Raw genomic sequence first — 72,089 nt, 5'->3', positions numbered from 1 at the left:
ACAGAGTGCATTGCTTATTCACTGTGGATCGCTTTTCATTCTTAAATCAGTTTTGTGCAGTGTAATTCCTATGACTTCTATGACTTCTTCCAAATTATTTCTCAGTCACAGTACTGCAAGCCATCAAATAATAAGACCCATTTTCCAGTATCAAATATCTCTATGTCTATTTTTTTCTCTATCACTTTCTCCAGTGAGCACTGGGTGGGACATACTCCTGTGATGGGGTTTGTGCTTTAAACCTTTGCCCCCACATCTCTTTAGATCAGTTGAAGGCATTGCTAAGGATCTAAGGAATCATCAGTTACACCACTCCTTAAATCCTTAAATCTTTGCCACTATTAAAGCCATTTTCTCTCTGTCTGTGCAAAATCAGTTCACTTGCAGACTTACTGATTTCCTCTTCATTACCGATTATTTGGAAGGAAGGAAGCACAGCTTGTACAATTGTTACCCTACCTGGTTTAATCACTTTTGCCTAATATTCTTTTCTGAATAAATTATATTATTTGTTTCTAACAAGAGGAGGAGGAAAGAGGAAACACACCATGCCATTAATCTCTGGACTGCTCTAAAATAATTTTCTGGTCATTTTATTAACAAAACAATGCCTCAAACACACTGAAGTTAGATAAAGGTAATAAAACTGCTAGACAACATTTAAATGTAAAGAGGGCATAGATAATTTAAAGACCATGTAGCTTAAAAATACCGTGAATATGAAAGAAGTTAACTGAAATGGAATGAGTTTTGTCTAGTTATTAATAGAAAGCTCCCTCATAAGAGAAATAAATCATCCAGCACTGAACCAGAATATGAATTAGGCTCCCAATACTCTTGGAGATTTTTAATAACTGAACTTCCACTGACTGCAACTGGTCTGATGAGGATTTGCCTACGATACATGGTTAAATGTCTCCCTAATTTACAACGGTTCAAATCTAGAGCAATTTAAAAGAAGTTCCTCTGAATTTACTGTAGCATATCTAAGTAGAGAATTCATCCTGTAAAGAGAACTTTTCATTGCAGATATGATCCTCTTTCTCCTGGACAAGAATCAGTGTGTTCAATACCCTGTTTATTAGTGACAGACTCTGAATCACACAGAACCACTGAATGGTTAAGGATGGAAGGGACTTCCCGGGGTTGTGTAGTCCAACCCATCCACTCCAGCAGGGTCAGCTGGGGCACATAGCTCAGTGCTGGGGCCAGTCAGGATTTGACTGCCTCTACAGACGGAGACTCCAGAAATTCCCTGTGCAACCCCTGCCAATGTTTGACCACCCGCATAGTTAAAAAGCAATCTCTTGTGTTCAGATGGGATTTCATGTCTTTTAATTTGTGTCCGTTGTCTCTTGTCCTGTCAGTGGGAACTACTGAGAATAGTCTGGCTCCCTGATCTTCATTCTCTTCAATTAGGTATTTACACACATTAATGAGATTCCACTCTGAGCCATCTCTTCTCAAGGCTGAACACTCCCAGATCTCTCAGCCTCTCTTCTCACAAAAGATGTTTTTGAGAAAGACTCCCCCATAGGGAAAATAATCCCCCATAAAGGAAATAAGACGCCCCCATAAAGGAATAATCAAAAGATGAATTAACCTCATAGTGCTCCTAGAATTTTTGGATACCAGAACTTCCAGTGGGTATTTTCCCAATAGTTGGGATTTGTTCTGATAAGATGGCACTAGCATTAACAAGATCCTTTAGGTCAAATAAACCTTTGTATGGGATAGTATATTTGAGGAAGCTACCGTTGACCTCTTTGAAGGGAGAAATTCAAGTATAACTACTATAACGCAGAGCAAGAAGTAGTTTAAACTTTATTCACTGTAGGTTTTAATCCTTCAACTTCATGTTGCCCACAAAGCTGCAGCTATCTCATGAATCTGTACACTTTGGCAAATCACATTCTCCAGATTCTTGTGGACTAGTCTCCAAATATACCAACCTCCTGTTTTAGTTATTTGTCATCTCTCAGCACTAGTACTGTTATGTCTTTCTGACCTCTTATGAGTATGTTCACAAGCTGAGTGGTGCTGTGCCATCCACATGCATGGTTAGAATGGAGGTTAAGTCACACAGTCACTCCTGCATCTGTCACTGTTCCACCTGGAGCTCACATCCAGACCCCTGTCCTTCACCTTTGATGCATCAGTGACTCAACTAAAATTCCTCTGTAAAAGCTTCTTTCTCTCTTTGTGTCATGATATCTCTGTTTAAAGCCCTCTTGTGAAAGTGCAGGAAAGATGATATAAAGCAAATAAATGTATTATACAAGACTATATTAACATATACTTCCTCTTGTTATTTTATGCAGAGCTAGAAGAAGTGCTAGCACAGCACTATCTGGTATAAGCCCGCAGATCTTCACTCATGAAACCTTATGATCTTTTTATTAGTGACTTTAAACAACAGAAAAAAAAAATTCTTTTTCATTAAAAAAAAAAGGCTCAGCAATTCACTAGGTGATATGAATTCTACCTTAGTGTATGTGAAGAAATATATGGAAATTCACTACAAAATACTGTAAAAGCTCAACATCAAAACAGTGATGTCATCTTGAAAGCATTCAGAGTTTTGGATGACTGGTTGATTTCTATTTCCTTAGGAGGAAAATGAGGAATGGTAGGAAGAAACTGTAATTGTTTCTTCTTCTTGTTTGATTGAATGAACTTATTTTCATGTATTTGTAAGTTTCTTGTTAACATATCTGAGCTAATTACTTGATTCATGCAGACACTAGTGACCTGGGACGGTGACAAACTGGTATGTGTTCAGAAAGGTGATAAGAAAAACCGAGGCTGGAAGCACTGGATTGAAGGAGACCAGTTGCATCTGGTAAGGGCTGATATACAGACACATAGTGCATAACAGACTGCAAGAAAGTACATTTCTTCCATTTCAAAGGTTTTGTTACTTATTCTAGTTAGAAAGGTCTTTATTTAGACAGCTCTGATCTCTGAACTCTAAGGAAATCCCCCCTCTGCTACATCTCAGGAATGCTCAATTTCTTTCCAACTGCTCCCAATTAAGACAAAATCCCGCAGTGCCTTTTTTGCTCCAGTCCGCTGCCCTCTGGCTATTAACCCTTCTTGTTACATTGCACCTCTAACGTCTTCTCATTCTCTTTTAATCACTGGTAGAAAAGGAAAAAAAAAAAAAAAAAAAAAGGAAAAGAAAAAAAAAAACTATAGGGAAAAGATTGCAAGAAAAATGTTACTTTTGTCCTGAAAGAATTAAAGTACTATGCAGGAACTATGCAGTGATCCAGATCAGAAATCACTCTCTGGATACTCAAGAGGATCCTGCAAGCAACCTACATTGCAATTATCTCGTGTTAGGTGTTAGTACAATAAAAAGATAAAACATTCAGACATCAGAGATGGTAAACTGGGGCCCAAAAGACAATCACAGTGAGGCCCAGAGAGGCCAGAAGGGCCATACAGGAAATGAGCACTCACTGGAGCATGGAAAAAAATTCAAAATAACAGAGTATGTAATGAATATGATTCCAGAGTTTCTTGGGAGAACAATCAAGAAATGGACAATACAATGTTGGATGGTGCAGTAGGTGGATGCAGAAAGATTATGGAAAATAATGTATTAATTTCTGTCTCATTATATGCATCTAGATACCTACGCCTTAACAAGTTTACGCTGCAGGTAGTTGGTACGGCTAGACACATTGCCTGAAGTCTGTATGCTTGAAAGGTCGAGGCAATGAATTATAAAAACCATCTGTCACCTAACTGAAAGTCAACTGTCCAGAGCACTTTTTCAACCCTATTTCAATACATATTCACATATTCAAAAGCTGACCTAACACAGATGCTACATGCTGGCTCCAGCATTCAGCCTAAGACTGGGGGAAGCAGAGACACCAAGCAGATTCTCACAGGAGTCTTCAGAAACTCCATGGCAGGTCAGGGCTGGATAAAAGGCCAGCTTCAGTTCACCTCCGAGTCGTATCTGGCACAGTCAGAAGGCTAACACAGCTGAGTGCATTGCAATGTGCAGGTGTGTGCACTGTGTGCCACACTTCAAGAGATCAGCTGCAGTACCGGGCAAAAATCCTGTATTGATCTAGCCACTGAAATACAGCTGGGCATATCTCTGAAGCAAATGTCCCCATCCTTTTGAAGCATCCTATTTTTTTCTGTTTGTTTAGTTTAAATTTCCCTGTTTCAGTACTTCTCATGAATTATGAAGTAACGTGAAATATAAACTATTACAGTATGTTGTTTTAATAATTGAACATGAAAAAACCTTGCATTAAAGAGTAATTTTTATGCATTTTTCAAGTTCTTTTTTGTAGAGCTCAATTCACATGTCAAAATCTGATTACTGCAACATGTGGTGCATGCCTGCTGATTGGTCACATATAATTCACTGTTCTTTCCTTGTGTTCGCTTCTTCATAAGCATATCTTTGTAATGCAGTGGCATAGTTGTAGTAATTTCTGGGGAGAGCTGCTGGGTATGCAACTTGTACCACTATGTTCTTAACAATTTTTTTAATACTACAGGAATTGACATGTGAAGACCAGGTTTGCCATCAGATATTTAAGAGGAAAAAATAAAACTGACCAGGAAACAACAAAGATCTTCATCACACTATTGTGCTGTTAAGTTTTGTTTAAAAAACATGCAAACAAACCAGATTTGCAATAATTCTTTGACACTGCTGTTTGAATGCATTTTTGTGCACATTTATGGAGAGAAGCACTTTTTATGGAAATAACATCAAACAGTTATAAACTTTTTTTTTTCTTTTTTGTTTTTCTTTTTCTTTTTTCTTTGTTTATCAGTCTGGAGTTAAATAAAATTGTCTTTCAAACAATGCTTTTCTACAATCCCTGTGATTCTTTCCAGAAGAACATCCTTTGGCAACAAGGCTGAAAATTAACAGTCACAATGATCTCAACTACGGTATATCTCTCCACCGTGCTGTAACATCACAATATATTTGGATAATTGAGTAAAATTGGGCATTCATTGGACTGTTTTTATTTAATTTAGTCCTGGATCTCTAAGTCCACAGTTTCAGGCAACAGGATGATGCACTGAACAAGACACACAGCCTTCCACATAATGGTTATTCATATCAATTTGGCCCAGATCTATAGCTGCTAGACCTCATAAATGTCTCATGGTCAACACAAAACATGATCTGGTCCTAACAAATCATTGACACGTTGCTGACCTCCAGTTAGAACTGGCATCCTACTAATAATCCCAGTGAAGAAGTCGGCTGTTTGAAGCACACTCTCTTTTCAAGAGTTACTCCATGAAGTTAATACTAAGCTGTACATATGGCTGTCAGAGGAAAACTGCAGAGTTTACACAGACTGCATGAGGAGTACCCAGCATACTGCAGTCTTCACCTTGTAGCTAGCTTTTAAAGACTAAAAAGAAAAGCCATTTCCATGCAACTCTCTTCAGTTTTTTTTTTTTGTTTTGTTTTGTTTTGTTTTGTTTTGTTTTTTCAAAAGACTTCATGCTGTTTGCTATAGGCAAGTTTAAGTTAACCATGGTTGGTGAGAACTACTTCAGTAGATGGAAACTGAAATTATTCAATAAAATGTGCATGCACGATACACAGAACTGAAGAAGGATTCATCTGCCCCAAGCTCATCTGTTTTTTCCAACTGTATCAATCATTTGCAAAGTCCAAAGCTGATTAATACCTCACTAATACTTACATGGCCACGTGCATATGTGTAAATACATATGTAGAGACATTTTTATGAACTAGACCTTGCTTCTGAAATAAATTGGATACCAACCTGGTATCAAACTTTTGTTGAGCATTGCTCTAATGGTAGCTTACAGTGCAGAAGCTGCACTTGGAGTTAGTAAATTCCTTTTTTTTTTTTTTCTCTTTTAGCCCTAACCTGGACTTTCTGATAGAAATAGACTTAATTCCTGCTTCTAAGTCTCTACTAGTTACTAGGCTTAGGAGGACCACAGTTAGTTAAGCATTCAAAATGTTACCACAACTAAGTAATTACCACCAAAAAAAACGTGCATGATGTAATCAGTGATATTACTCACATTTGGTTCTCACCAGGAGAAAGACCGCACAGTGTAGGGTTTCGTAACTTCATGCAAATCACAAAACAAAGGAAAAGTTCTCGTATATTAGGAAGAATTGTCATAAATATAGAAATGTTTAGTTTGAAGATGGAAAATGAGCATTCTTCATTTGTTATGGCATTTACAAGTTCTGTCTAGTGGATATGGATGGGAAGTAAATGAAGTAGGCAACTGGGCACTTGAGTAGACTTTGATTAGGGAGAAAACTACATCTGACCTTATTCTTTCGCAAACTTAGAAAACAAAAATTCTAGACTTTTTAACGGGGGGGGGGGGGGGGGAAATGTTAAAGGTTGTTTATGCTCCAAAACTAAATTTTCTTCCTGCACATACTGATATGTAAGACCTTGCAGCATTCTTTATAAATGTACACACAGAACTAGAGGAAACAGTAGACAGAGGAAATATTCATTATGTTGCATTATAGTTACTTCCGAAGGTACACTCAATTGCATCTTATTTGTGATGTTAGGTTGGTCTCTAAGCTGTACAAAGTCCCTTATCTCCTTGTCAGCAGATTAAATACTTGCACTGAAAGAACAGACCTCGCTGGTAAATCACAGAATGCTCATTCACATTTTTTCAGCCCTCTGGCATGCAGTACCGTCTCAGCTGCTTTGAAGGATTACCATTTGCATTGATTCTTCTCCTCATAGTGAATATTACTCAAATGTAGCTAACAGAAAGGGAATTTACCAGGGGCCTTCTGATCCAGAGAGCAGAAAAGCCTGTATTATAACAAAAGCACTTGCTAGTGAGTACTGTACTGACAAAGAGTCAATACCATTGCTTGTCACTGGACTCTTCAAATGACAATGAAACAGGTGTGTGTAGGAAATGTTTATGATGAGATTTCTAAAAATTCTCTGCATCGAGCCAATTTTGCTCCCTCAAAGCCAACTGGTTAAAAGAAGACAGTACTGTTGTAGGATAATGTTATAAGTGCTCCCACCAGTAATGCTCTGTGTTTGCTCTGTAAGATGCTATCTTTCTGTTAAGTTCTGAAAGTTCACGTAGGTAGCATGTGCACAGAATGGTTTTCAAGTTTTCCATGAATAAACTACCCACTCTGCTGATTTGCTGCATGTGAAATATATCTATTCCACTGCCATCTGTCGAAAAGTCTGAGGTTTCTAAATCAGCATTACTTTAACATCTGACAAAGACAAATAGAATTTAACAAAAAAAAAAAAAAAAGTTTAATTACATTTGTTTGTGTTCTTTTTAACCAGGCATGCATATTTTGCTTTAGTGGGAAAAAATAAATAGAAAGGATGGAAGCATTCAGATTTATTCTAAAGATTTTTTTCCACTAGAGCACATTCTTTTCAGGTTTAATTCCTGATTGATTGGAAGGGCAGAGGTTGCAGATATTTTAATTTCAGCTTGCTGATTATACATGTTATGCAGATGGTGAAGATTAGAAGAAATAATTTGGTGTATCTGATCAGTTGTTTTTTGTTTTTGTTTTTCAAAATTTGCTCATCTCTTTCCACACGTGCAGGGAAAAAGAACTGTAACAACTGAAGAATAAGTATGTTTTTTTCTGGAGGTACCCTAAAGCTAAAGATTGCTTAAATTTGCAGCGTGACCAGACTGAAGCGGTGTTCTTCCAAGACACCTTCCAACGCTGTTGTTCTAAAACCCAACTGAATACCTAAATACAACTTTTCAACAAACTGATTGAAAAATATTTTTACTCCACTTACAACATATTCTAGCTTGATCAGAGAAAGTCTATTGAGCTTTAGTCACAAAAGCAGGTAGTCTTTGTAAAATTCAGTTGGTGTGACAACTGAGCCAAGTGTATACTCTTGTATATAAAATCTAATTTTATATTTTCTGTGTGCTTTTCCTATCTACATTTCATTATTATGCATAATTATACAGGCATCAAACTGTAGATTGGAGTGTCATTTCACCAGCAGTTCTACTTGAGTCAGAGCACTTCTGTGGAGTCATCCATTCCATTCAGTCAGATCAGATCCTGAAATCAGATCAGGTCCTGAAATCAGGTCATGCACATCTACTGATAATATAGACTATAGAGACTCTGAAGCTGCAGGATTTAATGCATTTGGAGTTAAAAGTATCAATGTCAGGAAAATGTGCATTACCATTCACTGTCAATGGTATCTGCTTCAAAGATTGAACAGGGAGACTGCAATAAACTTCATGGAGATTTTAGGAGCAAGGTTTTTAAGCCAAACGTTTCTCTTTACACTAAGATGCTCAAAGCACACAACAGAAAATATTAGCATGTTTTGTATGTGGTTGTTTGTTTTTGTTTTTTCTGTTGTGCTATATTTTTTTCTGTCCAAAAAAAAATATTTGAGATCTGACATTTATGTAGATATATACCATGCTGTATTTTTCTAAATATATTACCAGCAACTTGCTCTAAATTTGACTCCCCTTTGCTAAACATTTTTGAGAAGCCAATATCAGTAAACCAGTCAGGAATAACACCTGGAAGATAAGCTTTACTGGGTAGGGGATTAAGGCAGAATTGAATGACTCCCTTTCTGAAAAAACAGCCTTGCTTCTCTAAAAACACAGATTGCTGTTTGCTACTAATGGGTGCCTTGAGTAGCATTACAGCAAATTGCTTTCCTTGATGGCATAAACTGAATACACAGCAAACATGAACACTTAGTTAAAATGTTAGCACATCAAAAGTCACTAAAGGAAAATAAGTGTTTTCCAGAGAAGGGCTTTTTATGATCATAATTGAACTATTTCTGTTTCAGAGAACTTGTGCCATTTGAAATGGGAAGCAGAACCAAAGTTTCCACTGCCATAACTGCATAGTCATTCCGCAGCCATGAAAAATGAGTGTTAACTGCAACCAAATCACAATGGTAGGAATAAATTAACTGTTGGTCACCAGGCCACAGGATCCAGTGTGGTCCCCAAAGAATGTCTGGACAGCTCCAGTCCCTGTCCCAGTTTGGAACTGCAGATACAACACCCGATTACAGCAGCAGGCTTACAACCTGCTGCAGTGACATCATCTTCCCCCCAACTCACCTTGATTAGCTTGTGTTATACTGAAACATCCCTGCACTATGAAATTCCACAGGGGCACTGCAGAATTACAAGAAGGTAATATGTATCAGTGAGTGATCTTATAACTGACTTAAATTTTTGAATGGAACAAGTTAACTCAAAGGAATTGCAGGACATATTTTAGTAGAATAGTTTAGCCCTCTGTAATGTTCTACTTGCACAGCATGAAGTAAGTGCAAGGCAATGAAGATTCAGATGGCCTTGAGTTCAGACTTGGCCATGCTTCATAAACTGTTTTTGTTTTGTTTTGTTTTTCCTATAAGGAAAAAATCTGTTTATTCTATTGATACAGATTAAGTTTGCTTTTTGATCCAAAGCCATAAAAAACAAACAAACAACAACAACAACAACTGTTCAGCTTACTCTAGATCTCAATATAGACAAACCATAAACTAGACTATGCATGAATACGTTATAATAGCTTCACATATGTGTATCTGACAGAACTCTGTAGCTGTCCTAGTGCAAGAAATTAGTATAGTAGGAGACACAGAACACATAAGGAATATGTTTCTACTGGAAAGCAGAACACATTTGACACCTTGGAATTGGGATTAAAAAAAGGTCAAAATAATCCACTTCTCATTGCAAATTTGTTTGTTAATACAAGTGGACACTGATTAAAATTATTTTGTAGTATAAATCACTATTGCTGTACTAGATGTAACAACAGTGCCACAACTTACTGAAGAATCTGGTATTCTGCAGCCATGTATTTGTACAGATCCACACAGAGCAGTCATGTTCACCTTAATCAGCATACAAACCAAAAGACTTTCTTAAATATTAGATCAATGCTAGAGCACTTGGGCTGCATGTTTTAGTTACTTAGTTGTTTTCTGGATTTGACTTGGACTGAAGAACAAAATATGGAAATTTTTCAATCAATTGGTCTCAGATTCTTAGAAGATTGCAACTCACCCTTCTTCCCCTGACCACAGGTTTTGGTAATGAAAACCATTACTGCTTCTATCCTTTCCTGACAGCTGCAGCAACAGCAATTCATCTCTACTGACCAAAGGCATAAATGTAGCCTGGTGTTTTTATCACTTTTTTTTCCCCTCCCACATTAAAAACATGCTAAAGAACATCTTTAGGTAGGAGAAGACTAAATCTGTGAACTTCTGTACCTAGTTCAATGCCAGTTCATCTTATCTGGCAGTTTTAATCATACTGAGAATGAAAACAAAACCAAAAGCAACCAAACAAAAGACCCTTGTTTTAGGTAGCTCTCCTGAATGTAAGATTACATTTAGCCATCTTCAGTCTGGTGAAATAAGCAGCAAAGTATAGTATGCCTGCCCCAGTGCTTGCTATAGGTAAGTTTTCTTAAATACTTATTACTAACAGGCTCCATGGTCCTTCAGAGGCTATTAAGTCAATGGTTTGTGAAGCCAAAGAAGAATCTGAAACATCCACTCTGAAGACATATGTTTTAATTCAGTGATTTTTTTTGCACTCTTAGGACTAAGTTATGAGGGGTGAAAACTGTGTATTGTGTCCTCTACATCTTTCATGGTCAAGGCCTCATGTAACTCTGTCCATTTCTGGTTACAAAGAAGAAAGCATTACAAACTTTGGAGTTGGTTGTTCCTACATGTTCTGTTCAAAGCACTTAAAGATTTACTATCTTCCAAGGACATCAAATATGGTAATTTAATAAATAACAATGCTTTAAGAAAGGTAATAAGGGAGAGTTATAAAACATGTTTTAATAATAGAGGAGAAATTAATTAGTGTTGGTTTTGTGTTTTGGATTGTTTTTAAATGAGCCATACAATGACTTTTTTCCATACTATCTTGTTCAGCATGGAAATTTCTCAGAAGACCAGCTTACACTACAAGGGCTTATTGCCAAATATTTCCTTTTATTGCTAAAGGTATACGTACAAATCTGATGTAAGCTAGTAAAGTCCGGTTTTTGTCTTGTCCAAACCAAATCTACTTTCCCAAACAAGAGAATTCTCTCAGCCAACACTCAGGCACCAATAAAAACACCACTGATCCAATAACCCTGGCAGCTACAAGCTCCTAGCTTCTATTTGCAGAGTTAGTCTTCCAAGTTCCATCTCTGAGAAACTTCTCACACATCTCCATCTCTCAGTTCTGTTACATTTAACATAAAAATATTCCTCAGTTACCATGAAATGGTTTACATATAAAAATCAGATAATATTTTAGTTAAAATTGATATTTAAATAATTTAAAATTTCCGAATTATTACAGATTAGAACAAGTCTGTATCTTGTAATTGCTACAGGTGGATATCTCTTGCAGATACAAAGTCATCTAATGAGGCTGGATTTTATCAGCAAAATGGTTTAATAGCAGTGTCATATCATACAAGATCTGGTAGAGGAAGGTTTTGGTTTTTTGTTTGGTTGGTTGTTTTTTTTTTTGTTTTTTTGTTTTTTTTAAGTATGGCCCAATGTAGCCCTTTCACACACACCAAATATATTATAAAGTAAATAGTTCTTGATGGTCAACTTCATGGCAGTAACTGCTTCTCTGCAAATGTCTACATTGAAATACAAGAATAAAAAATAAAAAATAAAATCCCTGTCTTTCATTCAAAGAGAGGCTGTTGTGATTTTCCTTAGGCAGAAACTGCCAGGCAGAAGCATGCGCACAGTTTACTGTCATCAACTGACCCATGGTAATTTTTCCTACTACAGTAACTTGTTTGTGTACCACAGACTTTGGACCTGAAGGTAATTAGTGCAGAGACTGATGAATGAGGAACAGTAGCTACAACACTTGCCTTGCCACAGTGACTGATCTGTGATCAAACAAGGTTTCATTCACTCTCTAGGCTGCTCTACACAGGAATTATTTATAGGTATAAATATGTCAATACCAGGATGAGTGATTTTTTTTTACAAAAGTATGAGTACTCAACAAAAAATGGATACAGTTATGCCTGCATTAAAATGTGTTGCAGATCTATGGTTTATTCCCTCCCTGCCCTCCTGGGAAGGGAGAAAAGAAAAAAAGAACTGAACCAAATGAAGCACATATATACAGGCAATTATTTTTTAGCCTTTTTTTTTTTTTTTTTTTTTTTGTCCAACACAAGCAATTATTTAAATTAAAACTTACTTACAACATTATTTTTGATTAATAATAGTAATAATAATTATTATTACAAATAGTTATTTACACTAGCAATTATTTAAATTTAAAGCAATTAAAAATTCCACTAAAATGGAATAAGAAAATCCAATGACAAACAAATAAACATGATACTGGATTTAAAAGCAGCAGTGAATACTATATTCAAATAATTTTATGTAAGTCAGTAAAAGGCATTAAAGACTATCATTTAAAAATAAGCGACCATCTTCTTAAGCATTCTTCCCCATCAGGATTTACTAACGAAGCAGGTTCAGGAGCCCAGGAGCAGGCAGCACCGGGAGAGAAGTGCGCGCTGAGCAGGGTGCAGGCGCCACCTCGTGGCTCACCGCTCCTGAGCATGCAGCTAAGGGGGCAGCAGAGCTGTTGGCTGAGCTTACAGGCCCCTTCCCGAACTCGAAACGACAAACACGGTCTTAATCGCAATTTTATGTCTCCATAATATATTAAATAAAATCATATAAAATCAACGGTTTTTTTTCTTTTTTTCTTTCTTTCTTTATTTTTTTTTTTTTTTTTAAGAACAGAACCTGACCTCCTTCTATGACAAAGTGACGCGCTTGGTGGATGAGGGAAAAGCTGTGGATGTGGTCTACCTTGCCTTCAGCAAGGCTTTTGACACCGTCTCCCACAGCATTCTCCTCAAGAAACTGGCTGCTCTTGGCTTGGACTGGTGCACGCTTCGTTGGGTTAGAAACTGGCTGGATAGCCGGGCCCAAAGAGTCGTGGTAAATGGAGTCAAGTCCAGTTGGAGGCCAGTCACTAGTGGCGTCCCCCAGGGCTCGGTGCTGGGGCCGGTCCTCTTTAATATCTTCATCAATGATCTGGACGAGGGCATTGAGTGCACCCTCAGTAAGTCTGCAGATGACACCAAGCTATGCGCGTGTGTCGATCTGCTCGAGGGTAGGAAGGCTCTGCAGGAGGATCTGGATAGGCTGCACTGATGGGCTGAGGTCAACTGCATGAAGTTCAACAAGGCCAAGTGCCGGGTCCTGCACCTGGGGCGCAATAACCCCAAGCAGAGCTACAGGCTGGGAGATGAGTGGTTGGAGAGCTGCCAGGCAGAGAAGGACCTGGGAGTGATGGTGGACAGTCGGCTGAATATGAGCCAGCAGTGTGCTCAGGTGGCCAAGAAGGCCAACGGCATCCTGGCTTGTATCAGAAACACTGTGACCAGCAGGGCTAGGGAGGTGATCGTCCCCCTGTACTCGGCTCTGGTGAGGCCGCACCTCGAGTACTGTGTTCAGTTTTGGGCCCCTCGCTACAAGAAGGACATGGAGGTGCTTGAGCAGGTCCAGAGAAGGGCAACGAAGCTGGTGAGGGGCCTGGAGAACAAGTCCTACGAGGAGCGGCTGAGGGAGCTGGGCTTGTTCAGCCTGGAGAAGAGGAGGCTCAGGGGCGACCTTATTGCTCTTTACAGATACCTTAAAGGAGGCTGTAGTGAGGTGAGGGTTGGTCTGTTCTCCCACGTGCCTGGTGACAGGACAAGGGGGAATGGGCTAAAGTTGCACCAGGGGAGTTTTAGGTTAGATGTTAGGAAGAACTTCTTTACTGAAAGGGTTGTTAGGCATTGGGATGGGCTGCCCAGGGAAGTGGTGGAGTCACCATCCCTGGAGGTCTTTAACAGACGTTGAGATGTAGAGCTTAGGGATATGGGTTAGTGGAGGACTGGTTAGTGTTAGGTCAGAGGTTGGACTCGATGATCTTGAGGTCTCTTCCAACCTAGAAATTCTGTGATTCTGTGAACTATTAAGGCAGCGTGTGTACACTAAAACACATCACAGCTTTACAAGTGCAGGGGACTTTGCAAGTGCACCTTGAGGGGATTAAGTTCCAGCTACATATTAGTTACATATTGCTAAAAAACATCAGTTTTAATTCGGGTGGCCATGTAAAAATATTCCATATCCATTTTGGATAGGAGAATTCACTTAGCCTCTTCACAAAGTGAAGGGTATAAAACCATGCCTAGGTGGTAGCTCCTCTTACTATTTGAACGCCAGAGGAGTTGACTGCATGTCTTAGGGAACGGTCGCATCTTCAAGAGGATAACATGCAGTTCCACGACAGCTTATGCCAGTCTTACGTGATGCTCCTTCTAGGCCCTTCTTCCTGAAATCTCACAGCTTGACCCTATGTGCTACATCAGGGCAGGTATTCATCTAACCCACAGAAAGATAATTCAGGGAGCTAAAATTAATTCGTCAAAAAAAATGAACAGTTCTCTATTAAAAAGTTTCTGGGTTTTGTTACCTACGTCTACTCACTACACAATCAGAGAAGCCTCACTGCCACAGGGTAAAAGAAATAGTAAGATTATGCTGCAAGATGAATCATTCCTTACAGTAATAAACTGTCTGGAAACAAGCAACTCAAGAATTTTAAAGTATTTAATCATTAGCAATGCTTATAAGACTAATGGAAAGAAAAATCATTCAGAAAATTAAAGCAGACATCGTATGGTTATCTTTTGCCTGCTAGAAGACAAGTCATATAACAGCAGTTTACCAATTTAATGATTAAAATTATCTACATTATTTTTAAACTCTCATTTTTACCAAGGGTTTTGTACCGCATGTTCTTTACCATATAGCATATTCAAGATAATTTATAACAAGAACACAAGAGGGTTCGTGATTGGATTGCTATACGGATATTTGAGATCCAATTCATTTCACTTACTCCACGTCAGTGAATTTCTTGATACTAAAGGTTAAAAAGGGACATGTTTTCAACATACCATGAACATAAAGAAATGTTTTATTACACTCAAAATGGAAGTACTGCATTGAACCTCCATTCTTCAAAATGTTCGTTCAAATGTATTTATCATCTAACTCCTGGTGTTAATAAGCATCTAGCCTTACTCTGACTACATACACCTTAGGATGTTGCATAAAACCAGGATGACTTAAAAAAAAAAAAAAAAAAAAAAAAAAAAAAAAACCTCCGGTTATCCTAGCAACTGTTGCTGCCAGCAGAGAGAAAAGTTCCTGGGACTTCTGCAGGAAAGGAACAGAATCTGTGAAACAGCTCAGCTGAACTCATTTAATAATTTTTAGTAAATCTTTCCAAGTGGTATTCAAGGTCCTTCTTAAGCCTAAAGCCTAATCAGTCATCTTTCACACACCTACCAATCCTTCTGCCTGTTTAGACCTAGATTTCTCATTGATAGCAAGGCTAGTGGCTTTGACTGCTAACCAAATTGCAGAACAATGCTTGAGACGACAGGTTTTAAAGGTAGATTCAACCACTGCTTTTTTTTAAAATAGACCAAAAAAAGTTATTTACAGAAAATCAAATGCAGGCTTTCCTATCACCTTGAGCCACTCACAGTGTTGCCCACCTTTGACATGAATAATATACTTTGTTTCCTCCTTTAGCTCAATTTTCAGCTTACCTTCAAACATTTCTACTAGCTGTGGAGCAAAGCTGAGGCAAAAGCAATCGGTATGAAAACTGTCTTTCAACAGCAGATGAGGAAAAGCCATGACTGGCCATGAGAAGCATAAGAGTCACAGGTTTTAGCTCAGCATTAGAGCAAACAAAAGTGACATAAGGAAAGAATTAAAAGCCTAAACTTTCTTAGCCTGAACTAAGACTTTATATTGACTTTATATTGAGCCTCATTCCTCAACAGATTGTATACCTCATCTTTGCAAGTGAATTTGTCCAGAAGATCTGAAGCCTGGAAATCCCACACACCAGGTTCCTTTTATGTAATATATTGCCAAAGGACTGAAAAAGAACAAAAGCTAAAGGCATGAACTGATACAGTCTGACTTAAAAACACTGGACATGGATGGTTGTGATAGCTTGCACTACTCAGAGTGGATGAAGAGGGCACATAGCACAGACTGCTGCTATTGAAGTATATACGTGGCTGTATCTCTGTCCATGGAGAACTTTAACAATTCATGTTCTACCACAAATGGGAAAACAAAAGAAACAGAGCTTGTGTTGGACTTGTGTATATAACTACATCTTTACATTCATCTCAGCAGTGAGAATGGCAGCTATTCTTTAACCTCAATTTCCGTCCCTTTGCTTGTTGAGAAAATACAGAGCTGAAAGATTTCTTGCTGTTTTACATGTATATCACCACAGTTCCTTCAAAGTGGTTTGACATCACTACCCTCCCTTTGAAGTAGATAATAAAGTAGGATATTTAAGACATTAATACTGTCTGGTTCATTTTAGCCAAATAAAAATGTGGTCTGAGAGTTTGATTTTGTACCATCATGTACATTGCATAACCAAATGTTACATCAGGGACTGAGACCTTATCTCTGTGACTGGAAAACACAAAACTGCCTGGTGTGGAGAAAGCAAACAACTTGGTTCATTCAAAAGCTGCAGTCGATTACCAAAGTGTCCATAGCGCTGTTCTTAAACTTGCTTTTATTCACGCTTTATATATGCATAAGATACAACTCTGTGTCAATCTTGTCTAGCATCAATAGAAAGCAAATGTGATTATTTTCCACTTTCCAGAGGGCTGGTGCAACACATCATTCTGATGACTGGTAATATTCAATAAATATTGTGTGCAACCTTATGGAAAACCCTATGCTGAAACATTTCCTGAGCATATTCCATCTCTGTGGTCACCAGTCATAAGGTAATACTAGATAATAGCAATTAAAAGTGAGGACAAATTGGTATTTTTGTCCTGAATTCATGAATATCACTGAAATTTTAAAGTAAGCTGGAGTAGGCTGAAATTTCTAAGTAGCTATTGGACTGATACTCCTCCAAGGAGAAAATTTTGTCATTGTTTTAGATTATGTTATCTCAAGACTATATTCAAGGCAAGCTAAACTGCTCAGTGAATCAGATCTTTGAAACAGTTTGACAAATAGATGTAAAGAACAGCTGAGAAAATGGAATACGTTTATCTGAAGCCTCAAAACTCAATAGAAGAACATTAATAGCAACATTCAGCTATAGTGGCATTATGAATCTGATAAAAAAAAAATAAAAAAATGATATGCTCTAAACTTGGAATACCTGGGAGGATATATACTGCTGCAGTCTGCTTCTGTGATTTCAAGGCCTGCCCTTTTGCCACTGATTTTAATGGAAGTGGACTCGTGCCAAAATTGTGTCTATGGCCTCCACAATATAAAATGTGAAGAAGCAAGTGTTAATAAATCAGAAGCACTAGCAGGTCAATCAAGATCATTCCTGCTAAGTGATTATATAAATGACGTAGACATAGCATTTATCTAATGAATCAAACGCACTCAAAGAAGCTGTAGCACAAGAGGGTAGGCACTTGTGTCTTTATATTATGTACCAGGGTTCCATTTACTCTCAGTTACAACCTATATTTCTGTCAGTGCTCCTTGTTTATGGACATCTCTCTCCACATTATTACCATGTGAGCAGCTTTGCTATCACTATTAATTCCTTACATTATATTTTCTGTTTAAATTCTAGCATGCTCAAATTCTGCCTAAATATCAGATGCTGCTAAAAATATTGATGACTATCCTGTTGCTGATTTAAGGAAGATGGCATTTTGAGCTCCCTTAATACCTTTTTTAAAATGACTGAACGTTTCTACTGGAACCTGAAAATACACCTGGCATAGGTGCCTTGTTCAGATGAAGATATCCAATACAAAAAAAAAAAAAAAATCTAAACCCACATGGCTGAACTTTGGCAGAATTGTAAATTGAAAAGGCAGCCCTGTAATGAAAGTGTCAGGTGATATTAATTTAGGAGACTTCAGATACAAAACTTCCAATCCCTTCTTTACATACTACAATATCTATTTTCTTTGCATACACCACATACACTGTTGCATTTGAAATGACTATTTTTTGAAACTACCAGTTTATGCACCATAAGGCTGCTACTGAGAGGCAGCAGGTTTTGGAAAGGATATTTTTTTTTCTAACATGAACACTACACTCATGACAGTTCTGCTAAAAGTTCTGATTTCTTTACAGTATTTTAATTCCTCATTACCTTAGTGAAATTACTAATCTGATGCCTGTACATGAGACAGGATTGCATACGCTGGTAGCGTGTTTCCAAGAGTGAGAAGAGACACAGGCTAGACACGTTAGACTGAAAGAGACAAACTCATTCCACAATGATGTAGCCTTGACCTGCAACAAACTGAAGCAGTATAGTTTCTAGGAAGCTTTTAATTCAGATTTACAGTGGACTTTGTCTCACAGCTCTGCCACCTACATGTTAATAACACCTTTTCTTTAAACCCACTGTGTTCCATCAGTCTTTACTACCTTCTCGGTTAAGGCTGCAATGAGTTTTACTTCAGCTCACTGCACTGCAACTATTAACTCCTGGCAATGAACGGGATTTCACATTTATTTTGTATATGAAATAGATACTTTAAAATACGATGGAGTTGCTCTAAATATATAAAAGCCTCTATATATTGGAAAAGAAAAGATCTAGTCAGAATAATACAGTGATTTAGGTTACAAAATAACTCACAGAATACTTAGAGAATTACTAAACGATCCATCAAGAATACCTCAAGATAACAGAATTAGTCAAGTTCAGGCATGCTAGAAAACTGAGTTGCAAAGTGAAGGGCAGTGATTCTGGGAGATGCTAAACAACCCCATGAAGAAAAATAAGCAGTGGTTGAAATCTGGTGAAACAGAGGAGAATTTATCTAACAGTGGTGGGGTGGTGTCCTGGGGCAGAACAATCAAGGCAAAGAAATACATGTATCAAACCCTCCTCTGGACAGAGCCGCCACCTGTGACAAGTAGCAGCACACACTCTATTCGGTAAGCCATATTTGGATCTCACTATGAACACCTGTTAAATTTTCACCTGAATACGAATTTCCAAGCCTATAAAATGAGCCATACGGCTCTATTTCCAGACCTCTAGTCTTTATCTGAGAGAAAAAGAAAGTGGACTGGTGTTTTATTGTTAGTCTTCCCCTTCCATGATGTTAAAAAACGTTTGGTACACTGAGGATAAAGGATAGGTGTTTGTGATCAGTATTCCAAAATACTTTGATCTTTTTCTTTGGAAGATCAATAATGCAAAATTTTATTTCTTAAAATAGTCTATCTTGTTCCCAGAAAACTTTTTTTCTTTACCATAGAAACTCAACGCTTGCCAATAATTTAATAGCCAAAAGGATATAAACTGAGATATCAGAAAAGTGAGCTTGAACAGATTGGGTATTCTGAGCAGCAAGAGCCCTCTATGGAAGAAATTACCAGTAGGCCAAGACAATACCATAGTGGCTTCCTTCTTACAACAGCTGTATCTCCTGCTGAAATTCCATTATAACTGCAGTGTTTTTAACTAAATCATCTATAATAAAATTGGGGACAATTCCACTGTTACAGAACCCCAGCACATTTTTTTTTAATTTTACAGAATTTAATGTGTCAGTATGTAATTGCTTCAACTACCAGCACTTGGCTGGCAGTATTATAGAAAATATCTTTCCTTTAAATATGAAAAAAAACAACCAAACAAACAAAACAAAACAAAACAAAACAAAAAACAGAAACAAACAAACAAAAAAATTAATGCTTTGTGCTGAGACTGTCAAGAAATTTCCAAGTAGCTTTGCAAATACAGAATGTGTCCTGCAATGCCATCTTACCGGTTCCTTTATTACACACTTCATTACCCGCACATATCCGCACTTCACAGAAATGCTCTTTGTGCTTCTAACAAGAAGACAGTTGTAGAATGGCACTAGACACTGCATTGTAAATATTCCTGTACAGCTTTATTCTGGTTTCTTAAGGAAGCAAGGCTTATTATTGCACTCTGCTGGTCTGCGACAATTTCGTCATCTGCCATATATCATTCCTCCTCCCCTTCCCTGTCCATGGTGTTAAAGATGCCAAATAGCCACAAAAATAACGGCAGGCAGATAAACCCCAGTTTGTGCCCTTCCTCCAAGATAAAGAAAATGCTGGATTATTTTTTTCAGGCCTGCAAGGAAACAGCCAAGAGCCCAGCACACGTATGTGTTGTTCCAAGTAAACTGCAGTATTATTGCATAGGCAAGCAGGCAGAGCTATGAAAGGGGCAACAAGGAACTTCAGAAGGGGGATCCCTCTCAGTAAACTGGCAATCAAAATAGTTGTTGGGTTGCATCAAAGAACACAATGAAGAGATTTGGGGGTTATTTAATGTCTTTGCATTGAACATCTTTCTAAAGATATCCTCTGGTTCCAGCTGCAGTGTATATAACTGGAACAGTGCTTGGTACGGGATATATAGCGAAGAATAGGAAAGGAAAACACATCCATGATAGTATTTTCTCTGTATACCCATTTAATTTCCAGCAATTTGTGGATCATTTTCTTCTTGATTCAGAAGTGTTACCCTTATGTCTAACAGCTGTGAAAGGTATTTCTTATTCTTAATATATCAAATTATTTGTTTCTTTGGGTTTTATTTCATTGCTTCTCTCCTACTGCAAGGTCAGCCTTGGCTTATACCTCATGTCTCGTTTCTGCACTTTGCTTTTTACGTTATTACAACTTCCCAGAGGATGCTAACAGCAAACTAATTTCTTCCTTTCCCTGCTGTTGTTTTCCTGACTAACTAGCTCTTCATCTTTCACATATTTTCCTTGTCATCTCTCATTCCCCTGTAATACCTGTATCTCTATTTGGGCAGGACCTCGTTGAGTTTTTCAGGGAAAAATACACAATGTGTTGTTCATCCCCCTCTACCTGCATTCTCTAATAGGGATATCTTTACCCTACCTTTCTTCTCTCAGTGTTCCAACTTGTTTCAAACACCTCAGCTGTATAAAAATTATGAATTAGATTCACATACCTTAAATTTTACTCAAATCATTACATTTAAGCAAGCTTATCCAGATTCTACATCCTGGAGTTCTGTACTCATAGGTTTTAAGCATTATTCCACAATCATTAGTATAACAAAACTAAAGTGAAAAGAAAGCCTTAAATGAAGGCTGAAAGTCTAAACTCACCCATAATAGTTGACAACATTGTGCCCCTCTTCTTGCTTCAGGCATTTCCCTCTTCACTTATTTTCATTAGGCTCCTGTTTTTCTAATTTTAAGTATCTGTCTGTCTTTGCTCTCTTGGAGTGAAAGTAACAAGAGTTGAAGCAATCTTTCTGTCATCCTTTTGTTTGTTTATGTCCTTCAAACTGTAAACACTCCAGGGCAATGTAATCCTTCTTACTGTTTTGTTACATAGGGTCTCCTAATGGCCAGGTGAACACTTGTATCAAAAGAAGTATTTTCTTTATCCGAATCCCAATGAGTATAAATATCCTTTGTGCTATTTCTCTCCTTTGTAGAATTAAATTTGGGGTTGCAATTTTTAATTAAAGATGGGACTTTTTTTCTGACAGCAATGCCAGGAGAAGTTTTCTCAACAGTGACTGCTCGTGCTCTGATGCTTCCTGAAATCTCACGTTCACCATGGTGTTTCTACGAAACTCTAGTAGACAGCTCTGTATGAGCCAACAAAGTGTCCTGGTGCCCAAAAGGGACAGCTGTAGCCCGGGTTGCATTAAGCTGCACAGCTGTTTGAAAGAAGTGTTTGTCCCAACATATTCAGCACTGGTACAGCCTCACCTTGAGTAGCATGCACAGTTTTGAGCTCCACAATATGAGAGGATATAAAGATGCTAGATAGGATGTTTTCCAAAGGAGTACAACAAAGATGGTGAAACTTTTAAGAAGCTGAGGACACTTGCTTTGTCCAGCTCAGATATAACTGAAGGGAGGCCTCATGGCGGCCTGCAGCTCCCTCACGAGGGGAGCGGAGGGGCAGGCGCTGAGCTCTGCTGTCTGGGGACAGAGACAGGACCCGAGGGAACGGCATGGAGCTGGGACAGGGGAGGGTCAGGCTGGGGGCTAGGGACAGGGTCTGCACCCAGAGGGTGGTTGGACACTGGCACAGGCTCCGCAGGGCGTCGCTGAGGGCGGTGAGGGACCTGGTTCAGCTCCTGTTTCAGCCATGCCAGCAGCCCCCGTTACAGCCGTTGCAACCGTTACAGCCGTTACGACCGTTACCGCCGCCCTGAGGTAACAGCGCGCGCGCAGCCTCCCCCGGCCGCCTACAGCTCCCAGCGTGCCCCGCGCCGCCCAGCACGACGCGTCCCGGACTACACGTCCCAGCACCCCCCGCGCTCCTCCGCCCTGCTCTCGCGAGACTCGGGCAGGGCGAGGCTCACCTCTCGCGAGAGCGCCGGGCCCGGAAGCTCCACGTCGGAGGGCTCGGGGCGGCCGGGACGGGGACGGGGCCGGGACCGGGACTCGGCGGCGCCGCGCGGGGCCATGGTGCGGGGGGGGGCAACGGGGGGGCGAGGGAGGGCACGGCGCGGCGGGGGGGGGAGGCTGCGGTGGGGGCAAGGGGGCCGGGGGGTGGCCGAGGGGGGCCCGAGGGGCTGCGGGGGGCTCCCAGGCCGCCGCCCCGTCAGGTAGGCAGCGGCAGTGGGTCCGTGGCGGCCCAGGGCCTGCCCTGAGAGCTCAGGGTTCAGGACTTAGCGTCCGAGTTGTGAGTGGAAATGAATTTGTAACGCGCGGATGTTTCCTGTGGTGACAGCTGTCCTCTTTGCTGTGTAACAGGATTCATTTTCTGTTGTTTGCTTTGGGTGGAAATTCGCTTTACTTTAGTAGTTCAGGGGCACCAGGGAAGTGTGTGTGGAGATGGGCACCGCATCTTCTCCTCTGCCTGTGCTGGAGATGGTGTTTATAAATACAAGCATATAAATGTCATTAATTTCACTGAAGTAGATTAAGCAAGCCTGCTGCCATTGGTAGAGGTGTGCTGTTACCAGAAATCCCTACACACACAAAAAAAAAAGCAGATGGGTAGAAAAGAGTAGTTCCCTGTCTGTCTGAAGAGCAGAATTGACTCCATTTATTTCAAGGTTTAATTTCAGGTTTCCTTCCTCTATTGTTTTCTTAGGCAGTTGTATGTTGACGAATTTACCATTCTCAATTTTTTTTATCTCTAGCCTCTTCGACTTGATATCAAGCGAAAGCTAACAGCCCGGTCTGACCGGGTGAAAAGCGTAGACTTGCATCCCACAGAGCCATGGATGTTGGCTAGCCTTTACAATGGCAGTGTTTGCGTTTGGAACCATGAAACACAGGTGATGACTTTTTGGTTTTCCTTTGCTATGATTTTTTTGTAAGTGACAGATATATTAATTCTGTTTCAACACCATATATACAAGAGAAATCTTAAAGTACTGCTGCTGGGTGACTGTACTCACCCCTGACTTGCATACAAAAGTCCTTTAAATAATAGATAAATAATATATTGAGCAGTAGCCGTAATGACACTTCCTACACATTTATTTTTAAGTATGAATCCTTTCTGCATTTCTTGCACACTAATGCCTTTCCTTCTGAGAGATGAGAGGATTCTCTCTTGTACTTAACATTTGTATTTTTGAAGATTGAAGCATTAGACCTTTGCTTCTCTGTCAAGTATGGCTGAAATTGGGCAGCAGCTTTAAAAATTATGTGTGAGGAGCAGAAGGTGTCTGGGCAGAATGGGAGGAAGATGTAAAGGTGAACAAACAGGCAAATATCTTCTTTCTTGAACCAGGTATCCTGCTTTAAAAAAAAGTGTGCACATAGCGTTGTAAGAGTCTGTGGAGTGTTTTGAATGGCAACATTTTGGACAGCGTTAAGAAAAGCTGAGTTCAAAACTGATACTCTCTCCAGTGCTATAAACATGTTTGTTTGTGTTTTTTTTATTATTGCTTTTAGACCCTTGTGAAGACTTTTGAAGTATGTGACCTGCCAGTGAGAGCTGCCAAATTTGTGGCGAGGAAGAACTGGGTTGTTACAGGAGCTGTAAGCTGTCATCTTCTTGTGCTTTCCATATGCAGTACTAGGTTCTCAAATTCATTTTCATGCCATTCCTTTGTATATCAACTACAAATATGATTTGATACGAATTTGCAGAAGACAAAAGAATGCTTTACTACAGTTCCCCTAAAACTTTCTCCTTTAAGTAAATTTAGAACCTCAAACTTTTCATTTGAAAGGAAAGTAACCTAGTATTGTGGTTAGTGCAAGGTAGGTCTGGATTCAACTTTTACTGTCAACTGGAGTGCGTCAGCACCCGATTTCAACTAAACTTGTAGTGCTGCTTTAGCTAAGTTGAAACTAATGGTTTTTAAAGGCAAAATGATGTAAAAGTTGCTTTCTACCCTAGTTCCAGGCTTTATTCAAAGCACAATTTTCTAAGTTTTGTTCACCTCTGGAAAAGTACTCTGGTTTTATTCAGTCAGTCTGCTTTGAGAGGAATTGTTTTATTCTAATATTGCTAACATTTTACTCTTGATGGAGTGAACATTGATTGGTTCTTAATCTGGTGTCCAAATTATTGCTGTATTATTATTACAGCAAATTAAAGTAGAAGATACGTGTCAAAACATGAAGCGTGTGTTAATGCAGTAACCTCTTGCTGAAGGGCTCTTCTATCTGTCTATGAACCAGCTTTCAGCTTAGACATTAAAAAGTTGTATGTGGAAAGTATGGGTAATCTGTTGAAAAGTCAGATTTCTCTCAGTGTTGTTTTTTTTTTAATCTAAACTGGTACCTAATGCCTGAAATTTTTTGTCACATATTTTTTTCTTTCTAGTATAGTCATTTTACTGTCTCAAGCTGCCACAACATATTTAGTTCAAGTGATTGGAAGTCAGGGCTGTTTCCCCAGAAGAAAAACATTTGCCAGCACAAGAGTTCAGACATGCATGGGAACTGGATTAGGAACTGATGAAATTTAAAACCTATTTTTATCAGTTTAATTTCACCTGGATCAATTCCTCAATCTGATTCACTTTGGAACTGTATCAGCCTTACCTTTCACAAGGGAGGCTACAGTGCAGTGGCAAAGAAATGATAAGGAAAAATCAGGACAGCTGCTTTTAGCAGCAGGGTCGTCTTCATCAGAGTGGATATGAAAATGTGATATGGGTCCTTGCATATTGTTTGTGTTGCACGTGCATTGTGCTGAGAGCCTTGTTTCAAAGGAGCTCCTGTTCTTTTCTGCCATTCTGTAGGTTTTCTGTAGGTGTTGTTTCTTAAACAGGCATGTGTGAGAAAGAGAAGGGTAGAAAAGAAAATACTTTGGATAAAGCAAGTAATACAGAATTTATCAAAACACCGAAGTTTCATTTACTCATGATCTTGTATGTCACAGTCACTAGTGAAAGTTCTACAACATGCCCTATTCCTTGTCAGACAGTTTTTCAGAATTGTTTTTTTTTATAAAAGGGTTAGTGAGTACTGCTTTTAGGAATACTGAATCTGAAAAATCAAGTTTTCTTTTTTATATTTATTTTTGACCCACCCCTGCCATTCAGTTGAGAAGCAAGTTGAACTCACTTTCCCATTTGTTTTAGTGTTACAGTTTATTTCCTCCTGGCCCAACAACAATAATGTTGGCTGATGTTGATGAGAAGCTGATGTTGGAGAACCTTGCTTTTAATTTTCATATTTGCATTAATTTTCGAAGTGTTTTTCCACTTTGCTTAATTTTAAATCAAAGACCATTTAAAATACTTCTTTTTAAAATGGAATTGTAACTGTTTTTTTTTTTGTTTTTTTTTTTTTTTATTTTAAGTGCATTGGAATAGGATTGGGTAATTTATAGACTTCTGAACCAAATCTTAATTTGTCTTGTGAAATATGTATAGAAAATTTTTCTTAAATTTATTGTTATTGGAGACTCTTTAATAGTGGAGTGTTTCGTCTAGCTACCTTGCATTGAATATGAGGTGGATGATACAAAGAGAGCCCTGTTTTAATTGTTGCTTTTCATCTCTTTCACAGGATGACATGCAAATTAGAGTGTTTAATTACAACACCTTGGAAAGAGTTCACATGTTTGAAGCGCACTCAGATTACATTCGTTGTATTGCGGTGCATCCCACGCAGCCTTTCATACTGACAAGCAGTGGTAAGACTTCTTTGGTATATTTTGATATTTTTTTAATCATCTGCTTTTAGGCTTCTGTTCTATACGTAATGAGGAATTGCACATTTTTTCCAGTTTCTGATGAAACAGGAATCCTTGAACAAGTAGCCAACACATAAATTGTTATTTCTTTGCCAGATATATTCAAGTTTTTTTTTCTAAATATTACAGCTTATGCTCTTGTCAGAGGAGACCTAATAACCTTGTTGCTGAATAACTGCACAATGTAAAGTTTGTGTACCTGCTAATTATCTGCTATTTGAGAGTGCCACACTTAAGTTCCATTTTTTTAAAAAATATTTGTATAACAGCTTGGAGTATATTTTCAGTTGGCAATCTGATTTGAAGCAACAGATCACTTTTATCTGTTCTCCCATCGTACGTTAAAGTTCTGTTATTTGAGACAATCTCTTTTACTTCAGAGTGAAAAACAGTAGTATTCCAGAAAATCCTGTCAAGAACATGTACTATTTTGTGGTCTTTAGTCCTTTTCACTCCTGGAAATCTTGCTAATGCAGTCAGACCTCTACTAGAATATAAAGAGTGTTTTGTGTCAGAAGCACTGTAGTTATTTCTCTGCCTTTTGCTGTTGAAACTAACATACCTACACTTGAAGTAAAGATACCAGAAAGCCAGGTTGGTCATTTCTGTTGCCTTTTCCTTAATGATCATCACAGCAGATGCTGCAGAAGGCAGCACAGGTCCAATTCTTCAATGTGATCTGAAAAGGAACAGGATATATAGATGAGCTGGGCAGACTCCTTTTTTAGTTTTATAACCAGAGAATCTTTAGGTGAACCTATATTCCCTATATTTACAAATTTTAAAATATTTATCTTGAGTTTCATCTTGAGTATTACCAGTGCCTCCTTTCAAGGAGAAGGGATGAACGAACTTCAGAATATGTTAAACTAACTGAAGCTTTTTTTTTTTTGTAGATGACATGCTTATTAAACTCTGGGACTGGGATAAAAAATGGTCTTGTTCTCAGGTGTTTGAAGGACACACACATTATGTCATGCAGATTGTCATAAACCCAAAAGATAATAATCAGTTTGCCAGTGCCTCTTTGGATAGGACAATCAAGGTAAAGAATTTTTTTTTTCACTCATTAATCAGACAGAGCACACAAACCAATAATACAATTGGAAAGTGGGGTTAGAATTCTTAAAAGCAGGTGCAATAATAGTTTTTTTTTTGTGCAAAGACCTGAACATTGATCGAGTTACTATGCATGTACTAAGTCATTCAGTATATTTGCAAGTTTACCTGTCACCTCTAATCACTGAAATACGGTTCTCTAAACTTTATTATCACTACAAAAAATATATATAAATATACATAAATTATCAGTGTATTGGTTGTAAAGAAGCCAATTTTGATTTCATACATCTTCAGATGCTGAGATTAGATGTGTATAAACTTTGATGTGATACTCATGGGAAAGTATAAGTGTATCTACAACTTGATTCATTTTGAGTCCTCATTTAGAAAGAGATTTGTCATTTAGTGTAACTGGAAAAATGTAAAATTGGGCGCAAACATGGAACTATTGTATGCATAAAAATTAGATTGCTTTTTCTTGGTCTTCTAGTTGGTTTCATAAACAGCTTTTTCTGCTTATGAACATTGTCTTATTTGGTTGTATGTCCTATAAGAAAATGCTGAAAGAAACCAATTTTATTGCTTTCAGGTGTGAGGCCAAAGTGTGCAACTCAGCATGATTTTTCTGTTTATTTTGTTTAGGGATTGGTAGTTTGATAAGCAATTGTTCATCTTCTTCACCTAAAGGCATCAACCGTATCTTTGGAATTCTAAATTCCAAACATTAGAATACATATTCTGTTTGGCAAGGTTGATGAGAGAACCTTGATGAGAAAAGATCAATAAATTCTTATGGTTGTGTTTTGTTTTATTTTTTGTCTCCCTGGGAAGGTGTGGCAGCTTGGTTCTTCTTCACCCAATTTTACTCTGGAAGGCCATGAGAAAGGGGTGAACTGCATCGACTATTACAGTGGAGGAGACAAGCCGTATCTCATCTCAGGCGCAGATGACCGGTTGGTTAAGATTTGGGACTACCAGGTATGTGTTCAGCTTTCCATGAACTCTTGTACAGACTTTGCCATAGCAAAATCATTAATGAAGAAATAGGGAAGTGGACTTGAAAACATCAACACATTTTTCCATCCTTACAAAGAAAGAATTGGAGGCAATATTTCACAGTACCTTTTCCAGACCAATTAGAAAATATGCTGTGAATTCTTCAAATTCATTTAGAGATTATTTTAAATAAATTTTGACATTATCGTGTTGTAATCAGTGTTAGCTTTGTACCCCTCCCTCTTTTTGTATGCACACATGCTTGTATTGACAGTTCACAGGGATCATCAGGTCAGTCATTGCATTATTGCCTCATTTGAATGCTCTACAGGAAGAAACAGATTGAATCCAGGGACAATTGCTGGAACCTAGAGCTCATAAGTATTTCCTGTGTACAAATGCATAAATGGCCAGAAGGGCAAGGTAAAAATTGTGAGGGAGGAATCTCAGGTTTTTGAAGTGTAGTGTCCTAGAGCAAATTGAAGCTCAGAAGTTAAAGCTATCAGTGTTAATTAAACTACACATTGTAGTAATGACTGTTAGCTAACCGTGCTCAAAATTTTGCCACCCTCTACAGCTGTATACTCCTTGTTGCCTCAAGCAGAGGAAACTTTTCTTTCACAGCTGTGAGTGATCACCCTTAACAAAGATACAAGATCTTTCTTCATCTATACATCAGATACATATTTTGCTCTGATGAAGTGAACTCAGCTCTTTCTTGCTTTGATCTATTGTGCTGCTGAGCTCAAAGAAAGGGATTTATTTATTTTTTTGAAGAAGAAACCCATCAGAAAATAGAGAACCGATCAGAAAATAGAGAGAAACAACAATGTCAAGGGAAATAAATACTTTCTTCTGGAGAAGAGATGTTAACTCAGCATGATTGTAGTTTTGTAATATGTCTAATGCTGGTGCTTTGCCATCTTGGAAATGTTACTGGAAGAACTCCAGAAAAAATGTTTTCAGGTAGATTTTGAATGTTTTTCTTTAACGAATGAATGCTTAAGTGTAGCAATGTGTTTATTATCTGTACCTGTCCTTGTGACTTTTTGCAGAATAAAACATGCGTACAGACACTGGAAGGACATGCTCAGAATGTGTCGTGTGTCAGCTTCCATCCTGAATTGCCAATCATTATCACAGGCTCGGAAGACGGTAATTGGGTATTTTCTGGTATATGAAGGAAAGGGGAAGAACTTGTGGGAAACTTTTTTTTTTGTGGTGTTGCTACACGTCTCCTGCCCTTGGATTGAGAGAAGAGATAAAGTACGTGTATTTCTTTTTTCTCTAGGAACTGTACGTATTTGGCATTCAAGCACCTACCGGCTGGAAAGCACACTCAACTATGGGATGGAGAGAGTGTGGTGTGTGGCCAGTTTAAGAGGATCCAATAACGTGGCTTTGGGCTATGATGAAGGCAGCATTATTGTTAAGGTACCATTAATTATTTGAGATGAGTAATGATGATTCATCAATGTCCTATGTGCAGAGAAACTTGTTTTCTGATTCTTTGAGAATAAGTTAAAATATTAAACGCATAGCGTTTTAATTGGCATTTTTAGACAGAGACAGGGTATTTCACTAGATATGTTGAACTGAAAAGAAAAAAAATCTATTTTCTCCATCTGCTAAGTTGTTATGCTACACTTCCTAGCTTGGTCGTGAAGAACCTGCCATGTCCATGGATGCAAATGGAAAAATTATTTGGGCTAAACATTCAGAAGTGCAACAGGCTAACTTGAAAGCTATGGGAGATGCTGAAATTAAAGATGGAGAAAGATTGCCGCTGGCTGTAAAGGATATGGGGAGCTGTGAAATCTATCCTCAAACAATTCAGCACAACCCTAATGGACGGTAATTAACTTCAGGAAAAAAATACTTAAACGTTTCTGACTTCTCCTTTTATTACTTTTTTTCTTTTATACTGGAAAACTTTGCATGTGCCCTGATTATAGCTGAGAGCATATGAAGATCAGGTGTCTCAGAGCTAGGCATTGGAAAATCAGAGTAGTAGATGGCTCTCACTTCTAAGAACTCACAGCTAAATAGCAAAGTTGGACATTGTAGACAGGAGAAGGAATATTTAAAAGGAAAAAAAAAAAAAACAACTAGTAGGAAACTATGTTGTTCTATCACTTTTTTGAATCACTTTTTGTTAACAGTTAAAGAGATACAAGGTAAGAACAGCAGCAAAGTGGAGACTAGAAGCAAGAAATGATAGCACGTAGCTAGCAACATGAAGCAGGGAAATCCGGATGTGATATTTTTGGAATATACCAAGCTTTTTTATTCTATCTGCATTTGCAGTGATTGTATTATCACATATCTTCATTAGTTAAGAGACTTGATACCTTTTCAGATAATTTGTGTGCTTCAATTGTTGAACCAAACGCATCTCTGACAACTTTCATCTTTCTCTTGCTCTAGGTTTGTAGTAGTGTGTGGTGATGGTGAATACATCATTTACACAGCGATGGCTTTGAGAAACAAGAGTTTTGGTTCTGCCCAGGAGTTTGTATGGGCACACGATTCTTCAGAGTAAGTGTTTGAAATTTTTCCTTTGTATTAATTTAAATTTCTTGCTGCTAGGTTTCAATCAGTGCAAACAGTAAGTCAAGCTGGAGACCAAAAATCAGTTTGATTAATGAACTCTTTGTACCTGTAATACTTAAAGTTTTTCTGTTCATCATACTCCACTAACTTTTGAAAATAAAATGCAAGGTACTTTTTTTGTAGCAGCATATTTTAGTAGTTTGCTTCTTTGACAGGAGAATAATTACTTTTTTTTGCAATGCAATCTCTGTTTAGATACGCAATCAGAGAGAGCAACAGTGTTGTAAAGATATTTAAGAATTTCAAAGAGAAGAAATCATTCAAACCTGATTTTGGAGCAGAAGGTGAGTATTTACTTTCAGAATACATGTGTTAATGCTTTTTTTTTTTTTTCCACAATGCAAATTTGTTCCACCTTTGTTTTCTTGCAGGTATCTATGGCGGATTCCTGTTGGGGGTCAGATCTGTTAATGGTTTGGCATTCTATGACTGGGAGAACACAGAATTGGTTCGCAGAATTGAAATTCAGCCCAAACACGTAAGTTATGAGAGGGAACTGAAGATATTTCCATGTCCGTGTTTACTGAGTTTTGACTGGACTGCTGATTTTCTTTAATGAAGCTAAGCTGTCAATCATAAATTCTTAAATTTATCTCTGTCTTGTATCTAAAGGGGGGAAAAAAAATCCTATATATGCGTTGGCTTATCAGTTTCTAAAGCTGCTATGAGGGTTTGTAGAAATTACAGTTTGTACTTCTTCCCTTCTTAACTTGGGGGTTTCTCAAATAGTGCCATTATTGATTCTGATTTCTGATTTGAATACAGATTTTCTGGTCTGACTCGGGTGAACTTGTCTGCATTGCTACGGAAGAGTCATTCTTCATCCTGAAATATCTATCAGAAAAAGTTGCAGCAGCCCAAGAAACACATGAAGGAGTCACTGAAGATGGAATTGAAGATGCTTTTGAGGTACCTCCGTTTAAAAGCTTAATGTGACTGAGATTAGAGACTGCTGAGGCAACTCTTCCCTGAAGATCACTGTTAAATCATTTTATTTGGGATGCTTTGGGTTATCCCTGGGGAAAGTAACTGTCTTAAATGCAGTGTTGACACATGCCTAGATTTATCTTCAGTCATTTGTTAGCTACTTGCATAATGATAGAGGTTATTTTTAAAACACGCACTTGGGTATTATGTTCATGTAGTTCAAACTCTTTCTGCAATTTTCATGTTTTGAAATGTGATTGAAGATTAAGTTCAAAAAAAAGAAACACAAAACACAACCACCACTATCTGTGAAGTGTCAGAAACAAATTTCATGAGGAAAATTGACTTGGAGTATCTTGCTTAACACTTTGTTTGGTACTTCTTTCCTGGATTTGTGTTTTAGTTAAGTATTGAGGTAGAGATTTCTTATCTCACAACATTTTTTAGAAAACTAGATCTATTACTACAATTATTCTAATCTGTAGCCAGAGTTCTTTGCAATTTGCCCAACTATTTGTTGAACCATAGCATATTACCTTTAATTTGAAAACACAATGGTTTCACTTATGTAAAAGCAGTTTTTTATATATCTAATTAAATCAATTTTACTTTGCAGGTTCTTGGTGAGATTCAGGAGATAGTGAAAACAGGCTTGTGGGTAGGCGACTGCTTTATTTACACCAGTTCTGTGAACAGACTCAACTACTACGTTGGAGGAGAAATTGTCACTATTGCCCATTTAGACAGGTAAGTTACTGCATTAGGTTGTAAGCAAGCTTTACATCTTTTTTTTTTCCAGAAGAAGTAGGTCAAGGTGAACCTTATCTCCCACTTGACCTGAAGTGTTACTTTTTATTACACATCATGCTAATAATGTATGTTCTAAGGCAGAGAATAAACAGTATTATGTGAAAGTGTGGAAATACAGTAAAAGTTAAATTTTTCATGTTCATATTCTTGTTACTCTAAGACCTATTGTTTTTTTTTTGTGTTGTACTTGGTAGTAGACTTATCCAAGATGAATATTTTTTGTTTTGTTTCAGGACGATGTATCTTTTGGGGTATATACCTAAGGACAACCGACTTTATTTGGGTGATAAAGAGCTGAACATTGTTAGCTACTCTTTGCTGGTCTCAGTGCTTGAATATCAAACTGCTGTGATGAGAAGAGATTTTGGTATGGCTGACAAAGTTCTTCCCACAATTCCAAAAGAACAGAGAACCAGAGTTGCACATTTTCTTGAAAAACAGGCAAGAGAACTATATTTTTTTTGTCATCAAAAATGTAATCAGCTTATTCACATTTCTATTTGAATTTCTTAATCAAAAACAAATGCATTTTTTTCTGTAAACTCTTGTTAATCATCCATATTTATTTGATAACACTGTTATTAATTTTTGATTCAGAGGGCTTTTGTTAAAACATTTACGATGTTGTTTGACCAGACAGGTCATGGTTTTACGTGTGGACTTTTATTTTAGGGCTTCAAACAACAAGCCCTTGCCGTATCTATGGATCCAGAGCACCGCTTTGAACTTGCTCTTCAGCTTGGAGAATTAAAAATTGCTTATCAGCTTGCTGTAGAAGCAGAGGTAAGCATACAATTTTTTGTGGTTCATACTAATTCTGAATATGAGTGAATCAAAGAGGCCCTGTAAGAAAAAGCAATGTGAGGACACAGTACAGCTCTCTGAACAGTGTACATGTATATATGTCCCCAACTTTCTCCCTGGAGTTCTGCCTGTAATTCAAAGGCATCTGAGCTGTGGGATGTTGAAGAATGTTGTTTGCTCAGAGAGATACAGAAACTCCTCCTGGAGCCTTTAGATGCTTGCCCAAGAAGAACAAAGCCTTAATCTTTACTGTTGAACAGAGAGAAGAGGAATGGCAGGACTGAAGCCTCTGGGCCTTCGTTCCAGCCTTAGCAAACTTGGATAATTTCTGATGTACTAGGAAGGCTGAAGGCAGTGATTTGTCCTATAATAGCTATTATTAAGATAAATGATCTCAATGTTCCTTTTGCAAAATAATGGAGTAAATGATAAAGAATTAGTTACAGACGCAATGCCTTTCATACATATTGATTGTTAATTTGGGAACTTTCATTAAGGGAATATTACTGTCTAATTTTCCAGACTAATCTCTACATTTAATGTTTGTCATCAAACATGGAGGGAGAAGGAAGGAAGTTAGGGTTGTGTAATGATCTGCATGTAACAGTGTCATACTGTGAAGGTGCAGTATTCATTGTATCTTAAAGGGAAGACAAGTGTAATGATAGAGTATGGTACCTTAACAGGTAAATTTGATTGCTTTAATCTTTAAATGCTGTTCAAAAATGTGAGCTTTTATTTTTCTTTACTTCCCTCCCTCCCTCCTTTCTGCCATTAGTCAGAACAGAAATGGAAGCAACTTGCTGAACTTGCCATTAGTAAATGCCAGTTTGGCCTAGCCCAGGAATGTCTCCACCATGCACAAGACTACGGAGGACTACTGCTCCTGGCCACAGCTTCAGGAAACGCTAACATGGTGAATAAGCTGGCTGAAGGAGCAGAAAAAGATGGCAAGAATAATGTTGCGTTTATGAGCTACTTCCTCCAGGGAAAGTAAGTAGCAAGCGAGAGTTCTCATTGGGCTTTATCCAAATGCCTCACTACAGCCGACTCACTATACGTGCAAAGATAGTGGCACATACCTTTTGATAAGGGCTGATTCTATTTTATGATGCCTACTTCTTTTAAAATCTGAAATGAAAGCACATTAGCTGTTTTATTCCATGACAGTAATAAATCTAACGTAATGCAGAAGGCAGTCTTCTAAGCTTACTGATTAAAATCACATTTTAAACTCTTACAGGCTTGACTCATGTTTGGAACTCCTGATTAAAACTGGGCGTCTCCCAGAAGCTGCATTTCTTGCACGGACATATTTGCCAAGCCAGGTTTCAAGGTAACATGAAATCATGTGCATAGTATGAATAGTATTGTCAAAACTAGCCATGTACAAAAAAATATGACTTGCATTTCCAGGGTCGTTAAGTTGTGGCGGGAGAATCTCTCTAAAGTTAACCAAAAAGCTGCTGAGTCCCTTGCTGATCCTACAGAATATGAAAATCTTTTCCCTGGATTAAAAGAAGCTTTTGTTGCTGAAGAGTATGTTAAACAAAGTCTTGCTGACCTGCGGCCGGCCACAGAATACCCCCTTGTCACTGTAAGTAAGAAGTGGGAGTTCTTCTCAAGAAATAAATACTTGATCTCGAATAAATTCAACTTTAATCAAATCAGTTAAACCACTTAAATTTCATGAATGCATCATTAGTTTTTTTGGTGGTTTTTTTTTGCTTCTTTCTTTTAGCCCAATGAAGAAAGAAACTTACTTGAAGAAGCAAAAGGTTTTGAGCCTTCTGGAATAATGGCATCTCAGGTCAGTGTTACTATTAACTGATGAAATCTAAGAGGCAACTCTGTTGTACAGTAATATCTACCTTGGAGAGTATTTCACCACAACGGGCAAGCTATTGCTCTTGCTAACTGGACTACAAGCACTGCAGCCCAGTTCCATGTTCTTTTCTCTTAGACTTGACTACAAAAGTAGATTAAGAACAGCCATCAGTAGTTACAGAATGAATTCTGCGTGTATGCTTACCTTGGTTTATCTTCTGTTAGAACTTTGTGATAACTTGCACTGTTATTTCTGAATGTAATTTGTAACATGTTAAGTTAAAATCATTTTGTATTAGAAGCTGAACCCACAGCCACCAGTGTTCTTCAGTTGTGCTTCAGTTCTTGAAATTAACTGACACTTACTGGAGGCTGTTTTCATTATATCAGTTCTATCATCAACTGCTTTGAAGTAATAGAGGCAAAAAAAAGTCATAGGTTCCAGCAAAGTGAAGACTAGAGCACTTGGTAGCCTCAAGATGCGAGTCCAGGATTACGAAGGGAAACTTTAGAAGATACCTAAGGCTTAGAGGAGGTGCATATGCGTGCTTATGGGTCTGCTGTTATTTATTTACCTGCTTTTGTCAAAAGAATTTAAATTCAGAAGAACTTAAAAGATCTCATTTTCATTAGAAAAAGGCTGAAGAACCAGTTCCATCTCCTAAACCAGAAGTGATGAATACAGTACTGCAGAATTCCGATCTACTTCCAACAAAAGATCAAAAGGTACTGCATTATGTTTTAGTAAGGGAAGGAATGTTGTGGCCTGAAGAGTAATAATGTCACTTTCTAGTTTGATATGAAGCAGACTCCTGAGGTCTAGTAGAGGATGTGGATCCTTTCCTGTTGTGTGCAGAAACTACACAGCACTGTAGACCCATCCCTACAGCTTTGTGGGCTTACAAGCAAACAAAGTGGATGCAAAACACAGTTGGTTAGAGCACGGTAACAAGTAGCAGCACTGAAAGCTGCTTTCTTACCAAAGAAGGCAGCTTTTTTCTACAGGTTATTTTAGTATTTATGCATCAGCTGCATTGCCCTCAAGCTTAGTGTTTTGCAGAATGTTCTAATACCTCATATAGAAACATAGAGAATGCAGCTCCTGCTATTAGCTGCCTAACCCCCAACCATGTCAGTATCCCTGTAACCTGGACTTTCTTCCTAGACACTTCTGGACTTGGAAGATGACCTGGATAACTTGGACCTGGAGGATATTGATACCACAGATATCAATTTGGATGAAGAGATCTTAGATGAGTGAATACACTTCTTAAATGACCAAATCAACTACTTTTACTCCAGATAAAGGAATGAAGTTCTATGGACTGCATCCTCCATGTTAACTTGATTTTTATACACAAGATGGACCATGTAGTGAGAGGGGAAGACCTAGCAACTGTACAAAAAATCAGTTTTCAGGGTGGTGAAATTCAAGATGTAGGCCTGTTCTAGTGCATATTGAAAATGTTTTCATTTACAAACCAATTCAATAAACCCTTTTAAATACTCTATTCCCACTTTCCAGTATTTCGAAAAGTAAAATGAATTACGGCCAATGTTTTATCCTCAAGATACATCACTAAAGGAATCCAACGCAGTTGAATTCCAAGTTTGAGAGAATGACTGTTGTGAGTTCACTTACTGTATGTTTGAAACTAGCAAGCTTGTGTAATGATTCCCATTATATTTTGTTACAGAGTTCTCTGAAACACAGTTTTCTAAGGTATTTATTGTGGAGTCCTGTACAGAGGTTTGTAAACAGTTTAAAGTGATGAACTACGGTTTATTTCATGAAGCTGTAGAAGTAGCCATTGCTTCCTCGTAAGCCTGGAGGGCCAACTGTATATAGCCTTCTTTTTGTGATTCAGTTTTCGCAAAGACCTAGAAACAGGACGGAACAGATTAAGGTACAGTTAAGAGCATAGCTGCACACAGACTTCATCATTCCCATACTCCATCCACCAGCTCTAACTGAAATCATGGTGCACTTTTTTTAAATGCAGGATAGTTCTAGTTAAATAAGGGGGAAAAAATAACCTTACAAAGCTGCTGGTGCTTAAAAGCCTTTTCTGTACTTAAATAGGTTTGAAGTAGAAAAGCATACCTTGATCAGATCAACTCCTTGAAGCTTCCTTTCTTCAGCTTCTTTTGCTGACTGACATTCCGGATGAAGCATATGATACAGCGTGATTAAACTTGTAGCATCATCTAGCCTAAAACAAATAAAGGCTTGTTTGTAGCAATTACTTCATTTAAATACTTTCAGTTTGTTTGCACACCCACAGGCGTTCATACACTCACCTAGTATACAGTCATTAGAATATAGGTACCCCATAACTTAATGTAACAGCAACCTGTTTGTGAGGAGACCTGAAGCACATGAACACTAACCTGTGCTAGGTAAGGTACATAACTAATTCATCCTGATGCACTGTTCAGTAGTAATAAAGCTGAAAGCTGTTTATGTAAAACAGAACAAACTTGTATCACCTGTTTAGCAGAACAACTCTGCCAAGGAGAAGTCTTTTAGCAGTGCAGTAACTGGCATTACTGCAGTATTAGAAATCTTGTCACACCTAGCCTGTGATTAATTTAAAACTGGAAAAGGGGATTTACTTGCATAAACCTAAACAGTTATGGCTTATATAAAGATTATGGCAGATAAAGATGCTCCAAGGTTTGGTAGCTTAAGTCCAGATATTTTAATTTTCTCTTTACAACTTCAACAGAAACTTCCCTCTATTTCTTCATATCCTGAGGTTTTAAAGTAATATCTGACCATTAGAAGTTTTTAACTTCAACAGTAGGAAATAAAATTGAGAAAGATCATAGCATTCGAGTTCTACTTTTAGAAGTTTCTCCTGGCCCTAGAGCCCTTTTGAACTGCTAAATAAAACTTATTTTACTAAGCTTATCAGCTGTTACGGAAAACCATCCATTTAAAATGAATGTGTGTTTATCAGCTACTCTTGTCTCACCCAGCAGTTGCAGTCAAGAAGAAAAGCTACTTAGAAATTGCTCCAAAATCCAGATTATGTCAGTCTTAAAAGCCAAAAGTGATAGCAGTAGCACGTGGTTATAAGATTTTAAGATCGGTAGTGCCAGAAGTGGAAGTGTACAGCAGAAATAAAAGAAAAAAAACAGCAACTGTAAAAGGCTTATTTCTGCAGAAACTGACAGCTTTGCTTATACTGTAGTTGGTGTTTCAGAATCTATATAGATAAAATCACAGCTAGCCTAGAACTTCATGCAAATAGAACTTTTATACATCTTGAAGAAATACTGTTTTTCTTTTCAAACACTGGACCTTAGTGTTTTCCATTTGTTTAGATAAGCAGAATTAATAACTAACAAACACCACTTACAAGTCTCTGTGGATCATATCTATTAGTAAGCCATCTGTTCTCTTTCTGTTGACTAGGTACCAAACCATGCCTCCAAAGTGCCTTGTTGAACGGAGCAGATCATATTTGGCATGTTTCTCAATGTCATCATATGTCCGATGATGAACCTACATACAGAAAAGGTTCCAGTGTCAATACCATATAGAGAGCTTAATGACAGTTTCTCCCTTACACCTCTTAGGAGTATTTCTTTTTAATTCATCTTCAGGCCTCTCTAAACTGTGGCAGTAAGCCACAGGCTCAACCACATTACTTTAAAGCTTTATGCATGTAATAATTTGGAGTAACACTAGGATAACCTAGTTCTTAGTACTCCTGTATAGATACTTGTTGACAGGAAGCTAAGTATTAGCTATGTACTGGCAATCTGGGGAGAGAAGGAGGAACATAACCTCTGAACCTTCATTCAACTGCCCTCAAGTTATAATCCATTCTTTAGGGAAAAAGACGGTGGTCTTCTAATTATGATTTAAGCAGGTCCCTATTCTGGTAGAGTTAAGAACAGCTCATCGCAAAGATAATGGGTAATCCCTATGAGGAAAAAAAAAGCACACACCTTAACAACTTTGATCCCTAGATAACACTTACGCTTACAAAATCAACCTAAGTTCTTCACTAATGTTATTTTATTAGAAAAATGAAATATGAACTTACTCTAATATAGTCAGCTGAATCTGGCTCAAACTGAGCAATGCACATGTTAAGGATATCCTCGTGACGGTCCTGCTGAAACACAGTCTAAAACAACAGTTCAAGTTCAGAATAGATTCTGTATCACACCATTCCATCTAAAATTGGCAAAAAAAAATATTTCCAGACAACACAGCAAGCATCCCCTTAGTCACATGACAAAATAGCAGAAAGTGCAGTAACTGCCTTGATAATATGAATAAAATTTTTCCTTAATTTTTTTTTTTTTGTGGAACACCAGTTCACATTTTCATATTTAAGTTCCATCGTTGCATAACAATGTGGATTTCCAGTATGACAATATTTACAACTACCCTTGATGTATCTTGTTGCGACCTGGAATTTTATTTTAAGTATTTTAAGCAAGTTATACTGATTAGTTCAAACATCAATACTTCAAGCACCTTGAAACATACAAACCAACTGGCTTATTCAGAGCTACTACTCTGTTCAAACAGCACAGCATCACTATCACAGCACAATCAAATACATAAGTGATCAGTTTTCAAAACCAGGATGACCTTACCACAAGGTGTTCATCCTTGAATACTGCTGGGGGAATAACTCTGCGCCCTTCTTTTGGGAAGAATATCTGTATCATTCGGTCTCTTTCTTCCCAGGTTGCTTTGCGTAATACACCATTTGGTTCTCTAACTACAATGAAACGTTCCTTGAAAAAAGATAAAAAGGAACATTATTTCTCCCAAAGTGTCCTCAGCATAATCAGAACCATTTTAAGTAAGATTCTTGTTGGACAAAGTGCTTTAATACCAAGATGACACCAGTAATAACAGCATCTTTTTGATTGTTAGCATGTGTTAAATTTATCATTTTTCCCCTCTGTACCTTATACATCTACACCTTTACTGTATGACAGCAATTACCTATGCATATACACTAAAAGCTACAGCTCTGCAAAGTTTAACAGACAACATAACTAATACTCAGAAAAAGGAGTTAATTTTGTTTCTGGCCTGATTTTACATATTTAATAACGTGTACTAAATTGACAATGCAAGTGCTTTTGTACTTTTTCAACTTCATTTCAGAAATAGAGGCCAGAATCACGTAAGGGCAACTTCAAAACAAAAATAATGCACCAAATAAAACAGTATACTCAGATCCATCCACAACTATATTTGATTTAGGACTGCAAACAAGTAAGAATCCGTTGGGATGAAGTTTTCAATACATTAAGGCAGAGGAATTAATAGCAGGTTTCTTGAGAGCTCTCAGATGGAGTAATAGATAGGAGACTTGGCAATTCATTTCCAAAAATCATACATGATCGAACCAGGCTGACTTCCTAGAATCATAACTATTTGTTGAGTACCTATCCAGACTTCGTATTTATGACAAGGTAGGTGTTTCATTATACAAAACAAATGAAAGGAAATCTAGTTGTCTTTATCGCCGTACTCCACAGTTCTACTTTACAACTGTTTCCTCACAGCTTTCACATGAATTCATTTATCTATTCTCTTGTTTTCCACCAGATCCTGTCAATCTGGAAGTAGCCCTGTCTTTTGGTCTATGTGCTTATACCTTAAGTAATTCAAGCCCACAGTAAATATTCTAGGAAGTTTGGATACACTCAGCACTCCCAGCAAATTATAAGTACCTGCTTTTCACCCTCCTCCAAAAACAATCAAACAAACAGAACACCTGTTTATGAGTTCTGGAATGTAATTTGTCATCAGTTAGAAGTAAAGATTTTGGAATATGTGTCTTTGTATTGCATTGTACGAAAGAGCAAGTTTACAACTCCTTGTCCTTTTTGCAGACCATTATAGATGCAAACCTTAACCTAAAGTTAATTCTGAAATTAAGAACGAAAAGCTCTTAAAGTAAGTTAATGGATTTTTACTTACACGATGTGGAATCGAGTAAGTTAAATCTGTAAATATATATTTCGTAGTTTCAACTCCTTCGAGGATTTTGTCTTCTGCTAACACATCATCAATTGGCTCCCGTTCATCCAAAACAGGGGGCATTGTCAGCTTTTCTTTAGCTTCCTTGATAGCTTTTTTTGTGGCCTTTAAAACAAAAAATTAGTTTAACTGATTTTACAGTTTAAAAAAGAGAATCACCATATTGGAAAGGTAACACACAATTTTGGGTCAAATGTTTTCATTCAGAGAGAAATTTAAAGGTGTTTTGTTTTTTGTTTTTTGGATTTTTTTTTCCCTGCAGTTATAGAAAAAGCAAGATACGGATTCCATCCCTGTGCAGAGGGATCACATCAAACCGATGTGCCATTACCATCACTTAGGCACGCTGCTGGAAGAAGTTCTAAAATTCAAATGCATGTATACCACTGCAAACACCAAGTCATTTTTTCAAGTCACATTTCAGGTATTTTCCACGGTAAATTTCCACCAAAGTATAAACAACAGTGAAGTGTTTATACAGTAGCTGTGGTTACTGAAAACCTAACTTGAGTGAGGCCCCAGGAGCAAAGGGCAGCCGGGTGTTCCCAGGACTGCAATTTAAACCTCACATAAATGCACACAGGTGATGTAGGGAGAAGTGATGATAACGAGATGCTGTCACTCAAATACATGTATATATATTTGTATATATCTGCTGCCATCGCCCAAGGAAAACAGGGCCAATGGCACCTTCCCCACCTCCTGCAGCTGCTTTTCCGTCAGCAGCTTGTACTTGGGCGGCTTCAACTCCTGCTTCGCCGGCCTGAACACCTTCTGCAAGTCCAGCCCCGTCATTCTGTAGAGCAAGTCCTGCACCGCCTCGTCCGTGAAGGAAGGCTTGCCGTCCTTTTTCTCTGCCGGAGGATTGTACACACGCCATTAGCCGGGTGCAGGGGGCAGCGCCGCGGGGACAAGGGGGGGGGGGGGGGTGGCGAAGGGACCCTCCGCGCCGCCTCCCACAGCCCCGTTCCCTCCTCCTCGGCCGCCCCGGGGGCAGCAGGCAGCCCCCGGAGGCGGAGCAGGGCTCCCCTCACGTACCGCCCGCGGTCCCCGCGTCCTGGCCGAGCGCCCGCTGAGGCTGCGGCCGCCGCCAGCCCCACAGCGGCCGCGCCGCGCCCCAGAGCCGCCCGCGCCGCGCCGCCCGGCCCCACGCGCTCAGCGCCGCCATCTTGTGCCCGCCCCTCGCCCCGCAGCTCCGCGTCGCTGCCGGGGCACGCCGGGAAATGGAGTCCGCCCGCTGTGCCCGAGTGACAAAAAGGCACTGTCCCCACCTCCAACCTCCCCATTTACCGCCTCAGTGACAAAAAGGTGCGGTCCCCACTCGGCCCAGCCGCCCGGGGAGAAAGCAAAAGGCGCTCCCGGTACGCTCATGTCGTGAGCACGGCGCTGAGGCGGAGGCGGGAGCCCGCTCCTGGCAGGAGGCTGCGCTCCTGTCCCGTCAGCAGCGGTCTGCCCCGACCCGCCTCAGCGCCACAGCGGCCTGCTGGTGGCTTACACAAAATAACCGCCCCCGAGGCTCTCTCTGCGGATTTGGCACTTTTGGGGTGCCGGGAAGGACAGGTGGTGGCAGATTTTCCCTCAGACCCGTAGCCCAGGGGACGCCGCGGGCAACCCATTACTGTCCGCTAGCACTCGCTGAGGTGGCGCTGTCCGGGCTTTGCTTTGCCGTTCTGGTAAAGAAGGGAAAATAAATAACCATATTCAAGCATCAGACCAAAATAACGCTTTGTATCCAGTAGATACAGCAGATAAGATCTAATGGCTGTGAAGAAGGGGCGACACGATTGAAACCAGCATATTATTTCATTAACACAAGGCTGACATGCTGTAACGGAGCATGTTGCAATAGGTGTTACTTGGAGTTTATTTTTGCTGGCTGATCTCTATCTTTTGTTGTGTATTTCAGTCTTATGGACAGCAGTTATGGGCGTGTGAAACAGAAAGAAAACCTATCACTAGAAGGCAAGTGTCTCTTGAGAAGCCCTGAATGCTTCAGATTTTAAAATTTTCAAAGCCACACATTGATGCCAAGTGTCTGGTGACTCCCTGTCAAAATAGGAAGTATTTCACCTCCAGGAGGGAAGATATGGAAACACGAGTAATATGCTTAAATTCTGGAGATTTACAATTGTTTTAAAGTTTAGTAGGTTGCCCATTGCTGTGTCAAATCAACATCTAAATTCTAAATAATTTCATTTGAAAATGGAAATTGAAATCCTGGAGACTGAAGTCTTTGGGGAAAAAGCAGACTTTATAGCATATGTTGATTTTAGTCAGAATGAGGTTAAATGTCAGCTGAAATATTTATTTGTTTATAATAATAGATCTTCATTGTATTGGGAAGTATTCTTATTTTACTTAGCCTTATTCAATACACAAACACATGTGCTGAGTTGAATTTTGTACTCAAGTTTTATCTTTCAATATCCTGGCCTTTGCATTGTCAGAAAGGCTGCAGGAGGGCATATTCTTCTCATATTTGTATTGGTATAATTACGTTGAAATCATTGAGAGTGCAAACGAACCCCTAACATTATTTTAATGTAATTTTGTGCTTAATTTATTTAAATAATGCCAAGAAAATTAAAAATAATTTTGAGGTAATGGAGAAGATGTTGTTTTTCAGTTCTTGCTTGGAAGATCTCTGGAGTGAGAGCTATACCCTATAAGGGAATTGGGAAGTTATTTGGCGACTTGCCTAAAAGCCACTTCAGACCTGTTCATGAATTTGGATGGCAAGCCAACGTCCATTTTAATTCACAGAAGTGCTTAGAAAAACAAGAGAATTTATTAGGCTATATCCAAGAGAGGTTAAATTCACATTCATTCTGTACTGGAGTAGTAACAGCTGCTGTGAGGATTAGCCTTTTGGCTGCTGGGATGAAAGGAAATATTAACTAACTGTACTGTAGATAGAAGTATAGCAGGTTTACATAATTTCACAAATAATATAAATTTATGTTAGATAGACTGGTTATATTTTATTTATAGTTTATTGCTTTACTGAAGTAACAACTTTAATATTTTTATATTGGTATACTTAAAAATACAACACCAGATTGAAGAATAAGTGTTGTAAAAATGTATAATGATATAAAGATACAATGATATCTCTTAGCTTTAGTTACTATTTCGAATACATCCCAGGACAGTTGCTGTCGGAAAATTACAACCATCTGATGACGGGTGGATGTCCCCTGTGAAACACATTGGTGGTCTGAGTCTGGATTCTATTGGAAAAGTGTCAATACAAAATCACCTCCACAGTTGGCATTAATTTCCTTTTTGTTGGTAGTTTCAGGAGAGCAAAAGGATCAGATGGCAAATGAGAGCGAACCAGTTTGGTTAAGATCTCAGGGAAAAAGAAGGCAATGGGGAGCCTAGGAGCTTGCATCGTTGCTTTGCCTATTTAATAAATAAAATAAGGGACTGTTTTCTAGCTTTTCTGAATAGTAAATATGGCAAAATTGTGGTAGGACATTGATAGGAAGAAAGAATTTTCTTGGAAAAAAATACAACAAAAAATACAAAATGCAAGGTTTGGTAACTGTGCACCCAGCTGCAGTAAGAAGAGACAGCCTGAGCCCAGTCAGCCTGTCTGCATGTCCACAGTTGATGACATGACCTTTTTAAAATTAATGGTTGGCTCTCTTCTTCCTAATAAGAAAGAATCTGGCAATCCTGTGGAACATTTTTCTGAGTGACACAATGGACAGGACTGGAAGCTGGTTTCACTAAATCTGCGTGGATTAAACTAAAGAGAAAATAATTTTTTAATAGAGAAAGCAGGGGGTGCTGAAGCAAGAGAAATGACACAAACCTTATTATACTGTTAGGTAAATCATTAAAGGAATAACATTACACATGGTTGGTTTTGGTTCTCTATCCCTAGATGGAGTGGCTTTTTTTTTTTTTTTTTCTTTTTTTTTCCCCTATAAGTATTGGGGTTGTTGTGTGTAATATTTCAAAATGTTGTTTGCAGTTGTCTATTTTCAGGCATACTACCTGTAAGCATCTTATTTGCCAGTGTCTTTTCTTTAAGGTACCGAGTATTATTTTCTCTGGAATTGTCTTTCAAGCTCTGTAGCCATGGATTTGCGTTGCCATCCAGAGCCCTTGGTAGCTGCCCCTGCAACTTCCACCCGAATCCAATGCTATTATTTTGGTGGTGACAATGAAGGTGATGATGCACGAGCCTTTGCTAATACATCAAAGTGGTCATTTTTCATCTTAAAGACCATACAGATATCATACAGATATGTGAAGCTGTTTTATTTTCAAATTTCATTTTGATACTTGGCAGCAGGGACAGAAGATGGCAGCTGTAGAACTCAGTCCTGGGCCACAGGGCCAAATCTACCTCCAAGGGCAGGGCTGTGGTAGTTCTGCTGGGCAGAGCACAGCTTTACAAGGAACAACTGAGATGCCCGCAGAAGTTGAGCTCACCTGAAGCCATTATCACCCTACATGAACAGCTGACTTCTGGCTTCTTAGTGAGAGGCAGTGGGGGAAACTTTATGACTGCAAAAGTCTACCAAGATTTTTTCTTCGGTACTGTTAATTTAAAAAATTATGATAGTGTATATATGTGGAAAAGCAAGTATCCCGTGCTTTATTTGCTATTTTAAATTTGAAGGAAAAAATACAAAACTAAAAAGTAGTTTTGATTATACATCCTCTTTATTTTTAATTTCGTTTAGTTTCAGGCAAATTTATACTACTTCTTATGCACTATATTTTTCTGGGCCACAAGGGGGCGAGATTGAGTTTTTAAACATCAAAAATGACAGTGCCCGAGTAATTATAGTGGATAATGTAAACGAACTGTTTTCAGTAATGACCCAGATTTGCCTGTCTCACATAAAGCTGCCATAATCTCACTTTAATAATGATAAATTAGATATATACAAATACTGCCTCCAGTAATTGAGATTACATACATTATTTATAGTAGGGATATAAATCCCACTTCAGTTTATATTGTTTTCTTTGCTACACTATAAGGGCTTGAGCCAAAGCCCATTAAAACCATTGGAAGTCCTTCCCTGACTTCAGTGAGCTCAGAATTAAGTCCATATTTTTCAATAAATCTTATTCTTTCTTTTTGCTCTTGTAATGCTTATCTTTAAAAATAAATATTGTCAGGCGGAGGGGGAAATAGTAAATATTCAGTACTATTCAAAGTAAGAATTTGAGTAATTGTTGATATCTACCTTCTTAATCAATATTTAACCTCTTTCTCATTCCATTTCTATTTAAAGTTCTGTTCATTTGAATCCAAGCAGGGCATCATGAACTAAAGCTGGTGTCCAGCGCAAATTGTTATGTATTCTCCTGGTTATAAGCTGTTCTAGTACCTCTTCAACCATAACTGCAATGTGTTTTTTTCTTCCATCCATTCCTAGTAACAGCAAAGTTTATTAGCAGACACAACCACTTCATTCTTCAATTCTTTCAGAAGTAGGTAAATACCTTTTTCTGCCGATGATGTTACTGTTAAATAGATTGATTTTTCCCAAGACTGATTTGTTCTCTTTTTTTATTTTAATCCAGTTAAAAGAACAGCTTTCTCAAAACAGGCCTTCTTACTGCTTATTGATGCCAAAAAAATACTCTTGACTCCATGCCATTCCCTTTTTGTGTTCTTTTTACCTCTGACACTCCATCTGTCTCTGGAGTTCTTTCACAAGTTGCCTTCTTCTGGTGTATGCAATTATTGTTCTTTAAATCTCTTCATTGGTCTTCATATTGGCTGTAAATCTTCCTGTTTTCATCTTATATTGCTTTGAGTTCATCTGGATTTTTTAGGATTTGTTTTGTCACCTTGTTTTCTCCTTCCTATTTCCCAAAATTAATCGTTCATGGAAATGAGCATTGGTACTGTGCTATTTATTAATATTCAACTTTCAATTTATTTTCTTCTTGTTGTTTCCAGGAGCAAAATATGCCTTTGGTTCACTATTATATGTTTAAATAGACTCCGTGATGGGAGCAGCTTCTTTTAACCACAGCAGATTAACGGGCTATTACACTATTTAACATAAAACACCCTGTCTTCTAAAGGTGTTGCTGGAGAGTTCTTTTGCTGTTTTTGTTTGTTTGTTTGTTTGTTTGTTTTTCTTTCTTTCTTTGTTTGTTTGTTTCTTTTCCTCCTTTCCTTTGGATTCAGAATTTAATACAAATTAACTTTGCTTAGGCAAAACCACCGTGCAGTCTGTGCAGTTAAGAAAGTCATTACAGAGACAGGATCCTGAGGGTCTGACAGAAAAGCTAAAACAGCTGTGCTCTCCAGTACAAACAACACATAAATCTACAGTATCTTCTCTTCATGATCAAATAAATGAAAGAAAAGGCTCAGAAAGTAAATGATATTTTTATCTCAGAATAAAAAAATAAAAAAAATAAATCTTCAGCAAATCTAAAAGAACCTAGCATCAGTTTAAATCTCAGCTATTTCTCCATTAGCCAGATAAAATCTATCATTTTCTCATTTTTTTAAGCAAAAGTATTTCGACTTGGCAGCCAAACAACTCCATCCACCTGTTTGATATGAAGGTTGTCTTTAGGCACGGGATTAAATGGTTATTTAGCTGCTTAGTGAAGAATATATCTCACAAGACCAGTTTCCAGTTGTGTTTATTATTGATCCTTTCTTTCTAACCAAGCAAATAAATAAACTCCTAAAAAATAAAAATAGGCATAATATTATTACAGTCCAATAGTCATTGGACTGTTTTCACCATTTATTTCCAAGTGAACCTCTTGACATTTATTAAGTTGCCCACTAACATTAAAGGGAAGACTTAATATCCATTTTTGGACAAACACTCCGAGTAGGGTACCAGATGTCACTAGCTGATTTCTAGAGCAGCACCAAGAAAAAGGATTCAGTGGGTGCTATAGCTGCTTAATCTGGGGAAAAATACCTATGTTCTTTTCTTTACAGACTGTTTTAAAACTGTTTGGTAAATAAGTTACTCTTTTTTTTTTTTTTTTTTTTTTTTTTTTCAGGGGGGGAGGGAGTGGGGTCAGAAAGTATTTATGTGGGCAGAAACTTGTACACTTTTTTGGCTAATCTGTTCATTTACTGATTAGTTACCATGGCTCCTTCTCCCATGTATTCATAATCCTTGTATGCTTATTCATGCCGTTCTACAGTACATGATATGATCATTAACATATGTCCATGTTTGTACATTTGGAGCGGAATAGATAGCTTAGATCTTCATGAAGGTGCATATTACATATCTAAATAATCTGGACAGATCTGGTAGTGTCGTTATAAAATTTTCAAGGAAGAAAAAAAAAAAAAAAAAAGGAAAAAACAAAAACAAACCAAAAACAAACAAATAAAAACCAGCATGCTAGGAGAAATATTAGTGGCAGAAACATACGAAACACCAACCTAACCGCCCCACGCACTGTATGCAGCACGCCTCTGTTTGTCAAAGGGATGAGTGTACAAAACAAAGTATGGAATTTTTTTCCTCACTGGGGAAGGGACAAAGAACAATCTTAAAGCAAGCACTGAGATCAAAAACTAAGAGTGCTGAAAGTGCTCAAATATTTGTGTCTAATTAGGTTTGTGCTTTTTTTCCCCAGCAGCACAACAAAAGGGGAATGTCCTGGGCTTCCCTTCTATTTAGCCAATTCTGGGCTGCCTGATTCTGATTCTGTTCTTTGCAACCACCCCAGCACAACTCATAGCTTTTTCATAAACTCTTTTAGCTTATTACACAAGTAGAAACAATGAATAATTTTCTTTCAGGTTATTGAGCTGAATGAAGTCACAGAGGGGTCTAATGAATGCCAGAGCCTCTGAGGAGAAAATAGAAGCGGGATCTTCTCATTTCATTAGCAGCAAGCCTCCAGATTGTGTCACAGTGTTTCAGGTAACTATAGCCTCAAGATACACTTTTACAACTGGCAAAAACTGATCTAAGACCATTCTACACCTTCTGTTCAAGCCCTCACTTGGGTTGTTTTGCTTGCTGGAAGTATTTTATTCTTCATGACAGCCAGACTTGATGTTTTTCTTCTGAATTTTGAACAAAAGTACAGTAGTTTGGACCTCATACAAACTTAGGATCCGACTCTGAAAGGTAGCTTATATGCTGCATTATAAAGCAAACCAGAATCTGTTCCAATTGCGTCTCTGCAACAGTATGAAGCTTTCCTAAACCTTAGAAGGTATTAGTGAGATGCAGCCAGTCCACATGATATTTTATAACAGAATGCTGCAGCACTGAGATCACTTTGTTTTCCTGTCTGTTCCAATGCTGCAGAATTACTTCCAAACCCAGTACCATTTCATTTGTAAGTAAGCAGTGAAATTCTTGATCGATGCTTACAAATCAAGCAGGCTATTGCTTGGATGGTTTTGTTTAGATCCAGAACCAAAAAGGACAACATGAGTGCTGAGGCTACAGAAAATTAGTTCTGATCCTGTGAGTAACAGAGCAGTATGGGATCAGTATAATATAGTTTTGGAAATTCTGTCCAAAATTAACTTTGCAGTTACTTTGCATTTTTTAATGCTAAGGGTGGAATATTTGCCATTAGAGGAAGGCATCTTTTTAATTAATTATTCACTTCTCCCTCTCATCTCATGTCTCCTTTTATGACCTAATTTCTGAATACTGGTACAACAATGTGCATGGTTCTGTGAAACCTGCTGCATGCTTTAAATATGATTATATCTCCCAATTATGACAGAAAAAATGACGCTTACTTTATAGTCAAACATTCTTTTGCTTTCTCCTAATAATTTCCCCACTGATACTCAGGAAAAAAAAAAAAAAAAAAAAAAAAGATAAAAAGATTAGTATCTTTAGTGTCTTCATTGTCAACTATTAGATGTGATTGTTTTATCATGTAGTACCTTATTTCTTAAAATAAGAACTAAACAGAGTTTATTATTGTTATTTATTATTATTTTGAATATTCTGTCGAAGTCCTTAATATGTTATTCCCTGTGTGGCCACGGAACACTAGATGGCACTGTGCGGCCTTGCGTCAAACAGAGGAATGACAGTAGCAAAAGTCTCTCTCATGAAAGAATCTCCATCTTTCAAAAATATTTGTAATATTTTGTCCTTTTATTATGAAAACAATTAAAAAGTGCAAATTCTCGATTTTTGCACTCTGAGACCATTGCATGCCTTCTTTTTCCTGCACTATGATTACATGGGGAACATTTCTTAATGTTAGATTGGTGAGTACATTTGCTCATTTTTTTAATCTACTGTAAAGTTCTCCAATTGATTACTTAAATCAAAAGAAGGAATTTTCAGTCCATGATATCATCATCAGGCTCCTTACTATAGAACAGGAAAGAAGAAAGGGTAGTTAGCATGCTGCCCTTCTCTATCTCCTCTAATAACCTTTAACTCGTCTCATGGCATTGATGAGATTGCACTTTTTTACTATTAAATAACAGCAGAAGGTGTTAGGTAACAGCAACAACCTTATATCCTTATTTTTAGCTGAAGAAATATCTTGTAGACAACCAGGGTAACAGTTGTTACTTTTTCAGTATTAAATTGGTTTGGGGTTACTCCAAAATAAATGGTTTTAAAAAAGCTTATCTTACAAAAGTAACCTATTACTCAGAGCCTGATCCTGCTAGGGTCTGTAAGAAAAAAATATTGAGTGTGTTGTGGCAATGTAGTTAAGTTGCCCGTAGTGTGTTATTTTCTGTATCATATCCTACCTCTCCCACTGCTTTGGGTCTCTCTCTTCCACAGTCTGCACGGGTCATTTCTTAACAAGATAAAAGCAATTCCTAGCTAGGAGCTGTGTTCTGTTAATAACTGCCACAGATATCTTGGTGACTCTAAATCAGTCACTTTCCCATTTTGTGTTTCTTAATTCCCTTTGCTTTAAAATACAGATTGATTGGATGGATAGGAAAAAATAAGCATTATGTTTACTCTTACTGTCGTTTTAGTTAGGACTAACAAAATACATAAACATAAAAATTATTCAAGTGTTTCATGAGTTGCTGCCATGTTAGGCAGACTTTTGACAAAGCATTATTATAATTTCTAGCAAAATCTTGTATTAACCTCACAGTGCCCTTTTAATTTTCTCCAAACAGCCCTATTTTTTAAAATGCTTCCTCTCTATCTGGCATCATTCTGTCCTATACCTGTAAAATTAATTATCTCACCTTACAGGGATGGAGGCAGAAATAACCTTTAGATAAATGAGATGATAACAGAACTTTAATGTGGCTCTGTATGATTTGGCTCACAGGTTATTATTGCTCTACAGACAAGAGGGAGATTTTTAATGGTGAGGATTCTTCAGTAGTATTATAGGTGGAAATTATGCCTAAAACAGCAGAGAATGTTCAATTCCCTCTCTCCACTGGTGTTTTCTTGGTAGGGCAAGAAGCTTGTGTATCTGCTTGGGCCCTTGGGGTAGGGGAACTTAAGGCCTGTTTCATATCCTCTTTCAGTGAATCTGATTGAAGAACTGTCTGTGGCTTGTAGCTTCTGTTGGATCATAGAGTCGGATGAATGCATCACTAATTCTTTCTCTTGCTATCGGCAATGCTGCTTTCCATACTGAAAAGAAGAGGTGTAACGGACCAGGCTTCTTTTTTCCAGTTCCTGCCTATTGCCTTTTTCATCCCACTAGAGCATCCAATGCTGTCATGCTGTCTTATGACAAACACCAACAGCCTTTCCGTTTTGGAAACATGTCTAACTGAGGAGGGAAGAGTAAGGTATTCTGCATGGGAAGAATAAGGTGTTTCAGAATTATATTAATGACCCTTCTCCACTCACGGTTTCTTTTTCACTATTCACTTCTCCATGTTCCCCACTGGTTCTTTATTTTGACATTTTTGATTTCTCATGGGCATCCCTTTTTCCACCCAGTGCCCCCCCCCCCCCCCCCTTTTTTTTTTTTCCTAGTAGAATGGCATACCCTTGGGGCATTTAGTTTTGTTCAGTCGGGTCAACACCTGTCTCCATGGAGAATAATTTCTTTGAGTACTTTTAAGCACTGTGTGTAAGTGTGAACTGTTACCTCTGGAGGCCATAATCCTTCATTTACAAATAAGGAACAAAAAACAAGGAAAGCCTTTGCTCAGTGGAAATGGGATATGGGACTTTTTACACTTTGAAGGCTTATCAACTGTAAAATTTAAACTGAACATTTTGGAAAGCAGCACTAAGGCAAATATTACCAATCAATCATGAAAGAGTTTGAACTCATTGTTTGCCTTTCAATAATTTAAAATAAAATTAAAGTCCAATTGAGCCAGAGAGCTGCCTTCATCCTCTTACAAAGCAACCAATCTCTTAAGGTAAGAAAATATAGATTTTAAGATGATGCTAACCCCAAATGATGTCTCTATACTTTAGAAGCCATGGACCCCTGTTTCTTCTCTCTGAGAGGGGAGAGCAGCATGCATATCCCTTGCTGGGTCAGAAGCTGATACCTGCTCTGACCAACCAGGTCACTCAGAAGCACCACTGCTTTCTGCAGCTGGCTAGGCCAGGGGCAGAACTCCAGCCCATCCACTCTGCTGGAATGCCACTGACAGGAACCCCTAGAACCTGGCTAGGCAGGATTAGGGTTTGGACTGAGACAACCAGGGACTCAGATATTGCTTGGGAACAGCAGATGTATTTTCAGATTATGCCAATGACCATAATGTATTCTTTCCTACAGAACTAATTGTTTCTCATTGACAGCAACAGGAAAGAGGATCCTAAACTAAAAGTGTTGTGTCTGAGGAGGTGTCCATATCTCAGAAGTCTCAGATGTTGGGGAAAAAAACCTTTAAAACACCCTTTCCAAATCAGATTGTTTTGGAATAAGTACCAAGATTAAATGCTTTCCAGTCTTCTACCTATATTTTCAATGATAAAATAGCCAAGCAATATCCAAAGCCCTTCACAGAAACAGGACATCCTGAGCTGTGGCAGATGGACTTCCTTTACAAAATTTTAATGAAAGTTTTCAACAATAGCTCTATGTATATGTGTAGGGGTTGAGTGAAATATATTATTATATTTCATACTGTGAAATGCTACGCATACTTTTTGAAGTAATTTATAACATACTATGGGATGTGCATGTTTTGCTGGAAAAAAAAAAGTATTTTGTAAACTAAATAATAATAATAACAATGTTATATGCTCTGTTATGGAGTAAGTTAGGATTAGGTAGGAGGAAAATTTCAGGTTGTGGGTGGCCACAGTTGAAGGTCTTACAGTAAGTTTTTAGTAAAATATCCTTGGAGTATAACATTAAAATAAATGAAGAATTAACCAAACCAATGTATTAGTGAATGTAAACAAATCTTGACAGTAAATAAGTATTCTGAGAAAACCGAAAGGTAATAATTAGAAAGGAATACTTAAGCCTTCTCTCTTCCTAGAAGAAACAGATAAGATTATTATTATTTTAAGTTTCATAATTACATAGCAAAAATAGTTAGTGCAAGAAGCTAGTGAAAGAAGACAAATTTCTTTTGAAGTTTATGGTATGCAGTTATTTAATGTGGCCAAAGGTCTGTTTCATGATAATAAATATAAAGAAAAAGGTAAAAATATTTTTAAAGTTTTATCTACTTAAAATACTTGGGAAATGTCATATTTAATAAAGCAAGATAGTGACTACACTGCAATTTAGACACCAATAGTGGGAAAGCATATTATCCAAATATTGATCAAGTCAAATAAATTGGATTGGATTGTCTTTAGCTCACCACTTTTCCCACAACAACAATGCGTTGTGAAATGCAAGGGGGAAAGACAACTCATTAATGCAGCTTTTCAACAGTTTTTATTTGTGTCTTATATCTGGGTTTCAGCTCAGGCATCATTTGCCTGCTGTGCCTTCTCTTTGCCATAGAAGGTCAGAAAGCCCCATGGCTGAGACAAGTGAGCTTTCCTGGGCCATTTTGTCAGCTTTTGTAGCAAAAGTAGGGCTGCTGAAACAACCAGCACATCTGAGCATCTGGACTTGTGTCACTAGATAATCAAAGCGGTGCTTAGCCTAATTGTTATGATATATTCTAGTACCTTTCCTCAGCTCTCTGTCTCTCTTTTTTTTTTTTTTTTTTTTTTTCATCAGAGAAATGGTGCAACTCAGTGAATAAATGTAAATGACAGCAATATGTTAAGGGCAATGCATACCACCTTTTATATACAAGGTAAAGGCTAATAAGAAAGAGGACTTTTAGTAATTGCCACAGAAGCTTAAAAGCATTTAGAGATTGAAAGAAAAAAAAAAAAGAGAAGAAAGATTTCTTTTATTCCATACTTCACACAGTTCCAGGTAATCTGACCATGTCATGTTTCACATGGAGTAGTCACAGTTCAAACTGAGTACCTTCAGCAGCAACCTTTAGGGTCAGCACTTTTGGTTGAGTGTGGCTTTTGGTTACTGACCTGGCTCTGAGACAACGTGATCGGCAGCCACATCCCTGTGCACAATATTTTGCTGTAACTCAATTTTGATTGTAAGGAATTTCATCATGGTTCATCTCTGGATAAAGTTTTTCGGAACAGGTAAAGGTGAATACTAAAGAAAAGAAAAATGTTGTTAAGATCAAGTCATACAGGAAAGATGTTTAAGCGTTGTTCATCCACCCACGCATGTGCTTAATATATGTCAGTTCTTATTGGAACAAAGTCAAACTGACTACCCTACTCAGGTCTGGCTTCATTTTAGTGCTTAGAGTAATAAAGCACCAATAAGCAAATCATACCAATGAGATCAGCATGTTTATCACGTTCATTTTGCATTACTGTTAACACATATGAGGTTGACATGATCAGAATCTCTTGATCCTTTTAGGGTAAGTGTAATCATTTTATTTTGCCTAGTAGTATTTCAGAATGCCTTACAAACATATATAAAGTCTCCTCTGTTTATTATGTAGACTCCCAGGAATTACTTTTTCTTTTGCACATAACCTTGTCAGAGAATCCTATGTTCAACTGCAGTTAAGAGAAGAGAATCCAAAAAGGCAAAGTGTAAATACCATAACTGGAATTTGGCCAGAATCTACCCCCTTATACCCAAACCTCATTTCCTTATATTAAGGTCAGTCTGCAACCATACCCACCCCAAATCAATATGAAAGACAAAGACTGTGAGTTGAACACATCAGATAAGAAACAGGCACTGCTAAATAGTTGTCCTGAGGATTCCAGGAATCAGATTTGCACATAGAGCAATAGTATGTTTGGTTGTTTTTGTTGTTGTTTTTTCACATTCATGATCATTGATTTTAGTTTATTTCTGAGGTGTCAGTTTTCTAGGATGGACAGCAATATTCTGATGTCAATTTTCTGATACAACTCTGTGGAAGTCAACAGAGTTTGGCTTTTCAAGGGATGTTGTGAGATAATAAACTATTCTTATGATATTTTAACATAATGATATTGTTGTCAAAATCCACTAACAGCATGGAAAGATATTTATTAAAAACTTCTCACATTTTTTACTTATATGGTAAACAATCTGGCTTTCTAATCCCTTGTGAATGAGTTTAGGTTTGTGTCTGTGCTTTGAATACCCCAGTCATAACCACAGTGGCACCTTCATCCTCTCTGTTTTTTCATTTTTGTGCTATATTCACAGAAATCTGTGTCAGAACTAGAGGCCCACTGTGCTGTATGTTTTACAAAAATATATTCAAAAAAGATGTGTCCTAAATTTGACTACTAGTATAATTAAGACAGATTCTTCTATTGTTCCTTTTTTTCACAATGTATAGAAGCCTTCCCAAGACGCCTTAGAGAGAATGATTTAAGCTAACAAAGGACAGCACTGAAAAGAATGTTTGATTTAGAATTTTTGTGTTGTTATTGAAACTATAGTAAAGACTTTTTTGTTGTTGTTGTTCTCTTAAATGAAGATGTGAAAAGTCTTTCTCATTTTATATGTGCAAACTGGAAGACAGTGAAATGTGGGCAGGAAATGTTCTCTCTTGAGGAGAGACGCTGTGGTACACCACATCAACCTGAATCCCTAAGCCCAGCAGGTATAAAACCGGACAAATTCCACTTATTGTAGGCCAATAAGACCAACCACAGGTACGATAAAATTGCGTGTCATAGACAATGAAGTAAAGTAAAATGGAGAAGTAAAAGTGCTAGTTCTAGAACACACAAATATATGTGAATAATATTTGTGTAAAGATAGATGGATTTGAATTCTTGAAAACAGAAAATAAAAACATAAAACGCAAAACATACAGAAGAAATATTTCATAATCTTTTACTTATGAGATTTTTTTTTAGAGATTTGACTGACTTGCATCCCACATTCTGCAAAACAAAACAAAACAAAACAAAAACCAACTATCTGGGAGGATTCATAAAGATGAGTATACAGCACCAGAGGAAAAAAAATAATTGGAAAAATAAATGGCAGTCAGACATTTTAGTGGAAGAGACTATTACATGATCCAGTGGGCCCTTCCAGCTCAGGATATTCTATGATTCTATGATTGTATGATCAATGCTGTGTCCATCAGCAATAGAACTTATGCTGGAAACATCAGAAAGTTGTTGGTTTTATGCCTCAGGTCTGAAATCTGTTTACTGTTGACCTTTTTAGAGTTACTATGCATTAAAAGAGAAAAATTATGTCCAGAACATTTTTGTTAGTGTGTCCTTGGAGCCCATATGAAATCTGTTAAGGAGTCTGTAGATACCACGCAGTCCAGAGACAATATACCAGAGAGCCCAGCAGTTATCCCTGTTCTCCAATCCCTGTACTTGTCATTTGGGCCAGAGAAAGGAAGAAAAAAACACATTGTCAGTTATTATGCTGTGTTATAATGCTGTATCTTTTGGAGGTCAGTGGAATGTTTAATGTCATCTGATAGATAATTGGACCTGAGTCATTACTGGAAATGTCCCAGTAGGTATACATAGAAGCTAGTTAAGAGGGCTGAATGCTGAGTCCAAAGCAGTCGGTGGGCCTTTGGTATGGCATGGTGTTGGAATCTGCATGGTGACTGGCACCTGGAGGCTGGCTGAGCTCTGGGAGGATCAGTTTGCACATGTGGCTAAGGAAGAAGGCAGGATGAGTGTGAGCAACAGATCCACCCCCTGCAATGCAGTGAAGGAATTTGTAGGGATGTGTTTTGCTTCCACATCAGAAGGAGAGGACTTATAGTGGACAAAAGGAGTGTATGGCCCTGTATCCTGAACTTCCTGTTATGTTTTAAAGCTTTGATTTTGAGGTTTGCATTTACATCTCTACTCAAATCTTATTTCAGTCCTGAGCCTGAAGCTCAGGACACAAGCTGTTATCTTTGTTATCTTGCTTCCTGGTGCTTTTTTTTTTCCTTCTCTTTCTTTTTTTTTTTTTTTTTTTTTTTTCATTTTTTCTTTTTTTCCTGGAGTTTGCTGCTTATGGGCTGGAAGAGAACTAGCATTCTGTGTCTGTTTTCTCAAAATTGCCCACCAGGTCCAGTTGGGAACAATGCTGGGAGAAGAATAGCAGCTAAATATCTCTGAGAAACCACGTGCTTCACTTACTGTGCTTAAATGTGGCTTCAGGTCTCCTAGAAATTTAATTATGGCTTATAAAGACAGTTTGTTAACAAATGTTGTGATACAGGGATACATGGATACAGTCGTATGTTGTCACATGCGTTTCACTTTTTAAGATAGTTTAGGAGATTGGGACGTAGTATTATGTTATGACACTACAGTCTGATTCCTGTCTTCTCTTTCTCTGAAAATGAAAGTTTGAGCAAGTCTATCTTCAGTTTAAGATTTGGAACACATGCTAAGATAAATCATTTTCTTCTCTTCTTGAAAAGTTTGGAAAAACCTTCTTCACATAAATCAAATCAAAAATAATGTTTTCTAGACTGCATTTTCTGTTGCCCAAGATATCTGTTTTAGTTGTTTATTGTCTATTAATAACTAAAAGTTGTATATGCATTAAGTGCTCTCATCATCTGAGCATCTGCTAGCATCACTGAAACATAAAAATAGTTACTTTCATTTAGTATCATTGGTTGGCACATGGAAAATTGTATTGAGTACAACCTTGTTAAGGACGTTTCAGTGAAGCTGAGGACATCACTGAGCCATCTTGCTGAAATTGTATTTCCCTCATAGATTGAAAGTAAATAGCTCAGAGCATAATAGATAAAACCAAGTGACCTAAAACACAGAATGGTTTTTTGTTGTGGCTTGGTCATTTTAATGTTACACTAGTCCTGAGAGTATGGGTGGGACCCTTTCTGCAGCCAAAAGAACCCCAAAGGATATGAGCTCACGACAGCAACATGTAGTACTTATTCCATTTTGCTCAAATCTGAGACATTAAGCTACACAGGCCTGCTGAAATGACTCTACGACATTTACTTTGTGTAACCAAAAACTGTGCTAATTTTGTAAAGCATGGGGAGATATCTTATAGAAGAATGAGTATCTCAGATTCACACCCCTGGAAGCTAGATTTTGTAAGGAGAATGTGCTGTGTGTGAACACTGCAAAGGAGGTGTGTTTTAAGAAATGGCAAGTCCTATATTTTCCCCTTTGTTTTTCCCCTTGAAAGGAAGCAGGAATAAGGAGTGTTGAGTTCCAATTAAAATAAATTGCTTCTTCCTGATTAACCTGTATAGCACCCGTATAACTACTGACTGGCACAGTTCGTTGCCCTTCCCCTCAGGTCCTGGGAAGGGGTATGTTGTCTGCCTTAATATTTGTACTTTTATTGCCTAGCCTTCTGCTTTTGATCGTATTGTTTCACCTGTATTAGAGCCTGATTTTGCTGTTGTCAATGTACACAAGTTGCACTGGTAACATCTTACCTTTTGTGTTGATTAGCTCACACTACAGAGCTATTGGCAAGATATAGGTACAAGCTGCTCTTAAGGGAAAGAAAGCCTCAGATGGCTGAAGTTAACCTCGGAGGACTTTTTCAAAGCCACACAGGAAATCTGTGACAGATCCCAGAATAAATCCCAGATTTCCTGTCTCCTCCATTTGTGCTATAACTACAAGGCCAATAATTTCTTAGCTGAAGAAAGTGTTGACTAATATTATCTTTCTTTTTCTGGTATTCTCTTGCTTCAGTTTACTACACGCGTTGCTGCCATGTGTTATGCTGTGGCAGCTCAGATCTACAACTGTTTCTTTACTGTATTTTGTAGAGTACGCATCGTATTGTACAGTGAACAGTGCCAATGCTGAATGCCAATACTGTTCAGCATTGAGAAAATAAAAGCTCAATAAAAGCAGGCATTATATGTTAACCAAAGGCTATTTACAGATAGAGATAATTTATTTTATGATTCCCTCTTCAAAATTACCTGCTTTTGCTTCTTCAAACCAAAATTGCTTTCAGAGAAGCAGTTTTGGTATGGATCAGCAGAAAGCTGCGTGTGCTAAAAAATACAAGAGACCTTTATAGTGTTAAATTATTTGAATAAAGTAATTTTCATATTTCAATTTACATATGCAAAATGATGTATTTTCCATCAACTGGCATTCTTAAGAACCAGTACTCTTTAGTGAATTACAAGTTAATAGATACAGCTTTTTCAAAGGAAAGTAATTCTTTGTGAATCTGTGACTGCATAAGATTCTATTAAGATTTTATGAACTTTAACTATGGCTTGATAAATGGAAATTAGAGGAATTTTGCGAGCATATTAGGTATCTTAGAAGTGCATGTATTCATATGTACTGCTGAATGTCTACTCTTTATTTAAGTACTTTGCCGCTAGGTTAAACTTTAATAGTTTTCATTCTGTGCTGCTCAATTTGCCCTCATATGGTTCTTCTTTAGATAACATTACTTGTACAAATTCCAACTGAAGCAGAATAAGTAATCTTCAGCCAGTCTTGACAGCATTTCTAATGCAGTGCAGCTATGGAATTTCATTCTATCTTCTTGTTTTCTAAATTATATCTAAATAACTGAGCAGAAACAGGAACAAATAGGTTTTGCTAAACACCCTTTTCTTTATTTAAAGTATGAAATTTAGAGCACTTGTTAAATGTCTATTCATTTAGAATGTGAAACCTTTGTAGACTTCAGTAAGAAATTCCACAAGCAATGAGATTGCTTTACAGATGTTTAAAAGTGAAAAATAACTCCAGAATATTTCTAGGTATAAGCATTATCTCTTTCTTTCTAAAAATAAAATAAAATAAAATAAAATAAAATAAAATAAAATAAAATAAAATAAAATAAAATAAAATAAAATAAAATAAAATAAAATAAAATAAAATAAAATAAATAATTCCATGTCAGACATTGTCACATGCAGAGTCTGTCGTCTACCTTTAGACAAAGAAGAAGATTTAAAATTTTCATTTTGCCCAGTGATGTCAGTTTTCTTAATGGATTTGATGAGAGTAAGACCAGGTTCTAGAGACTTCATCTTACCAAGTTTCTTAGGTTTTCAGAGCACTTGTAGCATATGTGTAGTCCACTTGAAGTGATAATATGGTATACAATATAAAAGTTACACATCTGTCCAGGTCACAATCAACAGATACTTAACACAAAACAGTCTGTAAAAACATTCTGGGGGAAAAACATTGAGTTTAAACTAAATAGAAACATAGAACAGCTGTAGCTTCTAAGCAAATTTATTGTTGATACCTTTCTTGCCTTTTATTAGGATTTCAGGTCTGTTGCAATGTGAAGTAATAGTGACATAGTATTAGTGTTAAAACTTAGAATGCATAGGTGAGAACAGCATCACCCAGCTGCTGGATTCCAGTGATCAGTGGGATATTGAAGGCTTGACAACTCTCAGTAGAGTTGAGCTAACATCAGCAAAATTGGGCACTAAGGAAAGGTTTCAGTGACATGTGTATACAGATTAAAAGTGACTCGAGATGGTAGTTAGAACATGATTTTCAAAGAGGACAGAGACTATCAGAATAAGCTGCAGTTTGGCAATTCATTCCTGTAGCTATCTTTGAATATCCTACTCAAGAAGTTTAGTCTGCTAAGTCATTCATCAAACACACAAGAGTAAAAACACTGTGAATCTATTAGGCAGAAAACCTGAACTTAGAAGTTTTTATATGCTTCTGTAAAAATCTGTGGGCAAGGGTGTTTGTTTGTTTGTTTGTTTCACACTATGCTATGCTATGCTATGCTATGCTATGCTATGCTATGCTATGCTATGCTATGCTATACTATGCTATACTATACTATATATACTATACTACATATACTATACTATATAGTATATATACTATATACTATACTATACTATCAATAGAGAAGCAGAAGAGTACAAAGTTAGCTAGGCCTTTGCAGAACACACAACATGGTGATCAGGGGTCCAGAAGTGTAGCTGTACTTGCACAACATACAGAGTTGTCAAGCTGTGCAAACTGGAGCTGGCTTTGTACAGAGCCGGTCTCAGCACTCTTTCTGGAACAGTCAGCCCTGTGAAGAGCCAAAATGCTCTACATGCTTTGCAGGAATCCTAGGGGACCATGAGTTTGTTATGCCCACCTCTGCCAGACTTACGTTGGCTTCTGGTGCCAGGGAAAGCTGAGCAGCTGTCAGGGACTGATCTGAGAGCATTCAGCACTGAAGATTCAGCAGTACTAAACCAGTGCATATAATAAGCAGTGCAAAGTCTGATGCAAATGTCTGCAGCTATTCTAAGCATAAGCTAGCTATTGCTGTTCCAGGGACAGCCAAGGAGAGCTGCCGGGGTATCTGTGCACTGTTCCCAGTATTACGAGTGCCAGAAAGCTTGCCCATGAAGCAGACATGAGGCCACAGGGGGCTGGTGCTCTGCCACATCCACTGGTTCCTTCCACCAGGAGCACTGTGCACTGTTGTGCAGAGAGACTCTTTCCTCTGCCAGAATCATTTCAAACCCAGAGGCACCTCCAACTTATCATCATGTCTGTTGGATCTAAACTGGATCCAAACAGCTGTTTCTGCACCAGGCAGTCAGGTAACCATTTTACCCATGTTTTTTTCCATGGCTTTTACTGTCATAGCTTCCCATTGCAGTATATAATGGAGAATCAGCCGTATTGCTGCTGTTTTAATGTAAGACTGGTTATTCTTTGGGGTTGGAAGAGGACTTGGTTCACCTACGGTGGCAACAAATGCACTGATCCTGAATTTACTGCCTTGCAAAATAAAACATAAGATATTAAATCGAGGAATGACAACACTCAGTTGAGCCCTTTACAGCGGCAGAAGGCTAATGAAGAGTGGGAGGACAGTGGTGTGCATTTCTTGCTCCATGAAGAGCTCTGATGAACATGAAAATGAAGTAGCACAGATCCTGATATTGAACTCTGGCTTGAATCAGAATCAAGTTGAAGGCTTCTAAGCTGTGAGGTTATCAAATTATTAGGCTGTAGCAAAGCATTAAGAGAGTTATCACACAAAATATAAAACTTTAGCCTGAATATGCTTTTGCAAAAGGATACAGTATTTCTAAATTAATTTTTAATTGCATGAGATAGAAATCTGTACACATCCTACCTGCTGTTCCCTGACTGGTGCTTTATATTGATCTCAGTATTTGCTATTCATGATGTATGAAGAGTTCACAGCAGGCTCCAAATAAGGTGTGTGTGAACTGGCACCCAGTCTTTGAAACGTTTTTCCATATCTGCTTCATTTCTGAGCTGGGGATCCTAGACTACATGAGCTACAGCAATCTAAATCCTAATGGGCATGGAAATAATCATGTTATTCTTTCAGTCATTCTTATTAGGGTATAAATGAAGTCCATCCTGAATAAGTGCACAGTGCACAAATGCTGAGTAAATGGTTCTGCTTGTTGAAGTGCTTGCAGCCTGTATCTTCACATTGGTTGTAGTTGGGAAAGAGCTGCCACTCCTCACACTGCAACGGTACGTTACCCCCCAAAGTCATGCCAACTTCTGATAAGACCCTGTAATCGAATAATGAATAACAGGAAATAACCTGCTCATGGCTGCTCATGGGTAATCTTAAGTAGATAAATAATTTTCAGGGATGCAATGATTTTCACTGACATGTATCTGAATCACTCTGTGTCCATTTGACCCTCTAATCTCCTTTCTATCTTTGTAGTTTAAAAAGACAAATATAGCTCTGTAGCTGCAGAATTGTTCTTAAAATTGTACTTTATAAATCAAGAGTAATATCTATAGTGATCTGATTAGCACTTAACATTATTTTGATTACTATTAAAACAAGTTAAAGATCATATAAAACAGCCTTCATTAGAATCTTACATCTTTTACATTAAGTATTCCACATTTAATCTAGTTGTTTACAATGGTTCTGTCTGGTTAATGAAAATGCATTCAACAGTGGTGCTACCGTAAACCATTAGGTCTTTTCCTTCTGTTGTTTTTAGTAAGTCTGATTTCTTTGTGAAGAGCAGCTGTTATGTACTTGGACTATCTGAGTTCAAAGACATACATGTAATCAAAAAAACCTCATAGATCTGTAGTCAAGAAAGCCGTTTACTTCTGTGAGACATTTTTACTGATTACAGAATTGGATATATCCCTGATGACAGCTGGGGACATCTGGAGAGTTACACAGCCACATTTTCTTTCTTCATGATGGGAGTTAGTTTTTATCCTTTTAATTTCTTCCCAAATTGATATAACAGAGATGCAAATAATTTTTTACATTTCAATTTAATTTCCTAAATGAAATTTGACTAAGATGCTTTTCAGGAATAAGGATAGAAATAAAAATATCGTGTAGCCATACACACTTTGCAAAAGGAAACTCAAATATTATTTATTTTGGATAGGTGTATGGAGGTATACACATAAAGCATTAAAAATACATATCAAATTAGTAACAAATCGGACAGCAAGGTTTAACACAGGAAAAGGCGCTTGCTTTTACACGTGCAGTGAGGGATGTACAGCTTAAATTAGTAGTGTAATAGTCACTTCCAAAATTACTGCACCATGTAGCTAGCATACACAGTCACAAGCATTGTCCTTCTAGTGCATTCAGTCATTTAGATGCCTATTTCACAGATTAATTTATCCTCTTGTTTTTTATACTCTGCAAACACCTCCCTGATTTGCAGAGACAGTTCTGCTGGGTGTGATGGAGCTGGCTTGATAATACGTTTCTGCAATAAAAACAAATTAGTTCATAAGCTGTAGCAGGTGATCTCCTGAGGAGCTGTAAAACCAGACTTGTATCTGCTTACAAATAGAACAGGGGGCTGGAGAATCACCTCTAAACAGACCATTCCACTTTTACAAGACATACCTTTCCTACGTGAAAGTATGGTATGGTATGGTATGGTATGGTATGGTATGGTATGGTATGGTATGGTATGGTATGGTATGGTATGGTATGGTTATCCTAGGTAAAGTTTCTGTCCTTTGCAGGTGGGTGCAATCACTGAGCTGATTAATGTATTTGGCAGCAAGGAGGGAGGCAGGATTTGAGGCAGTTCAGCTGCAGTGTTTTATCAAAAAGCCCGATAGTCTACCTATTGGTCAAGTTTACTAGTTTGTGGATTTGTTCCTATGTCAGCAGCCCTTACAGTTAAGGATTCTTCAAGTCCTTAACAGCATAAACTGTATGGAATCACACTAATTCTACGTCCCCCACCACCTACCCCCCAAAAAAAATACATTCAGTTCTGTGATCTCTGTAAAGCAATCACCTGAAGCTGGCAGGTAGGATCTCTTTTCCTTGAATGAATATATCTTAATTAAATGCTAATATGTAGCCAAGTCCTTTAATTGCTGATCATTTTTCTTTATGTTGCCTAATAGCAATGTGTAAAGCTAAGATTTTAGTCCTAGCATTTATCGTTAAGCCATATGTTTGATGCTTTAATGTAGGCTGATAATCATTAATGTAGGATTTGTTGAAAAGGAAAATAAATCACTGTCTTTCTAGAGAATTTTTATTGTGCTACTTTGTGAAAGGAGTTAACTAATTTATTTTCCCAGAAGGTAAGGAAAGATAAATGTAAAATCCTCTTTCAGAAGTAATGCAAGAGTTACTTTTTAGTGAGTAAATGAAGAACTGCTCAGTTTACCAGCTGTATCCCAAAATACTTCAGATAGACAACAGATGACTGCTTTGTTTGCAGAAATTTTGGCCTAACCTCTTGATAGAGAGATATAGAAGCAGGAACCCTTACATTTATCTGAAATAGGTAAGAAGTACTCTGTTATTCTTCTTCTTTGTGGCTTCAAACAAACAAAGAAAACAAACAAACAAAAATATTCTACTGTTGCTTGACTAGATGCTTTGGAATCACAAAAGGCATTTTTAGTTTCATTCCACTGTATGTTTTATTTTGGCAAGGATTGTTACTTCTAGCTGACTGAGCCCTTCTTATAAAAGTCTTCCTGGAATGTTCTTGATGTAGAATTGGAGTTCAGCATTTGTGCTCACTTACAAATCAGTGTTCACAGGGAGCGCACCCAGCCGTAACAGCAGCGTAAGTAATTTCCAAAAGACTATCCCTTAATGGGAAGGATCAGCCCTCAATTTCTTTTTGTGTCCCTTCATGCTGTCACTAGTATCTCAGTATGAGTGAGAAATCAGATGAGAAACAAGGTAACAAAGCTACTAAAAAACTTTTTTGGAAAATATTCTTCCCCCTGAATCCACCATTCTTGTCTACTAAAGGAGAAACTACTTTATACAGCATCCCCTTTCTCTAAACTTATTAAAATGATAATGGAAAGAGCAGGGCATATCTGCTGAGTCAACTGCTGCTTTATTATAAAACCAACTGGAGGGGGGGTGGGGTGGGAAGTAAAAATACCATAATGTAGAGAGTTCATTGCAGAGTCAGTTCAATAAAACTTGCGCTTCCCAGTTCTGGCAAAGCTTTTGGACATTTCAAAGGGCTTGATAAAAAGCAATAGCCTTGTCTCCCACACATTAAAGCTTCATCAACGACATTATATGAGAAGAAGAAAAACCTGGCAGAACAGTAAAGCAAAGGGTAAGGTGTTCCTTAGATGGGTCAAGGTGCTCTAAGTTCCTCTTGCTTCACTGAAATAACAGCATTTTTTCTGGCAGCAGAACATCTGTAACCTCCGTCTGTGTCGAAGAAGCACATCTGTTCACAGTTATGGGTCAGTACCCATACAGGAAGCATAGTTGTACTGCACTCAGAGATGCTGGATCATAGCTCACAAAAAGCATTTTTAAACTCTTTAATTAGTGAAGGGACAGAAGGATAAAGTGAACACGAATCAGATCCATGAGACTAAAAACCCAGACAAATGCTTTCAACCTGATGAACATCTAGATGGATGAGGCAACAATAGTAAGGTTTTCTTTCAATCTTATATCTTTTAAAATTATATACTTCAAAGTTCTGATTCTGGAAAAAAAAAATACCAAGGAATAAAAATTGTGTCAATAAAGCAGCCAAGCACATGATAAGCATGGTAGGCTATCTGATCATATGGAGTTCATAGCAAGACATGTTTGCTGGAGTCATTTCTAACCTGTCAGCCCACAGCTGTCAGGTTTTCCCCTCTCTTGTCTGTTAGCTTCTTGTGAATATGTTAACTTCAGAAGTAATAATGAAGCATACAGCACACAGTTTGCAATAACATCAAAATCAGTTTACTGTTCCTACAGTAGGCCTCATAAAGATCACATTTATTTCTTTCGGTTCTCTTAGCTCTTTAAAAGTATTTTAAGACAATTAACTTGTATAGTCAATCCTAAATATGCAATCTTATGTAAATACAGTTGTCTAATTGTAGTATTTGCCTAGAATAAAGTTATTCTCAGTCTGCTTAAATTGAACAGTGCAAATATTTCAGAAGAATAGCAGCATCAAAAATTTTTGTCCCATGGCAGGGAAGACACAGGAAAAGACAATTTTAAAAGCTAAAATTTAAAATAACTTTGTATTTCATAACAATTATTGACTTGGTTCAAAAGAAGTTACGGACTTTGCTTGAAACTTATGAATATTAATCTAAAGTAGACAGAGCTGATGTTTTCCCTTAGAATAGTTCTGCTTCTTAATAACTGGAGGTGCTCTTTTCCTCTTTAAACCCAGTTAATTTAGATTTATTGCTGTGAGAAAAAATATCAGCTGTTAACATCAAATTATGACTATAAAATGTCCCACTACCCAGATGTTGGAAGTACTGTGCTAATCTCTCATTAGAAAGTAAATTTTATGTCCATTTTTCCCTCTTTTCTCTAACCATAAGAATTTCAGTATTTAGAAGCAATTTGATAGTGTCTTTTTTGTGTACTGTAAATTCCATTGTGAAACCCTTGAAGAAAGGTCACTGCTGTAGAAAAACAGTTTCTAACACATCAAACCTTGCAGTTGCTGGAGCAAATTGATCTAGTGATTGATCCTTCATTCTTAATTGATAATGGTAACTCATGCAATGTCATGGTGAGTATTTTTTGTTAAATATTAATTTGTGTGGACAGAAAGCACTGTATAACATTAAGGACTAATTTATACAATATTACTAGGATGTGAAAATGTCTGACATTTACATTAACCCATGTGGGAGTTTTATGTACTCATTCCTGGGTTAACTTTCTTCTTCTCTAATTGTGGTTAACAAAATCTCTTTGCCACCCAACAATCTAGGGGCAATAATGTTCCTGAAGATTAAATTATAGCTGAATTTCTATTGAAGAGTTAGGTAATACACATAACTCTTGAGAGTCAGGTAATACACTATGCTGCAATGAGAACTTTGTTTCTTTCTATGGTGTAGCAAATTTGTCTGAAATGTCTGTACGCTGTCCAATTGCCTACTAGACATCAGAGTGTCACTACATGGCATTAGACAAATGCCTGCTCTGACATAACAGAATTTTGGGATTCCCTAACACATTTAGGTAGTCAAAGAAAAATTACATATTTGAGGCAGTTTACTCAGTCATCAGGATATAACTTAATGCTGATCTTGTGGTCATGGTTTATTAATGACAGGTTAGTAAATATAAACATCAGTCTCTCTATCTAAATATTAATCCTACACATTCAAAGACAAGCCAATACTCTGTCTTCTACTTTTTGTTTGTTTGTTTGTTTAATGTGTAATTATATACTATTTGTGATGCCTTCCTCTCCATCTAGTTCTACAAAAACTTGAGCTCTGTATTTATGCAGTTAGGAATGGAGAACTTGTTCACTTTTCTGAACTGCAGAACTCAGTCCTTATAAGATGCTTGAGTATCAGTATTTTGTCCTGGGTAAAATTCTGGATATATTCAAAGATACATTGCAATGAGACACAGTATAAAAGCAGAAAGAAAGAAAAAAAAAAAAAAAAAGAAAGAAAGAAACAAAGAAAAAAAAAACATTATAGATAGTATTTATTTGTAAAAGTAGAGAACAGTTTATTTACAAGCATTTGAAAAATAATTTTAAGGTTTCAATTGATGATAAAACTCTAAACACAAAACAGTGGAATGAGAGGGAAGAGTCTTCAGCATGTGTTCTGTTGTGTTGCACGCATTCTGTTTCAGAAAAATCTTCAGAATTTTGTCAGTGAAAACTGGCTTCAAACATCACTTTCCAAAGATCTTAGTGCACAAGCCTGCAGATCCTATATATGGGTTGCTAGCTTCCCCTGAAATGCATGCTCCTGCATCTCTACTATTTGATACAACACACCATTTTTTGAATCTCAGGCATGTGGTGCAGGCATGTTTCTGCAGGCTTAGTTGTACATGCATTGCTGAAGTCACAAGGCTTTCAGCTGTTAATGCTAACCTAGGCTTAGGCATTGGGAAAAAGTAGGTTGAATCAGTCCACTTTTCCCCAGCTCTCTTCAAACAAAGGTACAGAAAGATGTTTTGAAAGTGGACACAATCACATTTCTCTACTTCCCAGTGTTGCTTTGAAGGTAACTACATTAAGACTGCATAGAGAACCAGAGAAATAAAGGCTATACAAAGAAAAATGTTATATACGTACGTGCTGGGCATGGTCTAGAGAACAATTGTCATGACAGGTAAGTTTGGTTTTCAGACAAGTTGCAGAAACACAAGCATAACAAATGTTTTATTGTATTTGTTTCTTATGACAGAGGTAAGGTTGCATTACAGTAGTAATTGCAAAGTTACAGAAGAGTTCTACTATTTTTTTCTGTCCTCTTCAAGTTGGGGGGTAGATGAGACTAGCAGTGATCCCAGTAGGAGTAAAGCCTACTGCCTATTAACAAGCTAGTATCAGAACTAGCACATGTAAAATTCCTTTGGTAAGTTAGACAAGGTTGATCATAACATATTTGGAGGATGTGAATCAGTCTAAATGAGGCTTTCTTCTATGCAGACTCAAGACTTGTTATAACAGCATATAGCTCAAATTTCTTCTTACTTTAATTGATTTCACCTTTGAATGACTAAGTATGTTGTCTGACAGAAGATATCAAAAGCTATCAAAGTATATTATGAGTTGCAGTGAGTGCAACAAACGAGTAGTACAGTGTTTCATTTGTTGGTTCCAAAAATATTGGAACCAACACACTTGCTTTCTTATTTATTTGATCTATCATACCAGTTACTGACAGACATTTAGCAAAGTCTTATTGACAACGTTTACCTAATCACCATATAGCACAATGGTGTGGATACTATTATAGGAGTATTAGGCAAAGACATTCAGAAAATATGATCATAAAGTTTCACATGGTGAAATATATGCCCATATGGCTTGTATGTGGTTAATGCTTCTTGATCAAATACATTAAGGAAGCTGTGAAGACTACTGCAGCTGACATGGCAGTGCACAGAAAAGAAATCTGGCAGAAGTGTTGAGAACAGTTAAAAACACTGTAGGATAGTGTTTGTGTTGATGATTAAGGCTGGAGGGAAGCATATGATTGTCCTACTGAATGTTAGGAGTTTTCCCAGAGAAATTTCACTGTTTTTCTTGATAAGTGGACAGCTGACCAGTTGCTTTTCTCTCTAGCAAATTATTGTGTTGATTGATAGCTCCGTTAATTTCAGAAGTAGCCTTCTCACTGCAGACACAGCTGTGAATTCTAATCAACTAAAGCAATTAACTGCTATCTCTGTGGTTGCAGAGGAGCCAACTGCAGAACCAAATGTACTGAAAATGGTCAGTTGCAGATAACTAGGAAGAATGAATTCATGCCTAACTTTTACTCCCTGCAACATTCCATCAGGTTCCCTAAAGTTCCAATATTTAGTAACTGATTTGTCTCTGTTTTATTAGATCACACTTTCTATTTTCACTATGCTTAGTTGTACTTATCTTAGCAACAGGTAAATGGGATTAAGAAGGAAAACATCATGTTTTGATTAAGCAAAATCAAAGGCTTTAACATTCACAGACTGCATACAGTCTAAGTATTCCATCCTGTGTCCTGGTGGAGTTCGAAGGAGAGTCTGTAACAGGCTTCATTGAGAATAAACTTGGTACTAGAAAAAGGTAGAGTAGTTAGTAACAAAGAAAGAAAGGAGCAGAGAAACACATGTTTTAATGCTTTTGTTTTCAGTGAGGAGGGGAACGGTGTCTGACTGCAAGTGGTCACTATAGCCCCTGGCATTTTTTATGTATTTTTTTGAAGTATAAGGGTGTTAAACCCAGTGTCCATCTTGGTTAAATATAACTTACCAAACTTAAATTCATTTGTAGTTTCAGCTGGTTGCAATTATTTATTTATTTATTTATTTATTTAATTCCCCATCCTAGGCCTTTAAACTGTAGCCATACAGTTTTTCTTTTTCAATGAAAGGTAGAAAGAAGTGATCAGCTTCAGGATTCTTTATGATTTATTTTACTAGGAATTTTGATTGTCAGAGATCTTAATAGGCCTTCACCTCTTGAGAATGATTTTAGATCATCTGGTAATTCCCTGGCTTTTGAAAGGTTTTTAAAATGTGTTATGAAGCCCAATGTAGATATATCAGGTCATGCTATAGTAAAAATATTTCAGCATTAAGCGTTAATTATTTGGTGTTCTGGTACAGAAGTAAAAGTTCTTCACAAGTAGTAGCTGCTGATACAGAAACTCGCATGAATAGGTAATTATCTGCAGGGCAAGAACAAGGGAGAGACAAAATAGAAAAACTGCAGCATAAAAATAATACCACTGGGTAGACCATTTACCCTGGCTTATGATACTCTACTGCACAGGATTTTTCACATCAATACTAAGTGGTTATTGATTTATTTATTTTTAATAATCAAGGATAATTTTAGGAAGTTTTCAGGTATTTTGGTGGGAGAAAATTTAAGAATATATGCAAACATATTCACTGACATGCTTATAGATAAAGATGTTCAGTGTTTTACTATAATTGTTTCTCAAATACGTGTTAGATTATTTTGCCTTTTTTCAGAGTAGTGCAGAGTTAAGTTTAATAGGGGTATTTCTACATGCTAAATGAACACTATCACTTGGATATGTGGAGCTAAAGTTGCCTTTGGAATAGAATTGAGAAGAAATGATTGTGATCTAAACACTACTTTTGTATAAAATAAAACATACACTTCAGTGATTAGACTATACCTCCTAATATAAATCTAGTTTAGGATTGCTTTAATGCAAACAAAGAATTGAAGAACTTCCACTGCTAGATTCCACTTTGTACAAAATGTAATCTTTCAAGGTTTTAACCTGCATGGAGCTAACCACTTTGATCCAAACAGGGACTGGGCTAAGCACATTTTTCATTAGCGTCAGGGGGTTCCTGCACATCCTTAGCTTCAAGAATTCAAATGAGTAATTTTCTTGATCATGTACAGCTATTCCCTTTCAAAATATCTTAAATCTCAGCTT

General features: G+C 37.6%; 3 protein-coding genes across 3 annotated transcripts in view; 2 read left to right on the top strand and 1 right to left on the bottom strand.

The window, feature by feature from the left end:
- RBP2 (retinol binding protein 2) overlaps nt 1–4,843 on the top strand; it is a 10,207-nt gene extending 5,364 nt beyond the window's left edge. Inside the window, exons 3-4 of the mRNA XM_068692199.1 lie at nt 2,741–2,842; nt 4,530–4,843. Coding sequence (XP_068548300.1) covers nt 2,741–2,842; nt 4,530–4,583 — 156 coding nt within the window. The 3' untranslated portion in view covers nt 4,584–4,843. The remainder of the gene's footprint in view (nt 1–2,740; nt 2,843–4,529) is intronic.
- A 17,615-nt stretch (nt 4,844–22,458) lies between these two features.
- COPB2 (COPI coat complex subunit beta 2) lies at nt 22,459–36,841 on the top strand. Its single transcript, XM_068691800.1, has 22 exons — nt 22,459–22,588; nt 23,269–23,406; nt 24,032–24,118; nt 26,105–26,231; nt 27,188–27,336; nt 28,185–28,331; nt 29,405–29,504; nt 29,641–29,783; nt 30,004–30,203; nt 30,777–30,887; nt 31,158–31,246; nt 31,334–31,440; nt 31,728–31,871; nt 32,506–32,636; nt 32,933–33,140; nt 33,372–33,482; nt 34,282–34,496; nt 34,747–34,839; nt 34,920–35,100; nt 35,245–35,313; nt 35,964–36,056; nt 36,496–36,841. Exons 1-22 carry the CDS (start codon nt 22,586–22,588, stop codon nt 36,589–36,591), a joined length of 2,742 nt encoding a protein of 913 aa, XP_068547901.1. The 5' UTR covers nt 22,459–22,585; the 3' UTR covers nt 36,592–36,841.
- A 198-nt stretch (nt 36,842–37,039) lies between these two features.
- MRPS22 (mitochondrial ribosomal protein S22) lies at nt 37,040–42,545 on the bottom strand. The gene is made up of 8 exons (XM_068691801.1): nt 42,394–42,545; nt 42,055–42,209; nt 41,296–41,460; nt 39,951–40,094; nt 39,389–39,472; nt 38,696–38,841; nt 37,435–37,543; nt 37,040–37,211 (listed from the first exon to the last, which is right to left on the bottom strand). The coding sequence occupies exons 1-8, from the start codon at nt 42,521–42,523 to the stop codon at nt 37,119–37,121; spliced, it is 1,026 nt and encodes a 341-aa protein (XP_068547902.1). The 5' UTR covers nt 42,524–42,545; the 3' UTR covers nt 37,040–37,118.
- Nucleotides 42,546–72,089: the final 29,544 nt, after the last annotated feature.

The sequence above is a fragment of the Anas acuta genome, chromosome 9 (assembly GCF_963932015.1).
Source record: "Anas acuta chromosome 9, bAnaAcu1.1, whole genome shotgun sequence".
Taxonomy (NCBI): Eukaryota; Metazoa; Chordata; class Aves; order Anseriformes; family Anatidae; genus Anas; species Anas acuta.
Note: the sequence above shows the minus strand (reverse complement) of the source record. Positions and strands in the feature narration are given on the sequence as shown.

What these genes read in the sequence shown, in the direction of transcription:
- MRPS22 (XM_068691801.1), bottom strand. Translation starts at nt 42,523, where the DNA reads ATGGCGGCGCTGAGCGCGTGGGGCCGGGCGGCGCGGCGCGGGCGGCTC. An exon ending in TCAAGGATGAACACCTTGTG is followed by an intron (nt 39,473 to 39,950) that starts GTAAGGTCATCC and finishes CTGTTGTTTTAG; the next exon opens with ACTGTGTTTCAGCAGGACCG. An exon ending in ATTCAGCTGACTATATTAGA is followed by an intron (nt 38,842 to 39,388) that starts GTAAGTTCATAT and finishes TTCTGTATGTAG; the next exon opens with GTTCATCATCGGACATATGA.
- COPB2 (XM_068691800.1), top strand. An exon ending in ACTATTGCCCATTTAGACAG is followed by an intron (nt 32,637 to 32,932) that starts GTAAGTTACTGC and finishes GTTTTGTTTCAG; the next exon opens with GACGATGTATCTTTTGGGGT. An exon ending in TTGCCAAGCCAGGTTTCAAG is followed by an intron (nt 34,840 to 34,919) that starts GTAACATGAAAT and finishes TTGCATTTCCAG; the next exon opens with GGTCGTTAAGTTGTGGCGGG.